At 58.2% G+C, this 59,778-nt stretch overlaps 6 protein-coding genes across 14 annotated transcripts in view; 3 read left to right on the top strand and 3 right to left on the bottom strand.

Annotated features, from left to right (window-relative positions):
- The window catches only part of LOC121058741 (zinc finger and BTB domain-containing protein 8A-like), a 4,080-nt gene extending 2,345 nt beyond the window's left edge, over positions 1–1,735 (top strand). For all 3 annotated transcript variants that reach the window (XM_040534659.1, XM_040534661.1, XM_040534660.1), the window contains exons 3-4: positions 902–1,071; positions 1,347–1,735. In XM_040534659.1, coding sequence (XP_040390593.1) covers positions 902–1,071; positions 1,347–1,676 — 500 coding nt within the window. In that variant the 3' untranslated portion in view covers positions 1,677–1,735. The remainder of the gene's footprint in view (positions 1–901; positions 1,072–1,346) is intronic.
- A 2,438-nt stretch (positions 1,736–4,173) lies between these two features.
- Positions 4,174–9,464, bottom strand: ZBTB8OS (zinc finger and BTB domain containing 8 opposite strand). Its single transcript, XM_040534670.1, is given in 8 exon segments — positions 4,174–5,545; positions 5,925–5,961; positions 6,216–6,268; positions 6,656–6,738; positions 6,966–7,087; positions 7,669–7,693; positions 9,110–9,129; positions 9,131–9,464. Coding segments are annotated over 8 exon segments (492 nt in total). The 5' UTR covers positions 9,196–9,464; the 3' UTR covers positions 4,174–5,458.
- Positions 9,465–10,629: 1,165 nt separating this feature from the next.
- Positions 10,630–18,796, top strand: RBBP4 (RB binding protein 4, chromatin remodeling factor). The gene is given in 13 exon segments (XM_040534902.1): positions 10,630–10,772; positions 11,255–11,402; positions 11,806–11,951; positions 13,223–13,286; positions 13,288–13,394; positions 14,323–14,438; positions 14,595–14,755; positions 14,875–15,001; positions 15,106–15,183; positions 16,308–16,384; positions 16,491–16,548; positions 16,657–16,767; positions 17,644–18,796. Coding segments are annotated over 13 exon segments (1,275 nt in total). The 5' UTR covers positions 10,630–10,756; the 3' UTR covers positions 17,710–18,796.
- Positions 18,797–19,252: 456 nt separating this feature from the next.
- On the bottom strand, positions 19,253–25,938 carry SYNC (syncoilin, intermediate filament protein). The gene is given in 7 exon segments (XM_040534901.1): positions 19,253–19,816; positions 20,973–21,096; positions 22,170–22,258; positions 22,261–22,345; positions 22,347–22,634; positions 22,636–23,721; positions 25,783–25,938. Coding segments are annotated over 6 exon segments (1,509 nt in total). The 5' UTR covers positions 23,494–23,721; positions 25,783–25,938; the 3' UTR covers positions 19,253–19,751.
- Positions 25,939–29,926: 3,988 nt separating this feature from the next.
- On the top strand, positions 29,927–53,995 carry KIAA1522 (KIAA1522 ortholog). 4 transcript variants are annotated; one of them, XM_040534903.1, is made up of 7 exons: positions 29,927–30,280; positions 47,516–47,671; positions 47,914–47,969; positions 49,198–49,315; positions 49,748–49,864; positions 49,961–52,891; positions 53,155–53,995. In XM_040534903.1, the coding sequence occupies exons 1-7, from the start codon at positions 30,031–30,033 to the stop codon at positions 53,175–53,177; spliced, it is 3,651 nt and encodes a 1,216-aa protein (XP_040390837.1). In that variant the 5' UTR covers positions 29,927–30,030; the 3' UTR covers positions 53,178–53,995. The 4 variants fall into 4 exon arrangements, with proteins under 4 accessions (XP_040390837.1, XP_040390838.1, XP_040390839.1 ...); XM_040534904.1 differs by lacking the exon at positions 29,927–30,280 and adding an exon at positions 36,648–37,544; XM_040534905.1 differs by lacking the exon at positions 29,927–30,280 and adding an exon at positions 39,764–39,865.
- A 243-nt stretch (positions 53,996–54,238) lies between these two features.
- On the bottom strand, positions 54,239–59,216 carry YARS1 (tyrosyl-tRNA synthetase 1). Of its 4 annotated transcripts, none has more exons than XM_040534907.1 (14): positions 59,147–59,216; positions 58,996–59,060; positions 58,639–58,785; positions 58,377–58,552; positions 58,028–58,157; positions 57,756–57,836; positions 57,330–57,422; positions 56,995–57,130; positions 56,702–56,787; positions 56,084–56,219; positions 55,708–55,802; positions 55,367–55,560; positions 55,129–55,273; positions 54,239–55,007 (listed from the first exon to the last, which is right to left on the bottom strand). In XM_040534907.1, exons 1-14 carry the CDS (start codon positions 59,160–59,162, stop codon positions 54,897–54,899), a joined length of 1,611 nt encoding a protein of 536 aa, XP_040390841.1. In that variant the 5' UTR covers positions 59,163–59,216; the 3' UTR covers positions 54,239–54,896. The 4 variants fall into 4 exon arrangements, with proteins under 4 accessions (XP_040390841.1, XP_040390843.1, XP_040390844.1 ...); XM_040534909.1 differs by having other exon boundaries at positions 55,129–55,270; XM_040534910.1 differs by having other exon boundaries at positions 59,183–59,206.
- Positions 59,217–59,778: the final 562 nt, after the last annotated feature.

The raw sequence follows: 59,778 nt of genomic DNA, 5'->3' as shown, positions 1-59,778 counted from the left end.
TCTTTATTTAGAAGTCAGATGAGAGAATCTTGTGTGGCTGCTTGAGAACCAAAATGATGCCTAGTCTTGCAGATGACTGACTTACTACTTACTCTATTGTAGCGCCTGGCAGAATGAGAGGCTTTGAAGCTGGAACAGGGCAAGAGAATTAGAATCAGAGAGCCTGACCCAGGTATTCTGTAGTTAAAATAATACATGCCTGATTATTTGGACCTAAATGGAGCTTTATGAAGCCTAAAGGGTTCATAATTGACTTAGGGACCTGAAGGACTGAATCACCCTTGTAACGCCCCTGGTATCTGGCAGTAGTAGAGGTGTTCAGCCTGATCCTGTGCTCTTTACAAGAGAAGGTTCCTGGCATTGGTGCCGTGCTGCATTTCCCTTAAGGTGCAAACCAACCCAGAACTTCACGATCGCTTGGCCGCACTACGTAAAGCGTCTAAGCTCTTAGTGAACTGGCAGCATGTGTCTGAGGTGGTGGAATGAAGTTGACAGGTATATTCTTACACATATTATTTTGGAAACTAATCTAATATAGCTTATAATAAAGGCATAATTTTAAGACTTTAAAATCCTACTATACTACAGAGATTACAAATACCTAATTTCTGAAGTATTAGCTGACGCAAGAGTCAGCTACAATATACATTGTCGTCTATGTATTCATGATCATCTGTATGTCTAAAATTAAACACCTGGAATAAGGAAGACTATATCATCAAATGCCGAACATACTCAATCAAATACTGTTTTCTAGGGATTATATTTCGTGATTTTTTTTTTATGTAGTGACAAACCAGAGGAAAAATGACCTGCTGCTTATTTAAGCTTAAAAATAACCAACTACTGTGTAAAGAGAGACTGTGGTGTTTGACGCGTTACCTGTGTTTCTCCGTGACAGATGACCTACCTCGGATGCGATTCAAGTGCCCCTTCTGTACGCACACCGTAAAACGACGCGCAGACCTGAAGCGACATCTTCGGTGTCACACAGGGGAGCGACCGTACCCGTGCGAAGCGTGTGGGAAGAGATTCACTCGACTGGAGCATTTACGTAACCACTTCCAAACGGTACGCCATGTCAACAGGAGATTCAGCCTAGGAAAGAAAGCCCAAGATTTCATTGGTACCAGCTGTTTGGTCATTTCTATAACTAGTACCAGAAAAGTGTCCTAGCTGCGTATCAACTTCAATTATCAGTATTTACATTGGAAAACTTGATTTTTACCTTTACTTTTTAGAACAATCCAGTGAATTTTCCTTTTTTCTTTTATTTAAAAAATAAAAATAAAAAAAACTGTCTTTGGTTCAGCACTGACCTTTTCAAATTTTAAATCTCCTTTTAGATACATCAAGCCGGCAAACTTATCTGCAGAAAATGCAAGCGGCACGTAACTGACCTAACAGGATGTGTTGTTCAGCAAGGAACAAGACGCTACAGACTGTGCCATAAGTGTCTAGCAGAAGCTAATTTTGACAGCAACCCTGACGATTTAGATGCAGAACATTCTCCTGTCACCCCCACAGGAAACAAACATTCCAGTTGGGCTTTGGAAGAGGAACACAAATCAGATGATGAAACAGTGGAGGAAGAACCGTATAACTTGGTTGTCCGACGTGTTAATGATGATACTCCGAATGAGGCAGATGAAAAGGTGAAACCAAATCTTAGGTAGATATATTTGTATATTTGTTATTGCTGTATTCAAGATTAAATTACTTGTGTTCTACCAACTAATGCTGGTTTATTAGTTCATTAAATATTGTTAAAGTTATGTTGTAAGAAACAAAATAGGGCTACAAACAAGTTGCTTTGTACTCACAGACACACAACAGTGTAACTACTTCTAAACATCATCCAGAAATTACTTATTATCTGGAAACTATTTAGAAAAATTGCTTTATATTTCTTCAAAGACTTACACAGAGCTCCTGTTCATAATGAAAGTATAAACTATTTTACAGTTCCACAAGGAAGATTCTATACTACATAGATTTAAAAAAAAAAGATAATTTACTTTGAAAAAGTCTTACAAAAGCATCTCAGAAAAGTAAAAGAATTTTGTTGACACTGTAATTAACATGTATATACACTTAAACTTCCTAAGAAAGGAGTAAACAAATAGAATTCTTCCTGCTGTACTGCAGCTTTGTTTTCTGATTGATCTGTTTCTTATAGTTCTGAAAAGCATGAATCATTTTAAAGAAAAACACCGCCATACAGAGCAGAATAATGAATAGCACATCTGTAGTGGATTTCCATAGTATGAGTTTGCCTTTTCAGATATGAAGTTTTTTTGTACTGTGAATTTTAAGCAAAGATAAACTAACATGGTTCCAAGGAAATAAAAGCGCAATCACTGGAAGTACAGTTCTCAGCTTTCTTCCATTTTTTTCAGGACTGGTGCAAGACTTGCTTAAACTCTTGTCTGTCTTATGCTAAAATACCACAGAGGACAAGCCCTCTTTAATCAATGGGACATCATGTAGCTTTTAGAAAAGCTATTCTACTTACATATAAAAAAAAAATAGGATGCTCAAAGGCTACTTGACCAAACAATAAAAATTATAAACAATTTCCCTTAGAGTTTAAGCAACCTTTGCACTTCTGGAGCCTTCAGTTTAGTAATGATATTCTTTTTGCAGTCTTACTCTTTCAGAGTAAGAGAACCACCACTCCCTAGAGAAACTGAAAATGGTTAGTGATTTTTTTTTTAAAGGTGAAGTGAAAAAATATAAGCTTTTTGGACTGAGTAGAGAATGGCGTTAACAATGGGAACTCTTGATAAAGAACCGCTGTTTGTTCTCATGTCTCTTTTTTATTCCACTTTTCCTTAGAAAGCAAGGTTAGCAGGACTTGTAGCTTAAGGTTACTGACAAACGAGCAAAAATTCCCTTTGTAGAATTTAAGAGCAGTCATACTGATTCAAGGTTCTGTCTCCACTAGTTGTCATTAGCAGATAACTACGGAAAAGTGAGAAGAGGACAACCCTGTATAAGAATTCCCTAATGCTCTCCCTGACTCCAGACATTTTCAGTTTAGGGGATTTTCTTTAGGATTTAGCACATCTAGCAATCACCAACGCATGTCTCTTTTAAGTACTGCCCCACTCTACCCTTAGACTCATCTACGCTTACATCAACAGTATCCTTTAGCAAACACCTCCGCAGGTTTAGCGTGCCTGTGTAAAACCCTCTCCTTTGAACCGCTCGCAGAACTGCCACTACTGCCTCCAGCTGATCTCACAGGGACTGCACATGAAAAGCTTTCTCAACTAACAGCAAAAAAGGGAGGTTTTGCTGTTGAAGCATGTTTATGAAGTAACCGATTGCAGGTAGTGTTGAGCTGGGGGCTCCAGCTGGGTGTAGAATATGGCCAGCTGAGAAAACACCTGCTTACTGAGGCCTGTCACTCTTGCAGCTGTTAAAATGGAGAATTTAAGACCTGTTTTACAGTATTTAAATATTGAAAAAAATAAATGAGTAACAATTAAGTGCTTTTCTATTAAGTTCCTGTCAGCATCTGTAAGAGCAGAGCGGTTTATGGTGTCACTACGGGTTGTGACTGATGGTGTACATGGCCTTTTAGCACTACCAAGTTAAACTGCATTAACGTCCCTTCTGTCGTTTTCAGTGGGGAGAAAAAAAAAAAAAAGGGAAAGGGGGTAAAAGGAAAGCCCAGGCTCTCCCCCTGCACCCACCTCACAGCCCCGCACTCGCCTCAGGCGCTGTGGAGATCAAAACCGCCTCACACTCGACGCCCAATTGGCTAACCGCGGTCACCTGACCCAGCCAGCCAATGAGGTGTCAAAGCCGCTGCTGAGGGGCGGTAGCGGCGCTGGGCCGGGTGAGGGGTCGGAGCGGTGACCCCGAGCCCGCCCTGGCCGCCACTGGGGGCCCCGGGCTGTTGGGTTGGGGACAGGCCCAGGTCTCGCTACTTCTCCACGGCTCCACCGTGCTGGCACTGTCCCGTGTCCCAGCAGGACACCACGGACACGTGCTGGAGCCCTGGGGCTCCTTTAGAGGGGAGAGAAGACCCGCTGTGTGAAAATCGTACTTGTTCAAACATGGGTCTGCTCACCTCAGCAGAGAACAAAGCGCAAATGTAACCTATTAGACTCAAAAATCCGCCAGCCAGAGTTACTCACAGCCAAAGTTATTCACACAAATCCATTAATTCTTTTAGTTTTATTTCAGCATTGAAGCTTTCTCAAAAAACTGAAGGGATTTTATCCCTCATCTTCACAATAGGAAATAAAAACTGTCTGGTCTATTTAAGATGGTTTTACAGCAAAATAAAGATGAGATTTTACCTCCAGTGGCAAAGCACCTCTAGAATTTATCATAAAAACAGGTCATGGCAGTGCAGACCTTCCCTTACTCACTGTGCCTATGTCACATTTGAATAGCAATGGCAGGTAATGCACATTTGCTGTCCCGTGATTTAAAACAAAACTTTTTTTAATTATTTTTGATTTACTGAACTCAAGTCTAGTGTTTGACATTAAAGGAAAAGCTAAAAGAAGCTTTTCAGGGGTTAGACACAGTCTCAGAATGCTGTATTAACTGAAAAGTGATTAAATGCGGGGACTCCTCTCGATGGAAAAAAACAGTGTAATAATCAAAAACAGTCAGTTTGACACGTGAATCACCATGCACAGTCCTCCCACCTGAGGGATGCTCTACATTGTCCTTTGCAAAAAAATGGGAGCTGATCCAGATTGTCTGCTTCTTGTAAAAGATGAGAATCAGCTTTCACAAGACATAGGAGCAAACCTGCAGAGAATCTGGTGAATTCCTTTCTACAGTGTCAGCAAAGCTGTCTACTTTTTTAGAAGGATAATAGATGCTATTAGTATTCCTTGTACATGGTCACATGCTTTAAGATTTCATCTGGAAATTTATTTCCAAGAAGTCAGCACCACCTGGTGGCGTGACTTTTTTTTTTTCGAATTTATAAAATTATTTTACTTCCTTAGGTGTCCTTCAAACAAAAGCTTTTAATCTGATCCACTGAAGATATTTTGGACCCTTTAGATAATACAAAAGAGCTCAAAATTATTCTATTTAAATTTGCAAATGAAGTCATGTAATTATCTCCTGCCACCCTACAAAAAGCTAGTATTTAGCTAGCAGCTCCACTAATTTATCTTAGTTCATACAGCACCCAACACATATCAGCTTTAAAAGCTGACTACCAGCATTCCTGAGAGACTTTCAACCCCTATAATTCTCTTCTCAAATCCGCCCCCAGACCCAACCAGCTCTTTTTTTCCTGGCATGCAGGTATTGGTCTGGCTCACCATCCTCAAGTCAAAATAGAGGATAACATTTCCCACAACCCCCTTCAATTTATGATTTGAATTAGCTAATTCCTTAGTCACTTTCATGGGGGTTAGTTTTCTAGGGACTTTTGTCAGCCAATGACAAGTATCCGCTTAGTTAAATTTCTCTTGCTTTAAATATCAATGATGACAAAGACTTCCGGCTTTTCTTCTTCACAGATCTGCATTGCCGAGTAAGTTATGGCTTTGACCTCTGTGCCCTAGAGTGAAAAAGACACAAAAGCATGAATTTTCTAAGCAAAATAAGACTAAGCAAGCAGTTGTGATAACAATGTGAGAACCAAACCCACATAAACATTCTGAATATCGACTGTTTCACTATTTTATTGTACATCACAAAAAAAAGAGCCAACTGTTGAGTTTGCCAGTGTGAAGGAAGCATCAGCTCAACAGTTCAGAAATGTATTCACAAAAAAAAAAAGGCAGGATGTAAGATCTTAAGTTGTTAGTGCCTGTGATACCATTCAAATACGTTTATACTTGGATCTCTTGCCAACTTAGAGGTCTGACTTAGAAGACACCACCCCGTCCCCCTCCTACCCCTAAAACATAAAGATGTACATGTGAATCACTGCATACCTGAGGGTGTTTTTGTAAAGAGAACTCTTCTCCCCACCTTTAAAAGCAAAAGAAAAAGAGGTGATCGTATTGGTAATATTTAATCAAATGTTACAACTAGTTTCACTGACACGCATAGGACAGTGAGACTTTGATTTAAAGCCTCAAAGAATGGTAAAGGAGTCCACAATCCACGTTTTAGAAAGCATCAGTGCCCTCCCAGTACATCACAGTATTTCAGAGCAATGACTGAGGGCAATATGTGTCTTCAGTGGAAGATATTCATTACTCAGTTAATCATTTAAAGCTCACCCAATTGATCTTATTTTGAATTGCATTCGGTCAATGTAAAGCACTTTCACCTCCTGCAGAGAAAGCAAGAGAAAAAATGTGTTAGCAATGTCTTCTATCTTCAGGCACAATATTTCATTAACAAGAATATTCCACTGTTTAAATGGAATCTAAAACCAGAAAATCTGAGCATTCTCAAAGACATATACTGCTATTTGGAACATACAGACAGCAGAGCTGCCACTGAGGTATAATGGCAGGTAATGACTGTTTTTTGTGGAAACAAAGCTAAGTGCTTATTTCTGAATTTTTTGTGCCTTGGTATCTTATTCTCTGCATTACACCTAAGTGATCTGTTGTGTCCCTTTTTCTTCCCTAAGGGGACACTGCATTCAGAGCTGGTACTATCAGAGAATTGACTTGTCCCACAAAATGGAAATAGAACAAAACAGAACGCTTACCCTGGGTACAAAGAACTCATTAGCACTGAATTTATACAGCCACTCATCCAAGAAGTGAAAGAGAAGAGACAACATGTCATGCCCTGCATGATTGAAGCAGATAAGGTAGTCAGTCAGTTGACTGTCCCAGTAAGAACACCCAAACATTTTTAAGAGTACAGCTGATGTACAGCTTCTGCACTAGAAGATTCAGATTAGTTATGCTTAACTGAATTTTCATCAACTATTACAAAACTACATCTAAAAACTCAGAAGATTTTGGTACACTCCACCTGCAGGGTTCATAAAGTTCCAATGTAAAAAGCCTTACCTTCTGCTTCTACCTCTACGGTATCCAGAGGTTCCACAGTCTCTGTATCAGTCATGTAGCCAAACATGGCCATAACACACTGCTCAAATGCTTCTTCCAAAGTGTCTCCCCATGCATGTAGCCTAAAGAGACACAGGATAATTTACCACATTGTAACAATAAATAAATAAATAGATAAATAAGAGTATTATGCAGGTGAGAAATGTGAACATAAGAACAAATACAAAGAAAGTGACTGCACAGAAATGCTCGTCTATACCTATGCATTTGAGTAGATCACATAGATTTTTCTTCTTACAGTATGTGAGAAGAATTTCTTGGGAGAAAATGGATTTTTTTTTTAATCAAACAACAGGAATGTCCTTTTGTAATATAGCTAATTGATATCTATGAAAGTAGACTACTAAGAAAAAAATTGTTGTAAGGGCAAGCATTTAAAAAAAGATTTCAAAAGACACTTCCAAAGAACAGAAGCTTAATCAGAAGCACCACAGCAATAATACTTTAGAAAAGAAACCAAGTATGTGGTTCTATGCCCTCTGAAAAGCAGAAATGAAACAGACAAACCAAAAAACTTAGTACATGACATTTCCTAGTTCCATAAGGTGTACATCTGTAACCAGTCTTCAGCAGTCACCCGAAACTTGTAGCAGTGTAAGAAATAATCCTGTCATATAGATAAATCCCACCTGCCCATACTTACTGCACATCTGCTGTGTGATCCAAATCTGAGGAGGAAGGAAAAAGAAAAGGCATGACATCACCACATATACTTTAAAATGAGGATAAAAAATATTGTTGTTATAACAATAACTTTCTGCATTCATCCTGAGACATTAAACAATGATAATCTATTTTCCAGTGTATTAGGAAAAAATAGCATAGGTAAAGCCTTCTGCTTAATAGAAGAAAAATTGTGTTTAATACAAATTATGTCAGTGCCCTACATGTACATGTGCCCTATGTTCAAAGTATGGCTGTTGCAATGCAACAGGCTTCTACAAGTTAATTGCAACAAAAAAACTAACCAGCAATAAAGAGTTTTTGCTGAAGTCTGCAGGACTTAAAATTATTCATGCAGAGGATGAGATTTGCAAACGTTTACAGCTCAGTGAAAAAGTGTACCTGTCCACACCCAAAACCACCCATTATGCAAAAAGGAGAATTTTTAGAAGTATGTAATACAAAATATAAAGTAATCTTCACTAATAGCATAAGCTTAACATCCCAGCATGTATTAAGTTTTACATTAACATTATTTATATTCCCGTAGAGAAACGAGAGAAATGGAAAATAGTGCGAGGTTGGTAGAAACAGGGCTATCTTGGGATGTAAATATGCCACGCTGTGATCACTCCAACTGAATGATTGTTCTGAAGATGTTTAGATCATTCCCACACTATTAACGGTTTCTCAACAACTGTCTCTAAAGCAAACAAATTCCAGTGAACGTAAAAGAAGAATAAAATCTCTTCCAGTTATAGAAACAACTTAACTATTGTAATATGTCACCCTATTTCTGCATTGCTATCAAATAGAGATCTGAACACATCCTAAAAATACATCTTCTAACAGAGTGGTATAAACTGTCCCTCCAAACAGACACTGCTTAAATAGAAAACAGACACCCTATGGTACCCTGTGAGTGCCTTACGATGGTGCTTGGGCTGACGCCCTCTGGCTTGAAATTTCTTAGAAGTCATTCCAGGGGTGGGGAAAACAAGAAATAATGATCCCGTGTAGTACATGTAGGAGGAAGAAAAATAAAAAGAAAAAAAAAACACACAGAAGACCAACACACTCTTCATTATCTCTTCTAATATAAGGGAAGTAGACAATGTACCGTCTAGCTAAGAAATAGCTCAAAAGGGTAAAGTTTTCAACCTAAGTCTCTTAACTAATTTATTCATATCATTTCCTTAGCACCCATAACAAAAAAAGGCAGCTACCTTCCATAAAGAGAAACGCATATATCTCATCTCTATTTTCAACTACAGACGTATCCCACAGTCTAAACACACGAAACTAGCACATTACAAAACCCCACAAGCACCTAAACAGCATATCCTGCTTTCTTCCTTTCTCCCCGCCCCGACTGCACCGTCTCACACGTGCCGTATCAGGATAGCGTTAAAAGCACTCACATTCATACTTCTTATTGAGGGGGGTATTTGGCTTTGATAGCCCTCTGCTCCTCCGTCAGGTTGTAGTCCCTCTCGTCGCCTGCCATAGCTGCCGGGCTGAGCACCGCTCGCTCACTTCCTGGTCGCACGGAACATGGCCACCGCCGCCTACGTCCAGCCTCGTGCCTCCCGTGATGCTGCTGCAGCAACAGGGAGAAGTGCCTTTCAGGCGGTTTTTCACCTGGCAGCAGCTTGGTAACAGCCGTACGCAGGCTGGTGTATTTAAAACAAACACGTTACGCTGCTCGCTGTCAGAACCGGGGAAGGTTCAATCCTGCCCGCTCGGCTCACCAGCTGAGAGGAGCCGCACGCCGGCAGCGAGGCGAGGGGCTGCGGTCCTCGCGGAAAGCACGCAGCGCAGCTTTTGCAGGGAGCAACCACGTTTCTTCTGCTGGCGTACAGCACCAGGCATTTGATTCATCCTCAAAACACTGTAATAAGGACAAATAATGAAAACAGCTGTAAAGCAAATTAAACTTTCACGCTTCAGGTAAGCTTGGCTCCTAAGTTTTACAGGTGAGGGTACTCAGCCCACTGGTACATTACACAGCAAGCCTTCAGACCCCAGGCTGGGATGGAAAACCTTACGTACAGCTTTAAAGAAAAAAAGTATTTTTCCCTTCAAGAGAGGGACTTCATTTAAGGCTTCGATCCTAGAAAAATGGGCATGGCAAATAAAACTGTGTGTGTTCATTTCCCCCAGAATTCCTTTTTTTTTTTTTAGAGTGGTATGGGTGTTTTTCATTAAAAAAACATTTAGAAGTCTGATTCTCAGATCAGACCTTAGCAGTTGCTCTGTTTCACACCAGCTTACATTTGTAAATTGAGCAGACCTAGACTGGAGACTCTGATTAACTGCAGGCTAATTAATTTTTTCTCAGATTAGAACCGTAGATTTTCAGGTACAATAACTATTCTCATTTTCTCAATATTTTTGTGCATTTTCAGATTAACCCACAGCTGAGCCCAAGACTTCCCCAAACAACACAAACAATAGATATACAGGTGCCGTATAATATTTATTAATAATACACCTTGGCCTTTTCTCGCTGCTAGTCACAGCAGCAGCACCACACGGGGTTCCTGCTTCCAGGTACGCTAGGTCTGCACGTTGTGAAGGGGAGTTGGGGGGAAAAAAGCAGCGATGGGCGACTGCGGGCGGCGCAGGGCCCCAGGGGGTGCTCTGGAGGGGCTCAGGACCGGGCCAGGCCCCACACGTTGCCCCCGGTACCGGCAGGAGCCGCGCCCCCCCACCCCAGGGCCCTGCCCGCGGGCGCTGCCCCTTTAAGAGCTGCTCGAGGGGCTCGCGCCGCCCGCCCCTTCCCCTGCGCAAAATGGCGGCTCCCAGGGGAGCTTCACCCCCCCCGCCTTTCCCTCCCCGGCCTCCCTCCCACGTGACCCCCGGGCGCGCTCGCGCGGCCGGCCTGTCCCCGCCCCGTGCCGCTCCCCGATTGGCCGCGGCCTCCCGGCGGCGGGCGCCGATTGGGCGGCGTTGGCGCGCGAACGGGGGTGCGCGCGCGCCGGGGCGGCAGGCGGCGGGGGCAGGGAACAATAGAGCCGCGGCCCGACGGCTCCGCGCGGCCCGCCCCCAGCGCCGCCGCCGCCGCCATGGCGGACAAGGAAGGTACGGCCCGGCCCCGAGGCTCCGCCGGGTCTCGGCCAGGCCCCGCCGCGCTCGGGGGCAGCCCGCGCGGACCGGGGGCGGCTCCGCCAGGGGGCGCGCAGCGGGCAGGGCCTCGCCGGGCCTGCACCGGGCCGGGCCGGGGGGGGCCCGCGGTGCTCCCGTGGCCCGTGAGGCTGCGGCGGGGTGAGGGGGGCCTGGGGGGGCCGCGCCCGGGCCCGGGGAGCCCCGGGGGGTTGCGGGCCCAGGCGCTCGGTAGCAGCTCGGGACCGCCCCCGCCTGCACGGGGCCGGGGCTGCTCCGGGCCCCGCAGCGCCTGAGGCAGCGGGGTTCGGGGCCCGGGGCTGTGCCCGCAGGGCGGTGTGACCGCAAGCCGGTGCGCATCGTGCTGGGCTCCCCGCTTAGTGCTTGTTGGTGACCCTGTGTACGCATTATAAATGTATTCGCAACGCTAACGTGTGTTTTTAAAAAAAAAAAAAAATTAGCAGCCTTTGATGATGCGGTGGAAGAACGCGTGATCAACGAAGAGTACAAAATATGGAAGAAGAATACTCCCTTCTTGTACGACTTGGTCATGACCCACGCTCTGGAATGGCCCAGCTTGACTGCGCAGTGGCTGCCGGATGTAACAAGGTGAGCTGCTCCTTCTCTTTAAACCGCGGTAAATAGTAAATCCAGGATCCTTTTTTTTTTTGTTGAAGTAAGGCATTATCCGATTCCTTTCTGTCTTAATTGCTTTTTGTATCCTTGCCTTGCCAGCAGCAAGTTGAGGACCACAAATACTAGAGTCAGTGCAGACACTTTTATTTTAGGAAAATAAAAACTTTTTATCACTGAGAAGATATTTTCACACCCTTGATTTGATGTTTTTCTTCCTTCCGCTTCACCCTCTTTAAAACAAAAGTCTCCTTTCTTCCAACGTATTAGTAAATATAGCTATAACTTCAGTATAATCACTATAATCAAAGGCTATTGCAGTCAGCTCAGTGTTTGTGTGAACCCCTTTTGTTTCTCATGTAAGTCTCTTCTCTTGCAGACCTGAGGGCAAAGACTTCAGTATTCATCGGTTAGTGCTGGGCACCCATACTTCAGATGAACAAAATCATCTCGTGATAGCTAGCGTGCAGCTGCCGAATGACGATGCGCAGTTTGATGCTTCACACTATGATAGTGAGAAGGGAGGTAAGGGACCAAAGGTGTCAACCAGGTGGAGTTTTAACCATTTTTTCCTCCTCCTATCAGTTGAATATTTCTTTTTTTCTTAACGTTCAGGTAATAAAATTCAGATACTCCTAAACTGGTCGACTTATTTCTAAGTGGTATCCTTACTTAATGGACAAATACTGTGTTTGATGTATCTGCATAATGTCTTGGAAGACGTACTGAAAAAGCATGCAGGGAAAAACTTCACCCCTCTATTTTTCATCATGAGTCGACAATGAATTTCTTGGAGTACTGCTTACCTGGTTTTTATCATCACTTTTGCATTACGTAAACTCAGTGAGAAAGTCACTCGCATAAAAGGATGTTTATTTCAGAGGACTGTATCATTTCAGATGTTCTCCTCTAGTCTGAATTCTGCTGCCTGACACTTGTGCCAGCCTGACTTGGATAAAAAGATGACTGTATTTTGTTTAGTGTATCAGCCTTGAATTTGATGCTTTCTGTAATCTTAGTTGGCTGTCAGCATTGCTGCAAGTTAGGCGCTTCTCACTTTTGTTTGCTTGAATCAATCTTTCTACATGGCGAAAGTCCTCAATGACCTAATGTTAGCTTTTGTTTTTACCAGAAGCCTGGATTATGCAATTTGTGTTTTGATGTTGGGGCTTCTTAGAGTTATTGATGAACACAATGTTGTCTAATAAATACTTTGTTTCTATTCTATCTTGATATTTTTCAAAAATACACTATTCTGATAAAAAAAAAAAAAAACAACACTGCAAACCTTCTTTTTGCCAGAATATTGCTGTGCAAGTTCCTTAAAATAGTAAGTTACTATAACTAACTATAGAGGTATAAGGTGACTTTAGCAAGTTACATAGTTTCACATTCTAAACCTTGTGCAGCAATTTCTTTGTACCAGAATTTGTCTGTTCTGCAGTGCTGAACTTTGATGTATTTGAAAGTGCAGTTACAATATATTAATTTTAAATATACAGCACATATCTTCATTACAGATAAGAATTTTAAGTGGGATGAATTTGGGACTTGTGTTGTTTAGGAGAAAACAGTCTTTAACTCTCTCTAAACTTAATCAAAGTCCTGATATTTTATGTTACAAATACAGATATTTAAGACAATGTGCCATTTGAAAACTGGATTCTTCTAGTTGTATATTCTTGTGACTATTCCCCCAGAATAAGTAGTACCAGTAACTGAGTCTGGATCTTTGTGTCTTGATCTGAAAAATGAGTAATTATTTACAACTATTAAATTCCTTTTTTTTTCTCCAGAGTTTGGAGGCTTTGGGTCAGTTAGTGGAAAAATTGAAATTGAAATCAAGATAAATCACGAGGGAAGTGAACAGGGCGCGTTACATGCCACAGAACCCCTGCATCATTGCCACAAAGACTCCATCCAGCGATGTCCTCGTCTTTGATTACACCAAACACCCTTCTAAGCCAGGTGTCTGAATCTTTGTCATGTCTGTGCTTCAGAGGTCATTAGAATATAAATGACAGCCTTTTCGTAAGAAAAGATTCTTAAGAAAAGCTGATGTAGTGCAAAGGAGGTTGAAAACTCTTGGGGTTGCATATCACTTGTAATTTTAGAGGAAAGTGGGCATTTAGTGTAAAAGGTTATTTTGTAGAGACGTGAATGTACATATCTGATGTGTATCAGTACAAAGGTACGTGTTTTTCTCTTGCTGTTTTACTGTGTTTTGCCATGTCAGTGTATGTGATGGTATTTGGAGTGGTAGAAGGTGGCTTGCTGGAAATGATATGATCTGCTGGGTAGCTGAACTGTTGTCTTGATCTGTAAGGATATTACCTCTCATTTACTGATGAGCTTGGCAAGATCACAGAGAGTAACTAGTTCTGCCAGTTGCAGGGAAGATCAGAAGTGTATTTATCGCTTTTGAAGTAGGGTTGGAGATGATGAGAGAAGGAACAATACTCCACCAGCAGAATATTTAGGAAGAATTTTCTGAGCAGTAATTGAGTTGGGCTGCTGCTGTTCCTTCATCCAGCTAAACCAGGTGTGTCATGCCAGAGTATGAAGGTGGCTACTGGGCTTCTTTGACTCTTCAGCAGGTAGCATAGCACTAATTTAGAAAGGGCCACTGCTAGGTCATCCAGGCTAAAAATTTGCAGCTTTGAAAAAATCTGCAATGTGTCTATTAGGCTAAGCAGACAAACTGCTGTGCTGTCTCACTGCTTTTTGTTTAATGAGGTGATTCGTAGGTTGGGGGTATGCTCGAAAGGACAAAGAGGCATCCTGTTGGAAATACAAAGAGAAGTTTAGTAAAGCACGGTAAAACTTAATGCCAGGTATTCCACAATGCACTGAAAGTGATACTAAGCATTGGAGTTCTTATGCTGCTGCTTTACAGACCCTTCTGGAGAGTGTAACCCTGATCTGCGTCTTCGTGGACACCAGAAAGAAGGTTATGGGCTGTCATGGAACCCAAACCTGAGTGGGCATTTGCTTAGTGCTTCTGATGATCATGTGAGTACTTTAAATATTAGCTGGGGTACATCCTGCACTTTATTTGTGACCCTCGGCAAAGGTTAAAACTGTTTTTCTTTTGAGGGGAGGAGGTAGGGGAGGTGAAGAGAATTTCTGTCTGAAGATTCAAATTATTTTATTATTATTTTTTTTAAGACTATTTGCTTGTGGGATATTAGTGCTGTTCCAAAAGAAGGTAAAGTGGTGGACGCGAAGACCATCTTCACAGGGCACACGGCGGTAGTGGAAGATGTATCTTGGCACCTGCTCCACGAATCTCTTTTTGGGTCTGTTGCTGATGATCAGAAGCTCATGATGTAAGTGGGGTAATGTCTTTAGAGATTGAGCGCTTCTGTCTGTTTTGCTTTCCCAGCTGCCCCCAAGTCCACCAGTAAAATGGGATTTAAGCCTTTGTATCTCCTTTCTCTCCTTACAGCTGGGATACTCGGTCAAACAACACCTCCAAACCTAGTCACTCGGTGGATGCTCATACAGCTGAAGTCAACTGCCTCTCTTTCAATCCCTACAGTGAGTTTATCCTGGCTACAGGATCAGCTGACAAGGTAGGTCTGCCTTGAACTTGGAACATTTGTTTAGTTTCTGATGTGTGAATGTAGATGTGTTTATTGGTTACTTCAGAAAAAAATGTTTTTATGTCTTTGACTAGACTGTCGCATTATGGGACTTGAGGAACTTAAAACTGAAGTTGCACTCCTTTGAATCACATAAAGATGAGATATTTCAGGTATAACAAAATATCTTTGTCTTTTATGCCCTTAGTTCTACTCAGATGGCTGGGAAAAAGGAAAAGTATTCTTTTCCTCTATGTCTTTATTAAGCGTACTTGTGCTTAAAACCCTCATGTGTTCTTTCTCTCATCTGCTTATAATTTTCTGGTTTATTGTTGTAGAGATGTGTAGCTTTCTGTGGGGGGCAACTCCAGCACAGTTTAGAGTATCCAGACAGCCAGGGTCAGAATGTAACAAGGAAACGTTTGAGAGTTTTGTCCACAATGCTAAGAGTGAAATACTAGCAGTACAGAGTAAATGTAAATTATTCATGGTAGCAGATTGAAGCAGGGAGGCACAGTGAAATGGCTGCAGTGTTTTCGTCTTCTCAGCTTGGTCCTGTAAGAAGGTTTTAGCTGGTAATCACTAAAGGGGACTGCTGGACCATCTTGTGACAAAAAAATAATTGCTAATTTTGCTGGTTGTAAATATAGAAAGTTAACATCATTGGTAGCATGTGCTTAGCAGTTACAATATTTCCATCTCCAGCTCATGCATTAGTCAGAACCAAAATATGTAGAAGGATTTTTTTGTAGAAGGGTTGGTACTTAAAAGATTCTGTACATAATTTTATTTAGAGGTAACTAGAGTCTTAAATGTCAGGTTAGTATGCAAAATTGTCTTCTTTTGTAATCCTGTGATCCTAGTGAGTGGTATGTTTGGAGAGATTTATCTCCAGCAGCCATGGTTAATGTGAGCTTTTGGGCAGTTAAGCTGTATTGCAGCGATTTTCTTTTCATGTGTAAACCATACTTACTATTTAAGGAATCTGTAGTTTATATTCGTGCAGTCCTTATTAAGGAGTAGCTAATATCCTTGAGAGTTGTTTATACTTCTTAACATGTGGCGTTCGTTGGAGGAGAGGTTATGTGTGGTACCATTTTGGTGCTCAAATGCCTCGTGAGTATATAAACTAATTGCTATCTTAGAATGTAATTATTGGGCACATTTATATTTTGAGTTAATAGTAATTTGCATTTTCATAAAGCTCCTTTAAGATACAGTGGTGTTTGCTGTGAATGTCAGCAATGTTATGGCTTCTTAAAACTAATTTGCTTTCTAAATTCATCCTTGTCTGCAGGTTCAGTGGTCTCCCCATAATGAAACTATATTGGCCTCCAGTGGCACTGACCGCAGGCTAAATGTTTGGGACTTGAGGTAAATCCCAAATTAGTCGAGTTGTCATGACAAAATATTATTGATGAACTGCATCACAAACAACAACAACAAAATAAACACAACCTTTTCATTTTTTCTTTTAAAGTAAAATTGGAGAAGAACAGTCCCCTGAGGATGCTGAAGATGGTCCCCCAGAGCTATTGGTAAGTCTTTTGAATCTCATTGATTGTTTTGACCTATGTCACTCATGTCTGTAACATAGATTTGAAAATGTTGCCACCACCACTTTTTTTTTCTTTCTCCTGTACTAGTTTATTCATGGTGGTCATACTGCAAAGATATCTGATTTCTCGTGGAATCCCAATGAACCCTGGGTAATCTGTTCTGTATCAGAAGATAATATCATGCAAGTCTGGCAAATGGTAAGTTGTTTGGGAAAGTGCAGGAAGTGGTAGATAAGAGAGTGTTGAACTGCCTGAATTTCAGCATTCCTGTTTTATTTACAGCTCTCAGAATGACTTGCTTTGTAGAGCTGCCTAAGTCTCAAATGGGTTGTGAAATCCATTTTAGATTTGGTAGAAACAAGGGTTTACAAATACTGAGAAACTGTTTTATTTCTCTATTTAAAAGGAAAAAAAAAGGAGAGTACTGGTGTAGAACTATTTTTTTTCTTTTTGTGCTTGAATGAAAACAGTGTGTTTAAAAAAAAAAAAAGTGAAATTAAGGTTTCTGTCAGTTACTGTTGTAACAAATGAAATGTTTGCAGATATAAATATCCCCCTGTGGATGGAGAGGGGTGAATAGAAAAAGCTTGCTAGTTTAAATCACCAGCTGTTGAAAGTTTTGGAGAACAATCTTGTGCAGTTCGAATAACCTTTCAAAAGACCGTTCTTCTAATTTTGGTTTATTTATAGATTGGTTCACGGAGGCTTTGTCCTAGCAGCATTCTATATAGTTCTTCTGGAAGGTGCTGCTGCAAAGTAAAGGATCTATTAAACATATACACAGTAGTCTCAATTGAAATAAGCCCTGCAGTGGTCTCTACTTTTAAGAAGTCAGATTTCCACAAGCTACGTACAGTAACTTAGGGTACTTCTCAACTGTTTTGAAGACATTGCTATATCCAAAAAGAAATCTGTGTTGCAGCTTTTATGTTAAATAGCCTTGAGGGATCAGGGATAGGTAACTTACACGTGCAGATAAAAACCTGCCAGAACTTTTGGAAATGTTCTAGCAGATGGAATCGTGTTAAATGAGGTGGTAAGTGCTTTGTCAGTTCCTCCACTTCTGTCTTGCAGGCAGAAAACATATACAATGATGAAGATCCTGAAGGAAGCGTGGATCCAGAAGGTCAAGGATCCTAGATGATAACTCTTCCTGTTTTTAGTCTTTTTGCTTCTCTTCCTTCTCAACCCGATACTGACTTAACACTGGTTTTGAGACACACGTAGACTTTGTTCAGCCATCCTTCTGTAGATACCACCAACTGCTTTTTATCCCAGACAGTGAGTACTCCCTAAGAAAAGGGCTTAGCCCACTTAGCCCAACTCAGCTGGTTCCGCACTGTAGCTCCTTGGTCATATTTCCTACAGCAACCTCTTGTGTATAGAGCTGGCTGTCCCGTTTTAGCTGCTTTCCTCATACAGAGCAAACTTTTTTTTTCTCCTTATTTTGTCTTTAGCTTGCTACGGCTACGGGCTTTTGCCTAATTTAAACAAAAGTTAAATCAGTAGAGCTGCCAGAATATGCTTAAGCCAATGGAGATGATACAAGTGTTAATCCACTGGCAGTTCAGAAATGGAGTGTGGAAGGTCTTGCCCTGTTCAGTACAGCTCAGAAGTCTTGTGATTCCTTTAGTTGATCTGTACCTGCGTGGCTTTTTCTGCCTCTGCAGATACAAAAAAAAAAAAAAAAAAAAAAGGGCAAAAAAAGACTAGCAGATTCTGACTTGAACTGAAATTATTCTTTCTATATTTTTTTCTCTGCTGGTAATTCTGGGTTTTTCATTCCTTCCTTTGGTCCTATCCCTTTTCTCCCGTCTGCTGGGCGACAGCAGTTTGGATACATTTAGCTGTTCCTGCAGAGCATTGTTCACCTTCCATGTATCTTGCTCTATTGTGTGTTTCTTGAGCTGTGTTTTCACATATATTTCTTTCCTTTCTGTGAAATGGTTTTAAAAACTTGGGGCCACCAAGTTGTAAAGGTGTATGTTTTTACCAGCTGATGTCCCACAGAAGGCATGTCCCATAATCTAAAACAGCCTTGGTAGCTGGTACATGTAAAGCAAATTACATGTGGATGAACTACCTTTTTTAGGAGTTAGTCCTTGACCACTAGATCCTGCACATCTTCCACTAGGGTGTCCAGTTCCACCAGCAACCTGTTACTCTCCATGTTCTCATGACTAATTGCGTGTAAGTGCTTCAGATGGAATAAATTTTTTCTACATAACACTGCATTGCTGTGTGGTTTTGTGCTGATGGTTTCCTTCCGCATTGACTGTTTTCTTGAGAGTAAACTATTTTGTCAGAAAGCAGAGAAAGCGAGCATAAAGCAAGGGCCTAATCTCTACCTGTATGTGCCCTATGAGAGGGTAGGTGCTGGTATGTATAGTCCTTACGTTTATAATGCATGCTTCTTCAACACCACCTCCTCTCGTTTCTGCTGCTTGCTTTGTGCAATAAGCACGCAATAGCTCCAAGCAGTTGGGAATGCACAGGAGGGAGTGTGCCTTCCACCCGAGGTGTGCTGCTGTCTGAATATTGGGTCTGCCTGTAGCCCTGACACAAGAATGATATATTTTTTTATGTAGTCTGCAGCATGAATACTTGGACACCTTACACGCACCATGGTTTGGCACAGCAAGCTTATTTTTCTTTGAGACACCAACTTCGAGAAATCCAAAGCTCCTTAAACTGACCTTTATTTTCAGTGTGAGACTTTATATAAAGTGGAAACCTTTTATCCACAAGCTTCAGTTTCTGTGGCCCACATTGGAGCATGTCACAATACAGCAGACAGCACTTGAATTACAAAAGAGTCCTGTTAAAAGGATAAAGCTCATCACCTTGTACTGTAAACTTCAAAATCAACCCCCAACAACCGCCTTCCCCCAACAAACCTTCTGTGCAAGCTTACAATCCATCTAGGGAACAAGACAAGATACATTTTCCAAACACAGCACAACATACATTGTTATTCTTCATATATGTCCTTTTTTTCAGTGCAAGTATAATTTTCTCTGCTCCTCTGTGGAAAAGCAGTTTTACAAGAAGATCAGCAGCACTCTGGCATCTCTGACTTCAGGCAGCTGCTGTACAGCAGGGGAGATAAGCAGTGAAAGGAAATGTCCCCTGCAGCTGCCTCTGTCCTCCGCTTACTGCTGTGAAGAGGAAGAGTGTCGTTTCTAACAGTCTTCGTCTGCTTTTTCTTCTTTTTTGCAAAGGTGTCCGTAGATTTCTAAGCAGGCCCCTGTATGGATAGAAAGTGAATTTAGTGTCCCGAATATGGAATACATGAATGTGTAAGCTATTCTGGCTGGAGAAAATGGGCAACAGGGAGAGACTACTGAAAAGTCTTCCATTTCACGATGTGGAAGAAAAGCAATCAGGGACACTAAAACTGGCTCAGCACATGGTGCTGTGGCTGTGCAGACGCAGGGGCAAGCCCCGCCAGAGCCCTTGGCAGTCGCACGAGCTCTGGCAGGAGGGAACCTGAGGTCTGGTGCGAGCTGCAGGAGGAGGCAGCTCAGACAGTACGTAACTCAGGTCCCCGGTTCAAATGTGGAACTCGAGGTGCCCTGACGTTTAGGAGATCTGGAAGCCCTGTCCACTTCCCATGATGGCAATTTGCAGATCCCCAGGAATTAAGAGTCTGCAGCTGCACCTGGGCTTGGATGTTGGCCTCTGCAGCCTGCGATTCAGGCAGACCCCACGCAGCAGAGACATGGGCTTGCTGGGATCTGTTCAGAGTTGTCAATGCGGTTACCCTCGTTAATAAATCCTGCGATGACCGCTGATATGACAGGCCAAAACAGGAATATCGCCTCGCCCTGGCTTAGGCTACAGTCTTTCGTGGATAAAAGAGAACTGCAGCTGCTGGTGGTGGGGATGCCCTCCCGTGGGCACATGGGGAAGGGAAAAAGGAATCCTACAGTGGGCAGTAAAGCTCCAGAAAATGCTTAAGGATGTGCACAGCTGAGATTGGAGGAATGCACAACAATGCAAAGCCTGGTAAGTAAGATAGTCCCCCAAACTGAGGGACATTTTCTGGAGCTTTAAAAACCTGTATAGTAAGAAGTCTGGAGTGAAAGCAGCCATGTGGGTTCATAAGCAGGAGGTGGTTCTCTCTGTTGAAGAGCATCTGCAGCAATGTTTCCCAACCAAGGACTCTGCTCCCTTCCATGTGTTCCTAGGGAAATATTTTTTTTAAGTTGCCGCGCCTGCCTCTTGGAAGGCAGCCGCTGCTTCTATTTTGCACAGAACTTTCCATGACAATCGCTACATGGCAAAGGGTCGGAGTTTCCACGGCTGCAGCCGTGCCCGTGCCTTCCGCGTGTGCGGGGCGAGGAGCGCCAGGCTCGCCCGCTGCCAGCCCTCCCCAGCCACCTCGGGATGGACAGACTGACTTGTAATGGACAGCTCCTGGTGCAGGCTGCTCCGCAGCTCCTCCAGCTCCTGGTTCTTGCGCTGCTGGAGCTGGACGCCGTTCTTCAGCTCCTTCAGCCTGTCCTCCAGCTCCTCCACTTGCTCCTGGGGGCGAAGACAGCCAAGACCGAGTTACGGGGGAGCAGCTGTGTGCCGTACGGGGCTCTGCCCGTCCGTGCTGTGCTCCAGGCAGGAGCAGCCAGGCCAGCAGCTGCCAGCCGTGGTGTTAAGAAGCCTCTGCAGAAAGCTTTGCTTTCCTATGAAGGTGGGAGCCAGGGCTGGAACGCAGCGCGTGCTTTGGCTTCCCTGCTGGCTGGATTTGTCCCTTACGCTGCTAGGTGTGCGTTTGAAAAGCTGTCAGCGCTGTGTAAATCTAAACTCTTGAGAAGATAAACACAGGACTGGGGAAAAATAAAACGTGGAGGCACACCAGGGGCTCCCCAAGGTCCCAGCTAGCTGCTGAGCGAGGTGGGATCCTGGAGGTCCCCGTGCTGCAGCCACAGCCCCGGTCAGCCCCGGTCTGTGGGGACGCCGGCTCCGGGCAGCGGTGGTGGCCGGGAAATGTTGGGCAGCGAGACGGGTGGCAGAGCTGCCTTGCCAAATGTGCTCTTGTGGATATTGAATTGCATTTCTCTCTGCACGAGGTGATGCGGGGGATGCCTGGCACGGCCCCACGTCTCTTTTCCAGCACCCACGGCAGCTCTCATCAAACGCTGAGCTGTGGTGCTGGTGCTGTACTTGCACCTCCTGTCTGTCTCCTGGGGTATCGGGATGTGTCTGCGTGTTTCTGGGCTGACAACGGCTTTACTTGAGCAGCAGCCTGATGACCCACGTGTGGGCCTGCCCTGGAGGTCTTCTCAAAACCCAGAACGTTTGCTAATGCCTATGTATGGTCTTTTCATGCTGAGCATCCAGACCAAGCAAAGGCACAGTGCGGCTGAGTCACCGAGTTTTAGACTTTGGGGCTTCTTCAGGGGCACGAAGTAAATCCTCAAGGAGAAAAGTATCAGGGAGGGGGATGCATCTGACTTGAACCCACAGGAGATATTTCACCTCGCTGCCCTCCTTATCCACCCATCTCCCCCCTTGTCCCTATGAACCAGCCCTTTGACATCCCCATCCTTGGTGCCCACCAGACAGCGATTCCCAAACCTGAACACGCCGCCGAGGACGCCTACCCGGTACTGCCTGACCTCTTCATCACGCTTCTGCTTGACGAGGATGATCTGCTCCTCCAGGCTCCTGTTCTGCAGCCGCAGCCGCTGACCTCCCCCTGCAAGGGCCGCAGGGCCTCCTTCATCTCCTGCATCTCCCCCTGCAGCGCCTGCAGAGCCTTGGCCCCGGCCGCTCGCGCCGCTCCAGCACCGCAGCAGCTGGGGCTCGTAGTGCTCCTCCAGCCCCCGGCGGCTCTGCGCCACGAAGCTCTCGAACTCCATGGAGAGCCGGCGGCTCTCCTGCAGGTACTGGTTGTCTTCCCGACGCGGCGGAGCCTCCAGCCGCTGCCGCAGCGCCTCCTTCTCCTTCTCGCAGGTCTCCTTCAGGCGGGACAGCTCGCCGGAGAGCTGCCCGGCCTGGGTCTCCAGCTCGCCGCGGTAGGCAGCGTGCTGGGAGAGGTCGTGGCGCCGGCTCTCCAGCTGGTACTGGCCAGGCCACGCACTCCTTCGTCACCTTGAAGAGCTTCTGCTTGATCTGTCGGATCTCGTCCTTCAGGTTGTCTCTCTCCAGCTCCACCTTGGCCAGCAGCCGGCAGGCGGCCTGGATCTCCTCGTGGGCATGGCGGATCTCCTGCAGCGCCGGCTCCCGCAGCTGCGCCAGCTCCTCGATCAGGCTGTCGCGCTCTTTCTCCAGCTGCTCCACGGCTTCGATGCACTCCTGGAAGTAGTCGCCCAGCTCTTCGAGGGTGAGGCACCGACACTCCGTGCCCTCCGTGTCCAACGGGTGCCTGCCCCCTCCGCATCCATGTCCAGTGGGATCCCTGCCCCCTCTGCGTCCACCTCTGGTGGGATCCCTGCCCCGTCTGTGTCCATGTACAGCGGGATCCCTGCCCCGTCTGCGTCCACATCCAGCAGGAGTCCTGCTCCATCCACATTCAGTGGAAACCCTGGTCCCACTGGCATCCATGTCCAGCAGGATCCCTGCTCCATCTGCTTCCACATCTAATGGGATCCCTGCTGCATCCACATCCAGCAGAATCCCTGCTCCATCTGCTTCTGCATCCAGTGGGATTCCTGCCCCATCCACATCCAGCGGGATCCCTGTCCCACTGGCATCCATGTCCAGCAGGATCCCTACTTCATCTGCTTCCACAGCTACCGGGATCCCTGCTCCATCCACATCCAGGGGGATCCCTGCGCCATCTGCTTCTGCATCCAGTGGGATTCCTGCCCCATCCACCTCCAGTGGGATTCCTGCCCCGTCCACATCCAGGGGGATTCCTGCCCCATCCACATCCAACGGGGCTCCTGCCCCGGCTGCGTGCTCACCCAGCAGTGGCCCTGGCATGCTGAGGTTCAAGGCAGCGTCCCCGACGTCCGCCTGCAGCTCCTGGCAGGCTCCTGGGCTGCCCACGGCGTGCAGGAGCAGCCCCCCGCGCCCAGCGCTGGCTCTGAGGGGCTGCGCGGAGCCTCCGGGTGCGGAGGAGCGCCCGCAGCCTCTCCCTGCGGGGCCGGGGCCGCTCCTGCTTCATCCAGCCGCGGTTCCGGAGGGGGCTCTGGCTCTGCCATCAGGTCCCTGCAAAGGAGAGGAGACGTCAGCCAGCACAGTGACTGCCGCAGGTCCCTGCCCTCCCTGTGCAGACCGGGCAGCGGTGCCCTTGCGTGGCCCGAGGACAACTTCGACCCAAGCCGTTTGCTTCAACGTGGGCCAAAATAGAGGAGAAAAACCATCCCAAAGAGAATGACTGGGGCAGAGGAAGGGCGAGTGCTTCAAAACCCAGCAGCACTTCTGTCCCCGCAATGGGGAATGACCCGTGTGGGTCACCCCAGCAGCACCGCCGGCACCGGCGCGATGGCAGCGGGGTGGCCGGCGGCTCTCACGGCACGGCCGGTGAGGCGCTCCCAGTGAACGTGCCCGGATTCCAGCTCTGTGGCATAACCTCACGGCAGGGGAATGCGCTGCTAAAGCGCAGGCGGGCTCCGCGCTGGCTGAGGCCGGAGCAGAGCACGGCACCGGGCCCGCGGCAGCCCCGGCGCTGGCTTTGCAGTGTCATCCGAGCCGGGCATTATCCCCGGCGGGCACCTGCCGCTGCCACCACAAAAACGCTCCCGGCTCACGTTCACCCGGGTGCTATTTGGGGCAGGAGCTGAGCGCGGTCCTGGGTGCGGCGGGGGCTTTTTCTGCCACGGGGGCAGCGGGGAGATGCTCTCACCTCCCGGCCCCGCGGGCTGAGCTCATATCTCGTCATCCCCAAAGGAATGAGCGCGGGCTGGCACCGAGCGGCCTCGGCTCACTGCAACGGCTTTAAGGAAAGAACAGATTTTCACCGGTACTTTCTCTCCTAATAAGGCAGTTTTCTGCAGCGATGACACATCGCAGACTCGGACCCAGCGGCCTGACCGCTGGGGCTGGGGAACACGGGGAGAGGTGGGGAGGGGGCTGCGCAGTGCTTAACGTGCCCCCCTCCGCTGCCAGCGTTTATTTTTCAAACTTACCAACTCCCTGCTGCGCCTGTGGGGCGCGCTCCCCCTGCCACCCCCTTGCCCCCCGCTCTGGGTGCCTGCGATGCTCCCCGGGGGGGCTGAGCCTCAGCACCCCTCCTCCAGCCCAGCACCCCGGGGTCTCAGAGCGCCCTGCCCTGCCCCACGCCCCCCCCCAGCCCCTCTCCCCCCCGCACCTCCCCGTCTCGTACCTTGCTCTCCAGGAGCCCGGTGCCCCCGGCGCTGTGCTGCACATGGGCTTAGCATGGGCGGGTGGGGGTTATTAATACACGGGGCTGGAAATCAGACTCCCCCGGCAGCCGCTTCACCCGGCTGCAGCGCCAGCTGCGGTTGCTGCCGCCCTCCGCCCTGGGAGGAGGAGGAGGAGGAGGAGAAGGAGGAGGAGGAGGAGGAGGAGGAGGGCGGGGAGGGCCATGCCTGCATCCCTGGCAGCAGCAGCCGCAGGGCTGGCTGCAGCCTCACATCCCCAGAGCATCCCTGCCAGCCCCCATGCGGGGGGGATGTGATGGGGACGTGGGGGTCCCTGGGCAGGGGGGGGCGTCCCTGGGACTGCAGGGGTCTGTGTCCAGCAGGGGCGGCTGGAAGGGGCACGGCAGAGGATGCAGCACGTGGCCGTGAATCGGTGCGGCCTTATCCTGTGCATGGAGCAGGGTTTGGCGGGGGCGCTGGCAGCACAGCGCCTCACGGCACTTGTTATTTATTGAAGCACACGAGTATATTAAATACCGGCACCTCAGGGGCTCCATCGTCCCAGTGCCTGCAGAGCGCAGCCCCCAGTTTCCCACCCGTGCCCCCCTTTCTGCTCTCCACCCTGGGGCTGGGGGCCACGGCCGCACTCCCGGGAGCTGCCGCTGCCCTCGCCACTTGGGCTCTGCTTTCCGCCCTCGCTCACCCATCCGCCCTCCCCGCAGGACCCTAAACCCACCCTCTGGGTTACTATTATTAGCATGTATTTATATGTAGTGCATATTTTAGATATATTGCCACATCGGCGTGTGTGCAGTGGCCCAGGGGGGCAGCGTGGCCAGTGGGCACTTGGCCCGGCCACCCCCGGTGTGGGGCGGGAGGAGGTGAATGGCAGAAGCAACTGATTAAAGCGAAGTTAATTAATGTATCAAAGCAAAACAGAGCCTACCTCCGCCCTAGCAGTGCCCGCTCAGGAAGTCGGCACTCGCGGCTCAGGAAGTCGCCAGCTTACGTGCCCCGAAATCGCCCAGCAACGCGCACCACGGCTTGCAACATCACGAAATGCCACCCTGTCCCCGTCCCCGCGTCACCACCTCCGTCACCTTGCTCGCCGCCGGGTTTAAAATAACTGCTCTTGTCCATCTCCCGGCCCGCTGGCACACGCGTGCAGGGGAGCAGAGCTTTAAAAGGAAAGGGAAGATTTGGGTCTTTGGCTTTTTTCAGCCCTGTTGCTTTTTTCAGCACAACCCACCTTTTTTTTCTCCCCGCTCTCTTTTTTTTTTTTCCGTGAAGCGCCTCTCTTCGTGCTGAGGCTTTTGACTCACTAGGAGAGGAATGCTGTTAATTCGGACAAGTTGTGCGTATAATATACATCTGTATCTGCGATTGCCAAGGGGAGAAACCTGCGGGTCAGGCGGGCTGGGTGCAGCAAACCCTTGTAGGGGATGAGGGGAGGACTGCGAGCCGGCCGGCGTGCCTGGGCACCTGCCAGGGGACGGCCGGGGGGCTGCAGGGGCTCAGCTGTTCCCGGTAAGAGGAGAGCCCCGGCTGTTTTGTGGATATAACCAGGCAACGGCCAGCTCGGGTGTCAGACCCGCCGCGGCTCCGTCCCGCGGGGTGCGACACCCTCGTGTGCGAGCCGCCCTGGACTTTGCTCCGGCAAACAGGAGGGAGAGCGAAGGCAGGAGCGTATCTGGGAGGGGAAATGTTCCAGCTGTTGGAACAGGATAAACCACGGCGTCTCCGGCCGCTCCTCCACCCCCCGCAGCGTCCTGGCACCGGCCTGGCAAGGGCTGAAGGCAGCTGGGAGAGATCGGTGCGTGGCATCGCCGCGCCCGCCCTTCGTGCCCCTGCCGCTGGTGCTGCTGGCCCAAGGGCAGGGACGGATCCTGGGCTCTGAGGGCAGGGCTCTGTCCCAGAGCTGTCCCCCACAAACCTCGGGGACAGGCTTGGGGAACCAGGGAGGCTTCGTGGCCTTGGCAGCTCCTGTGGCTCCGTCGGCGCATGCAGCACCGCAGGGCACCCAGCCTGCCTGAACCCCAGCGACTCCAGGCACTGCTGCCAGCCCCGCGCCCCCACACGTGGCTAACAAGGGCCCGGTGCGGGGCTCAGCACCCCGGGCTGTGTGCCGAGGCTGCAGGGGTCTGGCTGCGGCCCCGCGAGCAGCGCTGGATCCAGCCCCACGTGTGGGAGCTCAGGGGAAAAACGTGATTCATCGCCAGAGCTGGGAGAGCTTCCAGGGAAGGATCCTGGGTGGGGAGGGCGGCTGCACCCTGCACCCACTCCGGCCCCTGCCCTCACCTCCTGCCTCAGTTTCCCCGCTGAGAGCTGAGATGCCGGGCAGCCGTGGGGACGCCGCCGTGGGAGCCAGCATGGAGCAAGAGCCGCGGTCATGTCCCAGGACCCAGAGCCTGGGGCTCTCCCCACTCCCACTGGACCTGTCTCCAAACTCCCAGATAAGGATGCTCAGGGCCCGTGCGAGAGCGAGGCAAGGTCACCGGCGGGACGGAGGTGGAGGAGGGGGAGGAGGAGGAAGAGGAAGAGGGCAGTGTGGGCACGGACCCAGCTGGGCCTCGGGTAGAGATGAAAGCGGGAGCCCCACGGCGCCGTCCGCCCACGGCTCCAGCGGGGACCTTGGCGGCTGCACAGGAGTGGGGCTGGACCCTGCCCCAGGCTGCAGGCGCCGGCGGCTCCGCTTATCTGGGTGCCGGGGCCGCTCTCCCGCGGCGAGGGGGAACCAGGAAAGTGCCGCTACTGCGACCGCCGCTGCTGAACGGACGCTGTCCTGGCCAGGGAGCGCAGCGGGGACAAGAGCTCTGTCCCTTTCGGGGACCCAGTGCCACAGCCCCTGCGAGTGCCTGCCCCGAACTGCGCTGCTTCTGCTTTATCTCCCTTTGTGCAACCCAGATACCGGCTTTAAACATTTGCGTCAAGGCTGTTTGTCCCGGCGGCGCTCCCGCAGCAGCCACCCCCGCGACGGGATCGTCCCCCGCATGCCGGCCACGCTCCGGCCATGCCCGCGGTGTGCATGTGTGCGCGTGTGTGTGTTTGTGCATGTGCACATGGCTGCGTGCGTGTGTGTGTGTGTGTACACGTCTATGTGCGTGCAGGTGCCTGCCTCAGCGTGCAGGCTCAGCCCCCCACAACCACCCCCCGCAGCCGCAGGGTTCCCCGAGCAGCCCCGCATGCGACGGGCACTGGCAGGGGCTGACATGGAGGGGTCAGGCCTGAGGCATCTTTGACACAGCAGTGATGAAGCCTGGTTTTGTGACAGCCCTGCTCCGTGCACCGCTCGCTGCCGGCCCACGGGGCACTGATGGGCAGATAACGCCCACAGCACCCACGCAGCACCCTGGGGTGCACGGAGGAGCAGGGACCAGGCCGGGTGGGATGCACACTGCCGCTTACCCCTCGCCCTTTCCCTCAGTGCGTGCCGCACACCAGGGCAAAGTGCCGTCCCCTTTCACCCCCCCGGCTTTTATAAAGCACGTTTTTAAAGCAGCAAGTGCAGAGCTAATTTTAAGCACCGCAACAAACGGCCTCTGTGTCCCGGCGATCGCTAACGGGGGCACTGCTGCAGAAAGGGCTCGGCTCTGGGTTTTTCCATTTCCTGGGGCGAGCACCGGGGAGCAGCGGCTCTGGCTTCTGTCCCTCGTGGGGGGGTTTCCAGCGGCAGCTCCAGCTCTGGGGTGCATTGAGGTGGGAGATGGCACCGCTGGGGCTCAGCAGGGTGGGCGGCTGGGCAAGGACCTGGTCCCCACTGCCCGCAGGCACCGCAGGCGTTAATGAGTCACGAGGCTGTGCCCGTGGAGCCAGCAGGTGTCTGGCCCCGAGCATGGATCCGTCCCACTGCCTCCAGCCAGGGAAAGGGAACGTGGGCAGGGAAAGGGCCGAGGGAACCCAACTGCGCCGAGCTCGGGCCATCCACATGCGAGCAGCAGAGCTTTGGTGACTGCCCAGGGGCTGGAGTGTGCGGTGCTGTGGCTGGTGGCACCACTGGGTGCTGCTGGGGACGCCACCTCCGTGGGGACAGGCAGGGCTTTGAGCTGCTGTCCCCTCCTGTCCTCTGCATCGCTCCCATGGGAGCTGAGCTCCAGTCAGACGCTGCCCCAGGAGAGTGACTGAGCCTCGCTCTCTTATTTGGACAATGCCCTATAACTGCGTGCAAAAATATTTTTAAAACTGGTTCTGCTGAATCTGAGGAGGGGAGAGAGGAGAGAGACGTGATCTTTTTGGGGAGGGCCCCACATCCCCATGCTCCAGCGTTGTTAATGCTGAACGGCAGCAGGACACCGGGATTTGTGAGACCGCAAGAGCCGTGGTACCCAGCCCCGGATCCCACCGCCTGCACCGGCCAGGGGCGTGCAGGGAAGCCCACAGGAGGGCCAGGCTTCTTGTTTTGTAAATTCTTCTAGTCATTTCCAGACATTGGCAAACTCCCCCGGGCACGCAGCCAGGCCGAGCGCGAGCCTCCGGGAAGGATGCATTTTAAATGCAACATCGCAGCCTCTCCCATTAGGAAGCGCATCCTCACGGGGCACCCGAACCCGGAGAGTGCAGAAACCTTTCCCGTGGGGCTGCTGCCACCGATATGGGGTGCGTGGCGGCTCCGGCGTGCCCTGCCACCCCCTTTTAGCCCACCACGGTGGTTGTGTTCCGCGTGCGAGCGGAGAAATTGCTTGTCATAGACCCACCGGTGCTCCTGGGGAGAGCGTGCCAGCTCCCTGCCGTGCGGGGGAATAAATAACCCCCGAGCCCCTTATAAATTTGTTTTTTTGTGCGTGCGTGGGGGCTCTTCCATCATTTGGGGCAGCGTTGCGTGGGGTCCGCTGGGGGATGGTGGTGAGGTGGGGACACACGCGCACGACCCCCGGCGTGCGCCCCCCTCATGAGAGGGGCCGGGGGCTCCACCTCGGGCCCGGCCTCCGCCCGTTCGGGGCCCGAGGTGGAGCCCCCGGCCTCGGCCCCGATCGCCCCGCAGGTGGCTCCGGGCCTCGGGTCCCCCACCTGCGGGGCGGGCGGAGCCGGGGGCGGGCCGGAGGCAGGGCCGGGCCGGGCCTCCCGCAGGCCGGCGAGGCCGCAGGCTCCACCCAGGCCCCGCAGAAACTTTCCGTCGGCGCCTCCCGCTCGGCGGGAGCTCGGAGCCGGGGCCGGGGCCGAGCCGGAGCCGGAGGAGCCTGGGCTGGGCCCGGCCCCTATGGGCAGCGGGCGGCGCTGGGCCCTGCCCGCCGCGGCCATGTCCGCCCCGGCTGCACCTGCGGTGGGCGGCGAAGCCGAGCCCGGGGGCCCCGCGGCGGCGGCGGCGGCGGCGGCCCCCCGGCAGAAGAAGGGCGGCAAGGCGGGCTCGCTGCGAAGGGCCTTCAGCTGGCTGCGGGGCAGGAAGAGGAGGCGCAGGGGTGCGAGCCCCCCGCCTGGGAGCCCCCAGCAGCAGCAGCAGCGTGGGGCAGGTGAGGGGCGCGGGGGGAGCTTGGGGGTGGTGGTGGTGGTGGAGGAAGAGGAGGAGGAGGAGGTCGAGGTGATGGCCAAGGAGGGGTCAAGGTGACAGCAGAGGTGGCCCCAAGGGGGTCCGGGTGCTGGCCCCCAAGGGGGTCGGGGTGCTGGCCCCGGTGGCCGTGGAGGTGGCTGAGGACTGGGAGCAGCAATGGTTTTACGAGAGGTTGGGGTGGTGGCTGCAGAGGGTTCAAGGTCCGGGCTGTGGAGGTGGCCCTGGAGGGGTCGGGGAGGCGGCCGAGGAAGGGTCGGGGTGGTGGCTGTGGTGGCCGGGGAGGTGGGCAAGGAGGAGTTGAGCGGTGGTGGTGGAAGGGGGTGAGAATGGGGTGCAGCAGTGGGTTAGGAGGGGTCAGGGTGGTGGCTGAAGGGGTGGTCGGGGTGGTGGCTGAGGAAGGGTCAGGGTGACGGCCGTGGTCTCTGGAAGTGACCACGGAAGTGGCCGAGGAGGGGTTGAGGTGGTGGCCCTGGAGAGGTCAGGGCGGTGGCTGGGGAGGGCTCCTGCTGGTGGCCGTGGAGGTGACCTAGGTGCGGGTACAGCAGTGGCTGAGGAGGGGTCGAGGTGGTGGCCGAGGAGGTGACTGAGGAGGGCCAGCACTGGTGGCCACGGAGGAGGCCAAAGAGGGGCCACAGTGGTGGCCAAGAATGGTTATGAAACCGGCCGCGGTGACGGCTGAAGGGAGGTGGCCGTGGTGGCGGTGGCCACGGGGGCTGCAGCAGCAGTGACCACGGCAGCAGGCTGGATCCGGCAGGCCCCGGCGTGGTCTTGCCCCTACCCCGAGGCTGTTGCCGGTTCACTGGGTAGGTTCGCTCTCCGCTGAGTCAGAAGGTCACTGGGGCTGAGGGAAACCTGGAGGGACGCCAGCCACCTCCTTCTCCTCCTCCTCCTCGGCCGGGTGTTTGCCGTGCTCCAGGTGTGGCCCTTCCTGTCCTAGATATGGCCCCCACCCGGCTGTTTGCGGGCGCTCTCCTCCGTAACCCGGCTGTGTCCCTGCCTCCTGGCCGTGCTGGTGAACCTGCCACGGGTGCCCTCTCTGGGACGCCCCAGGGCGATGTTACGGGGAGCCGTGGGCTCAGCCCGGCGTCCCATGGGTGTTTGGCAGAGCAGTGCATGGTGGCGTGCTGGCCGTGCTTGTCTGCTCAGCGCCGTTGCCCTCCGGTAGCCGGCAGCCTGGCATGGCGGCAGCCCTAGGAGGCATCACCCCCGGGATGTGCGCGGCCTCTTCCCCGAGCTGCGAGGGATCCCGGCTTTGTCACGCCACTGCCCTCCCTGCAGGGCACGTCGGGCGGCGGTGTCACCTCCTGGGCCTCGCTCGGCCAAGGGAGCGGCCGCCTCTGCGGCACCCGAACGCAGCCGGGTGCTGTCGCCTGGAACTTTCTTCCTCGATTTGCCCTGGGGAGTTGATTCCTGGGCATTCAGGACCGCGTGCGGGCATGTTTACCGCTTTGAGAAGCGCGGTGATCTTTGATAAGAAAGGAGGGGCTGTGGAAAGGCAGAAGGGCCTCTGACAGAGGCTCCGCACAGGAGGTCGGTGCGATGCCGCCGGTGCGCCTGGCGGGACCTTCCTCCTGGCACGCCGAGCGCGGACACCGCTGCTGTGGGCCTGGCGCTGAAACCTGAGCAGAAAAAATGAGCTGTGCCAAAGCATGTGATATTCCTCTATTCCTCTTTGCAGCGCGGAAAGGCCCGCACCAGCCCTGTCATCCTTTTTTTTTTTTTTTTTTTTCCCTTAAGTTTTAACGTTCGCCAGCTAATCCTCCAAACGTGAACCCCAGGAGAAGTTTCCATCTGTTGGGGACCTCTCGGAGGCAGCCTGCAGCCCCCTCGTCGTGCTGTCCCTGCGAGCATGGAGCTGCGTGCTGCCGGGGCACTGTCACCGCTGTGTTGGCTGTGCGTTAGGTGTCCGGGGAGCGTTTTTTGTGTGCACGGGAGCCTCAGGACCCCGCTGGCAGCTGCCTGCCGTGTCCCTGCCATGTTTCCAGCGGAGCCGCTCGGAGGTGTGGAGCGGGGAAGCTGCGCCGACGTGCCGTGATTGCAGCGTGCGCCTGATTGAATCACCCCGGCTGGCTCCAGCAGGCAGCGGCTCCGCAGCCCCACCCTGGTTAACCACCTCCGCCCCGGCTGCGTGTCCCCAGGATAAAACCGGGGAAGTGGTGGGCACCGGGCGGGCCGAACGCCTGGCACGACGAGGAGATGGGGCTGCGTGGAGGGTTTGCTGCCCGCTGACCTTGGAGCAGTCCCGTTCCCCTGTTTTCCATCCTTAAGACGGGGTGATAATGCTCCCCGAGCGGCCGAGGGCTCCTCTCGCGATGGCCCACGTCATGCGGAGGGAGATGAAGGAGCGACGGCCCCGCCGTGCCGCGTGGTTTGCGGGGGCCGGCGTGGATGTGGAGCCGGGCAGCGCTGGCTGCTGTGCGAAGCTCTGACCTGCCTGGAGGCTGCAGGCGCTGCCCGGCCTGGGAAGTTTTCCAAATATCGAGCTGGGAGCTGTGGGATGGGGAAGAGGAGAGCTTAAGCAAGTCATTGTAGGCTCTGGTTGCGGGCGCGGTGCTCGTCCTTCTCCCCGCGTCTGTGCGGTGCTGAGGGGTGGCTTGGGTCAGGTCGGCGAGCTCTGCGGCTCTCCGTCACCCTCCGTTCACGCGGGCTGAAGTTGTGGCTGTGGTGGGTGCCGGGGCACGGGGCTGACTGGGAGGGCAAAGCCGTGCTGGGGAGCTGCACGTCAGGGCTGGTTCCTCTGCCTGGTGGCAACCTGGCTGTCAGCCGGGTCTGAATTGCTCAGCACCGAAATCACGGGAACAGGACGACGAGTGTTTCCGCTTGGGTCAAGCTGGTGGTCCATCTCATCGGACATCCCATCTCTGGCTGCTCAAACTGCTGAGCTGGGGAGAGCACGGATGTTGTAAGCCGTAAGGGCAACCTTCGGGCCGCCCCTTCTGCAGGGAACACCGGTGGGCAGGATCGACAGATCGGCAGGTGTGCGAGGTGGAGGAGCGCCCTGGGGAACAGCATCGTCGCGTCCCAGCCGCTCGTCGTGCTGGGAACGCCAGAGACCGCTGCGAGCAGGGTGAGCTGCGGCACATCTCCACGCTCAGGCTGTTCTGCCCGCCTGCAGCCTGCTTTTTCAGCGCTTCCGTGATTCCCGATCCCACGGTGTGAAAGCACCTCACAGTTCGTAGGGTGTTTATTTCCCCAGAAACCTCTGGAGGCCGAGGGGTGGTGTTAACTTGTTGGGAAGGGAGCAGAGGCGCAGGGAGACGGGGGCGACCCGCCCAGGGCGGTACAAACGGGCTAACGTGAGGCAGGAAACCGAGGTCCTCAGCTCGCCTGTGCCGCCTGCTCTGGTTTGCCACGTGTGGCTGCTTTTCCCTGCTGCCCGTGAGAGGATTTTCCGTCGGGAGCAAGAAAGCTGAAAGCTCTTTCTTTTCCTCTGCGGGCGATGCTTGCAAACCCACACAGATTACGCCAGCCTTTTAACCCTCGGCAGCGCCGCGCAGCGAGCGTGCCCTGCGCGGACCGCGCTTCGGCAGGCGGCGTGAGCGTGGCGCTGAGCGGGAGTGTGTGTCAGTGGGCTTAGTCCAGTTTTTGGCTACTGCTCTCTCTGGGTTTCACAACATCGGCCATAACTCCCCAGTGAAGTACAGGAACTGATGTTCCAGAAGTATTAAATTAGGGTTGGCTCTTCTTATTTGATACCAGCGCAGCCCGGCAGCAACAGGCTTCCAGACAGTTGGGGTCACCGTGAGGTTAAAAATAAAGCTTTAAACGCGCCCGGCTGCCTCCCAACACGAGCGAGCGCCTGTTGAAGGCCCCGTGATTGCTGCCGTGTGCCCGTGGCGAGGCAGCGGCACCCCCAGGACCTGCTGCGGGGCTCCGTGGGGCGATGGAGGCAGCGTGGGGCCGGGGGCCGCCCCGGGGCGGCAGTTCTGCGTGCTGCTCTGAGATGTGAAATCTCTTCCCCCATCGCTCGATTTCCTCTATCTCCGCTGCCATATGGCAGCGCCGTCGCGGCTGGGTGTAAACGCAGGGTTTGTATTTTAGTCCCGAGCTTCGCAACTTGTCTGAAGTGAAGGAGGCCGCGGGGAGGTGCAGGCGTTCCTGCTCGTGGCCCCCACGTCTCCTGCTGCCTGGGGCTGTTCCCACGCGCGCGGTCATGAATTTGTTAATCTGCAGAAGGCAGAGAGTGACACTTCAGAAAATCTGAACAACAGGAATCCACCGGCTGGCCTGGGCTGGAAACTGCGAGCTGCTCTGGTGAACAAAGAGAGGTGTGTCCTCAACCACAGCTATTCCACCTGGAGACAACTGGAAGAATTACTCTTGCAAATAACGTTCCATAAGCTCCGATAAAACTATTTCACCGGAGTCATGTTTCCTTTTAGAAGGAAGGTTTTATTTCATAAGACAATATCATCATTGACTTTGTCTCCAGCGCCGGTGGGAACATAAGCCATCGGAAGGTGAAGAGCTGGGCAAAGATGAAGCAAAAACTCATTCACCTGCCAAAAGGAGCCGGAGCTCGGGCTGGTCCCCGCGTCCCCTGCAGTGAATGCACGAAAGCCTCAAGCAGAGCCAGGAGCCGAACCCCCCTCCACTCCTGTGGGCGTTTTTCAGAGCTGCCGTCCGCAGCGTAGCACGAGGCCACACACTGCTGATGGCCCAGGCTCCGGCCTGAGCAGGAAATAATTCGAAACCCTCCTGGTTATGTATTTCTGTTAATGATTGGGGATCTCAAGTGGGTTTCTTGTGTTACCTTTGCCTCGCTGCGCTTTACTTCCCCATTAAGGGAACAAGGGCTGAATTCCTTTCTCGTTCAGGCAGCTCGGCTCCCGCTCTGCGTTTGCTCGGTGAAGGGGTCAGTGGAGGCACTAATCCTTCCTGGTGCTGGCGCAGGGGGGTCCCGGCCCCTCCGCGCTTGGGCTGCCAGCCGGGCAGGGGGAGCGCGTGACTCGGTGGGGATCAGATGTGCTCGAAGCAGTCACGCGGCGATGACAAGATCTGTATCTCACTGCCAGCTTCCCTGCCTGGCCCGCCTCGTTCCTTGCTGTCGGCGGAGTCTGTTTGATGGATAAAGTCAGGGGCCTCCGTCCTGGAGTCCATGTGCCTCCTGCCCCCGGCCCCCGACCCCTCTGGCTGCTCCACAGTCGGGTTTTGTAGCCAGGCGAGCGCGTCCCTCTGTGCGGGGAAGGCCGTGCCGGGGGAGCTGTGGGTGCGCAGTGTGCTGCCCTGCTTTCCCAGCAGCTTTCTGGGCGCAATGATTTAAGTGTGTGGCTGGAAGGAGGGCTGAGAGCAGCTGGCTGCTGGGGCAAGAGTCTGTGAGGCTCGGGCGCTGGGGGGGCCGCGGAGCTGGAGCAGAGGGAGAGGTCTTGCTGAATCTGGGGCTGCATCGCGGCTCCAGCCTCTCCGCTGCTTGCAGGGAGAGGAGCGAAAACGCTTCACTGGAAGAACTCTTGGTGAGCCTTAGAGGAACCCCTGCGTCGTGGTGGTGAGGGAAGCATGCCGCGCGCGGGGTCGGCGTGTCTGCTTGGGGGACGAACCCGGGGGGTGCAGGGAGCCGGGCAGCCCTGCCATGTCCCCAGCCCACCCGGCTCCTGCAGCCGGAGTGAAAAACGGCCTCCGAGTCCCCGGGCAGGGACCTTTGACTCTCCCGCGCTTGTGCCCACGTCCTGGTTCGGTCCCAGCCGCGGGGAGATGGAAAGTTCGTGGCCTGGGCGGCGCAGAGCAGCAGCGGGAAGCCGGCCCCGGCTGCTGGGAAGGGTTTCGCACCGAATCCCCCGTTCCCATCACTTCTCCCACGGCCGAGCGGGCAGGGGCCGTGCCGGGGCAGCAGCTGCGGGGGCTGGCGGTGGTGCTGGGCCCCGTCTGCAGGGTGTGAGGGTCCCCGCCCCGCTCAGCCTGCCTGCCCCCAGCAAAACCCACCGGCGGGAGAGGGGGGCAGCGTCAATCCCAGTGCAGAGAGCGGGACTGGAGTCCAGAGGTTAATTTATTGCAGATCACCTCGGGAGGTCAGGAAGGAGCTGCTGGTTGCTTTTTTTCCCCCCGCCCCTTCATCTCCCCTTAGTCCTGTGCCTTTACCACAAAACCGTCCTTCCTATTTATCTGATCCTCTGCTGAATCACCAAAGGAACATAAACATTCCCGGCAGGAATTGCCCACCGTCTGACCAGCTGACCCCTCCCTGCCCTCGCAGCGTTTAATTTTCTAATTAAGAATCAGCGGGGAAAGCTGCGCTCCGCGCTGCTCGCCTGGCCCCCGCGTTTCACAACGGCCGTCCCTGGGCTTGTCTGTGCAGAGCTCACGCCTGTTGCACCAGCGCCGCTTTGAGCTGCCCTCGCACAGACCTCTGCCGCTCCTGCTCGCAAAACCGCGCGCGTCGGGAGCGGGGCCACGAGGCAGGAGAGAGGCCGTGAGGCTGGGATCATCCCGGGAGGGAGCGGGATCCAGGCACAGCGCCGTGCCGGCGCGTCCCGTGCTGCAGGGGTGTCCTCGGGGTTCGCCCAGTTCCGACTTGCCCCGCGAGGCAGAAGCACGCAGGGGAGCTGCCGTGCAGCCGGGGGGGCTCTCGCCCCAGCTTTGGGACGCAGCCGGACCCAGATCAAGTCCTTGGGCTCCGTGGTCCCGCTCGTGGCCTCTGGGGAAGGTCCAGGTGGGGGCATCCCGATGGGGTTTTGGGGTCCTGTGACCCCCACCCCGGGGGCTGTTCCGCATCGCAGCCGTGGTGCTTCGAGCTGCGCTCAGGGACAGGCAGCAGTCGTCACAGCGCGGACTCGTGAGCGGGGACGGAGGCGGGCGCTGTGCTGACGGCGGAGGCAGCCGGCAGCGCTCCGACAGCAGAGGGGGGGCCTTGGGGGGCTGGAGCCCCCCTGCGCCTGCGGTCCCGGCCTCAGCACCCGCCGGGGAGCTGAGCTGGGAGGGTGCCACCGGAGCCGCTGGGCGCTCCCGGGAGGCCACTCCTCTCTCTGCCTGTGCCATTGGCTCCGGCAGAGCCGGCTGCGAGCGCCGGGCTCCCGCAGCCGCAGGGATGGGAGCGGGCGGCCGGGAGCTCTCCGCCACGGGACCCCCCCGGAGCCCCCTCGGCACCACCATGTAGCGCCGCGGCATCCTCCGCCCGGCAGAGGTGGAGGGCGAGACCGGCCACATGGGCAACGCACACCGCAAGAGGAGCCCCGTGGGCATCAAGGCCGGCTCCTCCTGGCCCTGGGGCCGTGCCGGGAAGCAGAGGGCAGGTAGGAGCCTTGGGGGGGACCCGGGGCGGGGGCTGGTTCTGGGCCCCTCGCAGGGCCGTGCTGGGGAAGTTTGTTGTTTCCACTTGCTCTCGTGCCGGGGGGCCTGGGGCAGGAGCTGAGCCCGGTGTCGGGGCAGGTTGCTGGTGGCTTCACGCTCCCCAAAGGGAGCTGATGGCCCCGGGGACCAGCAGCCGAGCTGGGGGTTGGTTAGGGTCAGGCCCTCTGACTTCAGGAGCTGGGGAAGAAGCTCCTGACGTGCACAGGGGCTGCTGCGAACTCCGGCAGCGGCCAGCCCGCGGCTTTCCTGCGCTACCAGGACAGCGATCACCCGCTGGGTTGGTTACCGACTTGTTTTTCTCAGCGACTGGAGCAGGGACCCGGGGCTGCGGGCGTCGCGTTCCCCCTCGGCCCTGAGCTGCCTCCTCTCCCTTCCCCTGCCTCGGTTTCCCGGCCGTGCCCGGGCGGTGCTGGAGTTGAGGAGCTCTTGCAGGAGCCCCGTGCATCCCTCCTGCCCACGCAGCGCTGCCTCAGCCGCTCGGGAGGGGGAGAGGGCGGGGGGCCGGGCAGGGGCCGAGCTCGGCTCTCACAATGCAGCCGGGGGCACCGCTTCCACCGCTTTTTTTATGCTCCAGCTCCACGCATGCAGTTCAAAAGCTCAGAGGAGGCAGGGAGAGGGCCAGCTCTTTTCTCCGGGGAAGGGGAAAGGGGAGGGGAGGGTCCTTATGCGGGCTGGGTGTGTTTTACCAGCCCCTTGCAGTGCCCCCTCCCCGGTTCATCCGCTGGATGGTGTGAGCAGCAAAAGGTCTCTTGGAGTACCGTTGTCCTCATCTGGAAGCTGCTGCCCTGCCCTGCTGGTGTTACGCTGTCCCCTTGTCCCCTGCGTGAGATGGGGGGCGCTCACAAAGCCCCGGGGTTGGTGCAGGTGGGGTTGGTGGGTCCGGGGTGGCGTTAGCCGGGCGGTTTGGCTGCTTGGCTCGTACATTCCCAGCACCAGCCGGGTCCTGCCCCGCTCAGAGCCAGCACGGGGGCTCTGCCACCAGCCCTGCAGGGATGTGCCGTCCCTGCCGTCCCTCCTGCCCTTGGCTCCCCTGTTTCCGTCTCTCTTTACGGGCCGCAGGGTGCCCGGGTGCAGCTGTGCCAGCTGTCCCGAGGCAAACGCTCCGCAGCCTGGATTTGGATCCCCAGCCAGGCTTGGGGAGTGACAAAGCCGAGTGAAATTCCCCAGGTGAGGCTTGAAGGTGACCCGCAGAGCCAGAAGGCTGTGCCCTCGAGGGGCCTTGCGGGTCCGGTCCGTCCCTCAGGCACGGGAGGGTTGGGGTTTGCAGAGCGGGCGTTTCTGGGAACGTTCACCGCACCGCTCTGAGCCCTCAGCCCTGTAACCGAGGGGTGCAGGGAGTGTGTCACATCTGTAACAAAGCCTTCATTTATCCACACCGTCAATTACCTGTTAAAGTCAAATGGGTATTGAGCAAAGCAAACAAGTCCCAAGGAGGCAGCTGGGAAATCCCTTTCCCAAAGACTTCGACGGAGAAGCGAAGCAAGCACCTCCTGCCCCGCGGGCTCTCCGCCGTGCGCCTCTCCCGGCTGTGGTCTCCTCTCCACCGAAAGGTTCCTCTTGCTGCGGTCGGCAGCTGGGAAGGGCCAAGCGGGGCCGTGCAGCCCGTGCTTGGAGCTGGGCTCCTGCCCTGTGCTGTCCCCACACCTCCCCGTGGGGTTGCCCTGGGGCTCGTGGCTCTGAGCAGCCCCTGGTGCAGCCCTCTGCCCTCTCCTGCTCCCATCCCGCATTCTTCCCCCAGACCGGGGGCTTTCTTCTCTCTGGAAGTTTCTTTCCGGCTCGTGTTCTTGCCCCGAGCTTCTTCAGGAGGAAGCTTTCTGCCAGCCTGGCTCGTTTGCCAGCGCCGTGTCTTGCTCCGAGACTTGTGGCATCCGGAGGTGTCCTCGCAGGACGGGGCACTGGGCATTCCCTGGGGAGCGCAGGTGGGCAGCGGCGCACGGGGGGCGGCTCGCCTCACCCCGCCAGGGGCAGCTCACCCCGTGACGGGCGCAGCCTCGCCGGGTGAGGGGGGCTGAAGGGCACCGGGTGGAAGGCGCTGGGAAAACGTGGGGCGAGTTCTGTTTGTTCTCTGCCACGGCTCCATGGCAACGGCGCGGCGGCCACAAGGCGAAGGAATTTGCGTTGTGTCGCTTCAGCGTTTTGGAGGGCGCAGCGGGATCACCGGCTGGGGGCAGGGTGCGGGGACCCGGCTCCCTCGGGATGGGGCCGGCCGAGCTCCCCGAGCTCCCCGCTCCTCCTGCCCTTTACGGGGTTCCCAGATTTGCAGGTCTGAGGCCGATTGCACATCGGTGGTGAACAGACCAGCAGCAGCCCCCAGGTCCCCTCTCCATCCCCCGGCTGCCCGGCCCCATCGCTGCCTCCCCCCTTTCCTGGGGCGCGGAGGGTGCCTGGGGCTGGGCACCGCTCCCCGCTGGGGCTCAGGTCCGCAGCAGTTTTGCTTGGCCCGATGTGTGCTTTTGGAGAATATTTACAAGTGCTCCCTCCCTGGACCCGCTGGCCGTGTCTGTGTAACCTCCCTGCTCCTTCCGTTCTTGGGCTCTTTGTTTTTCCTCCCCTCCTTGTTGCTCTTCCCTCCCCCAGGGTTTTGTTTCTTCCACCCGCCGCTGCTCCGGACCCGGTGCCGACGAGGCCGTGCGGCGGTGGCAGCGCCTGCGGTGCCCAGGGCCGGCTGCAGGGGCAGGTCAGGCCCAGACAGGCGCTGGCAGCACAACCCGGGCTGCGAGGCGGCGTGGCTGCCCGCTGCCGTTTGATCTTGAAGGGCAGGAGCCATGGGACGGGGCCAGCGCAGCGAGAGGGCGAGCGGGGAGGGCGGCCGCGGGTGGCTGCCCGTGACCTGGTCCCTGCTGCCGGCGTCACGGCGCACCTTGTCCTCAGCCCAGCCTCCCAGACCCGGTTCAGCGGGGCTGGATCCCAAAAGCTGTCTCCTTTTCCCTGACCCCGTGCCGGAGCAGGGCCCGTCTGTCTCTGGGGCGCATCCCCGGCCTCTCCTCCCCTCCCCATCTGCCACGGAGCTGCCTGGGGAAGGTCCCTGCCAGTCCTTGAGCACCATGGAGACCACAGCCTCTTATCTCCTCCTTATCAGGACAGCCCCGCCGAGCCCTGCTGAGTCAGGGTGCAGGAACGTGGCGCTGGGCCAGGCTGCACCCGGGGGGAGCGAGGTGGTGAGCGGCGTCAGCTGGGGCTGGAGCTGCCGGGGAGCCCCGGCGCTGGGCTCCCGGCCTCGGCCTGGCCCCAGCCCCGCTGCTGGGAGCAGAGCGGCCCCGGGAGCCCTCGGGCTGGCAGCCTGGCCGTGGCGATGGTGCCGCGGGGGGTCCTGGCCCGGCCTCTGTGCCCAGCAGAACTGACGAGAGCCACGATGAGAGCGTGGGTGGGCAGGAGGGGGGCGAGGGGCGAGCCGTGGGGCGCTCAGGCCGTGGGTGCCTGCCCCTTGCCGTGGGGCTGCTGGTGGAGCCTGCTGGCAGCCCCGGCTCTCTCCGGGAGCAGTTCGGGGCGTCCTTCTGCTCTCTGCAGCCGCTGTTTGAGGCAGAGCAGTGCCGGGCCGGCTCCACAAACAGCAGGGGTGCAAATAAGGGCCGGGGCCCGCCCCGGCAGGCACCACGCCGGGGCTGATGCGGGCGTTGATGCGTTGATCCGGGGCTGATGCGTGCCGCGCCGTGCCTGCTTGGCAGGCGCTCCACCACCGAGAGGCAGGGCAGGGGACCTGCTCTTTTGCTGCATGGCCTTTTTTTTATTATTATTATTATTTTTTTTTCCTTTTCCCCCATCATTTCGGGGCCAGCCCCAGCCCTGTCCGGCAGCTCCCCGCTGGCCCCGTTTCGCCGCGCCCTTCCCCAGGCGGAGAAGCGCCTGCCCCGCCGTGCTGCCTCCTGCCAGCCCTGCCCGGCGCACGTGCGGGCAGGAGGGGGGGATGAGGCTGCGGGGCAGGGGATGCGTGCATGGAAAAACCTGCAAGGTCTTGTCTCTAATCCATTTCCTGGACCTGCTCCTGCGTGGAGCGCAGTACCTGCTGCGACAGGCATGCCCGACATTTACAGAGTACCTGCGGGACCTGCAAGCACAGCGGGCGTGATGGCACGCGCCGTGGGGATGCAGCCAGCTCCGGGGCAGAGCGCGGCAGCGTCGAACGGCGTGCGCGGCGCCGTGGGATTGAGCACGGGGCGGGTAGAGGAAAGGTGAAGCAGGACTAATAAAGCTGCGGACTTCGGCACAGCTCGGGGTGGATCGCTGGAGAGGGAGCGGGTGAACGGTGGCTGGTCCCCAGCCGGGGGGTTCCTGCGTGGCTCTGGAGGCTGCGTGGGGCTCAGCCCCGTCCCTCGCCTCGCCGGCTGCGGCCGCGCTCTGCAGCTGGGCCGTTCCCTCCCGGATCCGGCTGGCGGCCGGCCGGGGAAGCTGTTCTTATTTACCTTCAAACCTGTTCGGTGGCTTCCCAGGAGGGGCCGAGCGGGGTGGGGACGGGGCGGGAGGCCCCGCTCGCTGGGCTGGAACAGCCGAGCCGGGCTGGGAGCGGGCACGGGGCTGCCCATTGCCCTCGGCAGCTCCAGGCTGCCCACGGCATCGCCCCGGGGAGCGCCGCGGGGCTGGGGAAGCGCGCGGAGACGGCGCGAGCTGGGGGCTGGAGCGGCCCGGGAGAGAGCTGAGCTCTCTCCTCTGTTTGTTGCGTGACCCGGAGCGGAGACTCGGTGCTTGTGTGTCTCAACTTGTCCCGGTTTCTCTCTGCACGGGGATGTTTGGCCCCGCAGGCACGCGTCGGAGGCCGCTCGCTGTGCGCCCGGCCCTCGCCGAGGGGCTGCAATAACGCCCGGCTGGGAGCTGCGGACGTCGCCCCTCACGAGGCCGAGCGTGCTGGGTCACCGTGTGGCCGTCCCCAGCCGCATGCTCAGGAGGGGCTGGGGTCAGGGCTGAGCTGGCTCTGCGCAGCCCCACGGAGCGGCACGGTGCCCTCCTGCCCTTCGGGCACCCACGGGCCCACAGCCCTCCTCCAGCTGGGGGTTCGCCTCCGTCCCCAGCGCCGGCTGCCCTGGCCGTGGCCCGTTGACTTGTACAAGTCCTGGGGAACTTGTGGTAGCTTTCCGTGCCGTAATCGAGAGGAAGAAAAAGACCCGAGTTTGTTTTCCTATTTGAAATTAATTTTATTTCTGCCTCTGCGTGGGATCGTCTTTGAGATCAGAGCCAGCAGCGGAGCCTGGTTCGTGTTTATTTGCTTTGCGGAGATGTTTTCCTGGCTGAAACATCAGCCCCGAAGTGAGGACTGGGGCTGGCTGCAACCCCTGGGAGATAGCGGGCTGCGTGACAGCCGGGGGCTCCGAAGCCACGATAAATATTATTGCCCTCTCATCCTGCCTTGAGAGAGCCCAGTCCTGTGGTGTGTCCCGGGGCGCAGATCCTGTGCGGATCCTCGCTGCAACAACGCGGCTGGTCCGTGTTTCTGCAGCCCCCTCGGTGCACAGGGTCCCCGAACGTGGTCCCCGAGCCGTGCTCACACCTGGGCATCGCTGGTCGGTGACTGCGGGGTGGGAAGGGGTCTGAGGGTGCTGTGAGAGCATGAGCCTCGCGCGATGCTGCTGGGGTGCGCGAGCCCCCCGGAGCCGTGCCGCGGGGGAAGGCAGCCTTTCCTTTCCTCCCTTTCCTCCTCCGGGACCTCGCAGCCCCCTTCCCCCCGGCTCGCCAGCTCCCCCCCCTCTCCTCCTCCCCATTTTTCTCCGGTGAGTCAGTGGTGGCGGAGGGCGGGCAGGGCTGCGCCTCCTGCTCCCCGCTCCTGCCGCGGGACCCGCCGCGCGGCGAAGGCAAGTCGGGGCAGTGCTGCGCAGGCGGGGATGGATGCGTGCAGCTGGGGCCAGCCCAACCGCTGCTCGTCGTGTGGAGGAACGGAGCCACCGCTCGCCCCCGGAGGGTTTCTCCCTCTGGCTCTCCCCGAAGGGAAGAGCAGCGGCTCTTCTCAGCCAGCTCTGCGAGGGAGCTTGGCTGGCTCGTGCCCTGCAGCTGGGCCAGCACCGTCTCCTGCTCACAGTATCCCTGGTTTGGGTCTGCACAAACCCAGCCGTGTTCCTCTGGGGTCTCAGCCTCTCACAGCTCTGCCCAGGCCCTCCCCAGCCCCTCGCTGCCGGCCGGAGCGGGCAGGGCTGAAGGCAGGTGCCTGGGCCCGCAGCTGCACTTCGCTCTGGGCGCTCTGCTCCCTCCAGGCCATGCCTGGCGGCGGCAGTCCCTGGCCTGCGGTGTTGGCCACCAGCTCCCGTGCAAGGAAACCGTCCTTGAGACCGTCCTGCCCTTCCCGGGAAGGAACCAGAGTCCTCCCGCAGCAGGATCCGGCTGCCACGTGCGCACCAGGCACGTGTGCCGGGTCGGAGCAGCGGAGCCCGGAGGGGACGGGTCGATCCAGGGCGCGTCGCGAGGAATGCGCGAGGGACGGGACGCCGGCCGCGCACGGGCGTGTTGCTGCTGGCACGGGCTGCAGCTGCGGCGGGTTCCTCAGCCCACCGAGAGCTGCAGCCTCTGCTGCAGGACCAGGCCTCCCGGCCGCCTTCCTCCCGCCTGCTTCCCCCTTTGTCGGGTCCCTTCGGCAGCGGGTTTCCCTGGGGCAGTGGGGAGCTCCTTGTGCTGGCAGCGCCGGGGCGAGGCTGCCCGGGCGAGGGGAGTTGGAGGCTGAGGAGGTAGCGAAGGTCGTGGGGAGGGGAGGAGAAGCAGAGGCCGTGCTTTGTACGCTGCTGTGGCTCGGGGCGCTCCTGCCTCAGCCCGGCTGCGGTGACCTGGCTGCATCGTCCCTTGGGTAACCGCATCCCGCCCCCTGGACGGTGCCCAGCGATGCGGAGCTCCCTCCTGCTGCGCTCCAGGCCCTTCGATGGGCCTCCTGCAGGAGGAGGAGCGGGGATGGCTGCCAGCACCGGCGGTGTCCCCGCCACCCCGGGCAGCAGCTCCGGTGAGCCGCCAGCAGGCCTCCGCCCCGCTCCGTGCTGCGCTGCCTCGGGGGGCCGGATCCTTCCCCACGGAGCAGCTCTCCCAGCTGCGTTCCTGCTGGCGCTCGTGATGTGCTGCCCGGAGAGGAGAGGGCAGCGCTCAGCGCAGCACGTGGCTGCCTGCTTTGTGCATCCTCAGCCCTTTAATTATGTCCCTTTTCCACTCGCGCTGTGAACAGAGCCGGGAGCGCCCGCCTGCAGCCGCCGGCACCTTCTGGGTGAGCGCGTGGGCGGCCGGCCCCATCCTGCCTGTGCTGGAGGGAGGAGGGTGCTGGGTTGTGCATAGCAGGAGCTGCGGGGCGCTGCTCGCGCTCGCTGTTACCGGCACGTAGGAGATGCAGGGGAGGAAATCTTCCAGTCCTCCCCAGCGCTGGAGCTGCCCCGCCGGGGAGGTGCCCTTTGCCCTTTTTGCCCTCGCGGGGTGCGTGCGGTGCCTCGGGCGACCCTGCTCTGCCTGCGGCCGAATCTGTGCCTGGCTGCAAACAACATTTGGGCAGCCCACGAGGAGCCACGCCTGCGCCGGGACGTGCTCAGGACCCATCTGGCGATGCAGAGGAATCCCCGGAGCATCTGCGCCTCGTGGCGAGGCAGCCCGACGGCTGGGGGATGTGGAGGGGTCCTGCGGTGCTTTGGGGGCTCAGAGGAGGCCGGGCGCTCGCTGCCCCCCGCCCCAGCTCCTGCCTGCGGCTCCGTCCCAGCTGCTGGGCAGTAGCTGGAGCTACTGGTCAGGCTGGTGCGAGGCCTGGTTCGCCCTCTGCACCGCCGTGCTGGGCGCCCCGTGCCTAGGGACAAACACCTCGCGGGGACCGGCCGCCCCTCGCCCCGTGATGCTCCCGTCCCCCGAGCAGGGCTGTGCCCGGCAGCGCCGGGGGACGTGGTGGGGGACCACCGGCACCGTCTGCCCGGCTGCCGGGAGGAAAAGCCTCCCAGCTCTTCCCAGCCGGCCACACTGGTGCCGAAGCCGGCATACTGGTTTGCAAGGCCGCTGCGCCCAGGGGACCAGGCGAGGACGGCCCCAGATGGGCGCAGAGGTTCAGGAGCCCCGCGGGGCTCTGCCCCCGAACCAGGCAGGATCCGACCCCGCCGGCTGTGTGTGGCAGGGGGCGGGAGGGCCAGAGGAGGGGCCCTGCTCTCCTCCTCCGGCACCGAGGAGCGCGGAGGGAGCAGCTGGGGCTGTCCCCTCCTGCCGCCGCCGCGCAGCGCTCCCCGGCTCCATCCTCTCCCCACGCGCAGCCGCTCCGCCGGCCGGGCATCCTCCCGCTGGCTCCTGCAGCGCGGATGAGCACGGGGAGAGGGAGCTGAGCGGCCTCGGCATCGGCCCCCCCGGCACAACAGGCAGCGGCAGAGCCTCCGCTGGGGGCGGCGGAGCCCCCATCCCGCGGGGAGCAGCCCCTTTCCCCGGCCACCATGGTGGTTTTCATGGGCAGGAACCTCTCCTCGCTTCTGGCGTTCTTCAAGAAGGGTGAGTGGAGGTGCGGAGGAGAGGAGGGAGGGAGAAAAACCCCATGTCCTTACACAACCCTGCCTGCCCGCACCGCCTTGCAGGGGGGCTGCTGCCAAGCCGGCACGGGCTGGGGGGGTCCCTGCGGCGGGTGCCGCCCCGGGGAGGGCAGGGAAGGTCACCCCGGGCCCGGGAAGTTAATGGAAAAAATCATTGTGCCCCTAAAATCATCGCGCCCCTAAAATCATCGCGCCCGTCTCGCCGGAAGGTGGCTCCGAGTGTGCGTGGGTGGGGGTCCGGCGAGGGGCTGCCGGAACTGGGGAGGGGAAGGGTTTAGGGGAAGGGCAGCGCGATGGGGGCTGTGGGTGCCTCGTGTCCCACGCAGGGACCTTGTGCGAGCGCAGGGGGTCCCCAAACCAGCTGCCACGAGCGCTCCCTGCCTGGCTGAGCCCCTCGGTGCCCGCTCGCCGTGCCACGGGCGCTGGCGGAGGCCGAGCCCGGTCTCTCGTGGCACGGCGCGGCAGGGCGGGCCGGCTCCATTGTTCGGGGCCTGCTCTTTGTGCGCCGGAGCTGGAGCGTGGCCGGAGCTGGGAGCGAGCCGTGGCGGGGGCCAGGGGCTGGGTGTGACAGGGCAGCGGCCGTCCCAGCCGAGCAGCGGGTCCCCGCATCCCCGCAGCGCTGCCCTCCGGCCCTGCCGCCCTCCCGGTGTGTCTCCCTTCCCTTCTCTCAGCCTGAAGTTGTTTTTTTCCAGGCAGGAAGAGTCGGAGGCCGTGCTGGCGGTGGAGGGCAGACGGGAGCAGGCTGGGCTGTGCCCGTGTCCCCGTGTCACCCTGCCTGCGCGCTGCCAGGCGCAGCCCCCGGTGGGGACCCGGACCCCCGGGCAGGAGCTGTCCGTGGGCACTGCCCGGTGCGGGGCGGGGGCTGCAAGATGTTGGGGCGTGCGGGGCCCTGTGCCGGCCGTGCCATGGCACGTGGAGCCCGTGGAGGCCATGGCGGGGCCTACATCAGCCTCTGGGTCCCCTGGGGGCCGCGCCTCGGTTTCCCTCCTCTGTACCCGCCCTGGGCGTGGGGCTGAGTCCCTGCTCTCGGGGTGCTTTGCGAGGCTTTGAGATGATGCAAGCCTCCGGAAGGGAAAGTTTTTCTGCCCTTGTTTAATCCCCCTCGCTGCCCCTTCTCTGCTGGGCGCCCTGCAGCCCCCGCCCGTCTCGCTGGCTCGGTTGCCCCCTAACGAAGGTGCCGGAGAGGAGGAAGGTGCTGGAGAGGCAGTGCCGAGCCCCAGCTCTGCGCCGGCTGGCGGGGAGGAAACGCTGCGGCTCCCGCAGCCGAGACAGCCTGACTCCAGCGCATCGATCGGCCGGGCAGCGCGGGAGGGACGAGGCCGGTCCCGTGCGGTGCAGCCCTGAGCTCACGGGGGGGCGGGTGGGGGGGCTCACGGGCCGCATCGTGCCTCGCCGCGGGTCCGGGGGCCGCTCGCCTGCAGGGATCCGGCTGGGGAGCCCTCTGACCCCTCTCTCTGCCTTTGCAGGCGCTGCCAAGACTGAGAACGACAAGCGGCTGAGCGCGCAGTACAAGCCAGGCGAGGAATGCCCCGACAACGTCTTCTTCCCCAGCACGCGGCCCCCGCACCTGGAGGAGCTGCACAACCAGGCCCGCGAGGGGCTCAAGTCCCTGCAGCACCAAGGTAGGGGGGGCCCGGCCCCCAGGGGCCCTGCCCTGCCACGGGAAGGTGCCCCCAGCGCCCCGGGCAGCTGGCTGTCCTGCCCGCGTGGGCGGTGCGACCGAGGGTGACCAGAGTCCAGCTCTGGGGGCGACGCTGGTGGCCGGTGCTGCCCTGGGCTCAGCGGCCGTTCTCTTGGCTGCCTGCTCCCTCCAGGCTCCCGCAGAGGGACTGACCCCCTTCCCCTTCCTTCCTTCCTCCCGCAGAGAAGCAGAAGCAGACCAAAAGTGCCTGGGACCACGGGGACACCAACAGCCTCCAGGTGAGCGGGGAGCCCCCGCCAGCCCCGCTGCGTGGCTGTGGGGGGTGAGGAGAGCAGGATGGGCCCCCTGTGCCCCCGCTGATGGTCAGGACAGCTCTGGGGCCCAGAGGAGGCGGTGACCTGGCTGAGATGAGGGCTGTAGGACCGTGTCAGGGGGGTGCACGGGGCAGTAAGGGGCTGTGACCCCCTTGGTGTTACCTCTTTCCCCCCACGATGAATCTCTGTCCCTGTTCTCACCGCTGGCACATCACGTCCCGCCTTGTGTGGCTCTGCCCAGGGCCCCCCACCATGCCCGTGTCCCTCTGTCCCCCCCCGTCTCGCCCCAGCGGTGTCCCCCGTCAGCGCTGAGCGAGGGGGGGAGACGGGGCGGCGTGACGGGGACCGCTGGCCGCATCCAGCCCCGTGGCTGGGCCCCTCCCTGGCTGCTGACGGGCGAGAAACTCCCACTCACTTGGCTGAGCTCGGGTTTGCCGCTTCCCTGAGCTCTGACCCTGCTCCCAGCGCCTCACCCACGTGTATTTGCTTAAACCGCTGCCTCCCTTTGGCGCTCGGCCACCTTAACCCCTTGGAAGCGGGCGGCGAGGGGGAAAGCGAGGCCGTGAGTCCCCGGGTGTGCAGAGCAGCCGAGGGTTCGGGGCGGTGGTTTTCAGGGTTGTGTCTCGTCCTGCCCTCTGGCCGTGCCGGGAGGTGCTTTAGAGGGACGAGGAGGGGCACAGAGCGCCGTGCCCATCGCGAGGGGCACAGAGAGCCGTGCCCTGGCCGGGGCAGCACACGCCTGCTGCATTTCCCCTGGCACGGCCACCCCGCTGCCCAGCCCTGTCCCCTGGCCTGCCCCAGCCCCGCTCCCCTCCCAGCCCCCAGCCACCCCCAGCCCCGGGGCGCAGCAGGGCTGGCCGAAGCCCCGGGGTGGTTCTGGCTTGGTGGAAGCCCAGCATTTCCCTCCGGTGCCGGGTCAGGGCGGTGGCGGCTCCTCCACCCAGCTGGACCCCGGCTCGCCGGCTCTCCGGGGGCCGCGGGGCTGCGTGGGGTCCCCGGGGCTGCTCTCGGCCCCGCTCCTGGTGGGAGGACTCTGGCTGCCGGTGTGGCTGAGTCAGCCTTTGGCCCTTGGAGAAGCTTTTGTCTCAGCAGCGCTGGGCTGCGGAGTCAGTTCGCGGCGGAGAGGGGGCCTGGCGGGGCTGGGGCCGCTCCTTCCCCACAGCCCGCCTGAGCCCGCTGACTGCCCACACAGTCCTGCGCGTCCTCGGAGGATGACAGCGTGTCCTTCCGGAGCCGGGCGGCTTCCTGCCTCACCGACAGCACCTCCGAGGACGCCCTCTCCATCCGCTCCGAGATGATCCAGCGGAAAGGTGCCCAGCCTGGGGGGCTGCGGGGCTGGGGGCTGCGAGCCGAGGGGGTGCGAGGGGTCAGGGCGCCTGGGGAGCCTGGCAGGAAACCCGGGGGGCTTCTGGGCTCGGAGTTTGCACGGCCACAAGCCAGTGCAGGGATCTGGGGGCCCTTGGGGAGAAGAGAGCAGCTCTGGCTGAGTCAGAGGCTGCTGCAGGCATTGGGCTGGGACTGGGCGAGGGGGACAGACGGACGGACAGATGCTGTCTCCTCCCTGCTCGGACCGTGCGGCTGTTTGGCAGCTGCCGATGCCTCCCTGGGCTGTGCCGGGTGCCCGAGCTCAGCTTGTCCCAGGGCATCCCGAGCAGCGGTGGTGGGCACTGGGCTGGGGGTGCTGGGGAGACCTGGCCCGGGGCCCACGTTGCGCCGGCTGGACCCGCTCACGCCTCTCGCAGGTTCCACCTTCCGTCCGCACGACTCCTTCGCCAAATCTTCGGAGAGGGCTGGCAGGAAGAGGAAGGAGAGGAGGACAACGGTGCTGGGCATCCCCCAGCACGTCCAGAAGGAGCTGGGTAAGCGTCGTGGGCAAGTCTTAAGGCCCAGCCCCATCCCTCAGCTGGGTGTGTTTGCCTTGGGATCACACCTGGTTCATTTCTCCCTGCTCCCAGGTCTCAGGAACAGCCGGGAGGCCAAGGGACACCCCGCCAACGGGCGCGGGGGCAGCCAGGCACCGCAGCCCTTGCTGAACGGCGGCCAGGTCTCCGGCGATGCCATCCGCATCCCCACCATCGACGGGAACCTGCCACCACTGGATGTCCCCGGCGGTGCCCGTGTCCGCCTGGGAGCCTTGGAGGAGGCGGACACAGCCCTGCAGAAGCACATCGACCGCGTTTACTACGACGATACGTTGCTGGGGAGGAAGACGTCGGCCAAGCTGTCACCCATGGCGAGGCCAAAGTCACTGGCTGTGCCAGGCATGACCACCAGCGCCAGCCCCCAGGAGCTGCTGAGCCCCGTCATGTCCATCTCGCCCCAGGGCACCTACATGTCCAAGATCATCCCCAACGCCATCCTGCCGCCCATGGTGGACGTGGTGGCCCTGACGCGCAGCAGCGTGCGGACGCTGAGCCGCTGCAGCCTGGTGTCATCCAGCCCAGCCTCGGTGCGCTCCCTCACCCGCTTCTCGGAGCACAGCGCCCGCAGCCGCGAGCCCTCCTCCTCCAGCGACAACTGGAGCCACTCGCAGTCCACCGAGACCATCGTCTCCAACAGCTCCACCATCTCCTCGCAGGGCGGCTCCGACCGCCGGCAGGCCGAGGCAGGGCCGCGCAGCAAGGTGGACGCAGCGGGACGCTCCGACACCGATCAGGTCAGCGTCTACAGCTCCGCCAGCTTCGCCAGCACCTGCTCCAAGCCCGCCGTGGCCCCCGTGCACACAGCGCACGGGCTGCTGGCCGTGGGGCCCCGCAGCGTGAGTGGCAGCAGCGGCCGGGCGTCCCCCGCCTTCAGCACGAGCAGCCAGGCAGAGGGCTCGGACACGGGCAGCCTGGCGAGCGAGCGCTCCTCGGCACGCAGCGTCTCCCTCAGGAAGATGAAGAAGCCCCCGGCACCCCCTCGCAGGACCTATTCGCTGCACCAGAAGGCGGAGGAGGGGGAAGCCAAGGTGCTGGGGCTGCCCCCCAAGCCGGACCGGCGGCCCCAGCGGGAGAGTGGCGGGCCCTGGTCCCCCCGCTCCGAGCCCTTCAGCCCAACGGTCGAGGACGAGGTCTTCTCCCCGTCATCGCTGAGCGAGACCAGCAGCGTCCGCTCCGAGAGCCTGGCTGGCACCAGCTCCCCCGAGGCCTCGCGGGGCAGCCCCGGGCCGGGTGACCGCGGCGTGACGGTGGTGCTGAGAGAGCCCACGGCTCAGCCCAAGTGGAGCTGCCTGGACGGCTCCGACCGCACCATGTCCCCCTCCAGCGGCTACTCCAGCCAGAGCGGGACCCCCACGCTGCCCACCAAGGGGCTGGGCCCCCCGGCTGCGTCCCCGGGTAGGGTCCAGCCCCAGAAGCCGGACCGGGTCTGCTCCTTGCAGTCCCCGGCGCTGTCCGTCTCGTCCTCCCTCACCTCCATCTCTTCCTCGGCCTCGGACCCGGCTCCCTCTGAGACGCTGAACTGCACGCAGAGCCGCTCGGACAGGTTCGTCATCCCGCCGCACCCCAAGGTGCCAGCTCCTTTCTTCCTGCCGCCCACAAAGCTCCAGCCGCCACCCACAGCCCCCGCCGGCCCCCTCGCCCCCTCGCCAGACCCACCAGTGCCCAGCATCGCCAGCCAGGAGCCCTCAGCCAAGCCCAGCACCAAGTCTCCTCCGCCGTCGCCACCACCTGCCTACCACCCGCCTCCACCGCCGGCTAAGAAGGCGGAGGCAAGCCCCGAGCCTGCCTGCGAGGCCCCTGCGGAGGCCACCTGGCCCCCGCCTCCCCCGCCGGCCCCCGAGGTGCACGACCTGTCCATGGCGGACTTCCCCCCTCCGGACGAAGCCTATTTCTCCAGCCTGCCCCTGCCAGATGCTGTGCCGGCTCCGGCAGCCGGGCAGAAGCAGGCACCAAACCCAGAGGCTGCGTCTTCCTCGTTCTCGGCCGCCATCTCCTCGCGCGTCCAGCACCAGGACCCGCCGGCCGGGGCAGCGCAGCCGCCGTCCCCCGCCAAGCCTCCCCCCGAGGCCGTCGTGCCCCCGCCGCCGCCTCTCCCCCCACCCTCAGCTCTGGCTCCGCCGCCCCAAACCGGCCTTAAGAAGGCGGCAAACGGCTCCCGGGCGGATGCCAAGAAGGAGCCGGCGTCGCGGAGCAAGAGCGGCCCGGTGCCCAAGGAGGACGCCAGCCTGCCCATCGTCACGCCCTCGCTGCTGCAGATGGTGCGGCTGCGCTCCGTCAGCGTGGAGCCGCCCGCCGGGGCCGGGACCGAGGAGCGGCCGGCGCCCCAAAAGCCCGTCCGCCGGGCCCTGTCCACGCGGCAGCCCCCTCCTGCCAAAGATGCGGTGCCTTCGAACCAGCTCCACGCCGCCGTGCACCTCAAGGCTGCCGCCTTGTCTGCCAGCGAGGCCGCGGCGGCCTCCGGGCCGGCCGAGAAACCCCCGGGCAGCAAAACGGCTCAGCCCGGCCCCGAGGGGCCGCCCGCGGACGGGCAGCTCTCCCCCAGGCACAAGTCACCCACCTCCACCGCCAGCTTCATCTTCGCCAAGAGCTCCAAGAAGCTGGTGATCGAGACGCCCTCGTCGCCCGAGGCACAGGCCGACCTGAAGAGGAACTTGGTTGCTGAGCTGATGAATTTCTCGGGGCAGCGCTCGGCAGCCCCGGCCGCTGCCCAGCAGGGCCCAGGGAAATCACAAGCGCTCCGAAAGCCCGGCAAGGTGCCCCCGCCTGTCGCCAAGAAGCCTTCGCTTGGCCCAGGGCCGGCCCCGTCGCCCCTGAGCCCCAAGGCACCGGAGGCGCTGGGCTCCCCTGTGCCGGACGGGAAGGCCAAGGCGGCCCCGGCGGAGGAGAGCAGGACTCGGAGCGAGCCGGCAGGGACGGCCGAGGGCAGGAGCGCTGCAGCCCCGGGCGCGGAGCCGCCGGCACAAGGTAGGTGGGGGCGGGAGGGTCGGGGACTGCTTGGCCCCGCTCAGCCCCCGCCGTGGGCTGAGCCCTCTGCGCGTGCTGGGGGCTCGGTAGCCAAAACCCCCGGGGATGGTGCTGGAGCCACCGGCTGGCCGGAGCTGGGCACAAGGGCTCACAGCAGCGCAGGGGCTGGGGGACAGCGGGACGGCGCGGTCGAGGGCCAGGCCTGCGGGAAGCTGGGGTGTGGGACCCAGGTCTCTGACGGGCTTTTCCCTCTCGCCTTGCAGACAGACGAGGAGAGACAGCCTGAAGGACGGAGCTGCAGGACTTGTGCCCCCGCGGACAGGAATCCAAATCTCTCAGGGACCTGGGCAGGTCAACAGACAAGCGTGGAACTGGCAACTAACTTAATACAGGAAGCAAACAGCCTTAGCCTCCATGGCCTTGATGATATTTATGCAAAAATGGTGTTGGTTTCACTTTCCTAAGTACTACAGCTTTATTTTGCAATTTTTGTTTTATACTGGAGTCGAGGCCCGTGGTCAGAGCCAGCACCTCCTCCCTGCCGGGCTGCTGCTAGGTTTGTGCGTGCGGAGCAGAGCAGCCGTGCAGAGAGGAGCGTGAGGGGCCAGAGCCGCGCAGCCCTGCCCGCCGCCGAGGACGTGGGAGGAGGCGCAGCCCTCCTGGACAGGGCTCGGGGCTGGAGCCGCCCTGCGAGGAATCAAAGCACTTTGGACGAAGGAACTGGAAGGCTTCGGCCACGGCAGCCCCCAGGAGGATGCGGGCAGCAGCAGCAGGATGGGACGGAGGCGCTGGCTGGGAGGACACCGAGCCGCAGCCCTGGATGAAGGCGCAGGAGGGGGTTCTTGGCCAGCACCGCTCCCGTCCCGCAGCTCGCCCTGCGGCCGGGCGCAGCCAGGTGGGAGCCCAGCTGCCCCCTGAGCTGGTGTTCAGGCCCCGGGGTAGAGCCTCCATTTCTGTTTCTGTAAACTTGGGTCACGTTTTGATTTCTTGGACTGAAAAAAACAAACAAACAAACACAAAAACCCAAAACGACCAAAAAAAAATCCTCTGCTGCCGCGTAGCCGCTCAGAGCTCTGTACCTGGCTGGTAAAGATGACGACTGAAGCTTGCTGCCTCCTGTGCTTCCTGGCTAGGGCCGGGCCCGTGCCAGCCACGGTCTCACCCCTGCAGCAGGTGCCTGGCCCCGCACCGCTGCATTCCCTGAGAGGGCTGGCTCCTGGCTCCTGTCCCCACGGGGTGGGCAGAGCCTGGGCTCCGTCTGGCTCCTGCCAGCACTAGGATGCAGGAGCAGGGCTGGCTGCTTGCTCAGCCATCTCCCCCCGGACAGAGGGGCACGCCCGCATGCAGTCAGCTCGACCTTTTATTTGGGTTTATGACAGACAGATGGTTCCCGAGTCAGTGTTTAAGGCCCACGCCCCTACAGCCTCCCACGCAGACCCGCTGGTGGGGCCGGGGCTCCTGCCACCCTGCAGCAGCCCCGTCCCTCGCCCCGAGCACGGCGTGGAGCGGAGCAGGGGAGGGGGCCCGCCTGGCTGCCAGGCAGCTGCCCCCAGCCCCGGTAGCAGCAACACAGGTTTGAGCAAGCAGCCTTCCCTTCCGACCCTCCCTGCAGCACCCGCAGGTGCTGTCCTGGAGCCAGGACCAGTCCTTGGCACAGCTGGGAGGAAGCTGATGGCCCCAGCGAAGAGCCCGATGGCACGGGCAAAAGAAACAGGTCCCTCGGCTGCGGTGCCATCGCCAGTCCCCAGAGCTGGCCCACAGCAGAGGCACCGCCGCTGGCTGAGCAGGCCCAAGGCAAAGGAGATGTCAGGGGCAGCTCCCCAGGAGGCCTCGCGCTGTTCCGATGTTGGGGAGGCTGCAAATTCAGTCCCAGAGCCCCCCAGGTCCTGCAGGGCTGAGCCCCCTGCTCGGGGCGCTGGGGGAGGAGATGGTGGAGACCGGGGAGGAGAGCCAGGCTGGGGCGGTGCAGGGGGCCAGGCAGGAGGCGCGAGCTCTCTGGCGCTGGTTAGCCGATGCTCCCCCCCTTCAGGCTTTTACACGAGACGCTCCCCAGCTTGGTCAGGAAGTCTCTCTGCTTCCACTGGGCAATGCAGTCCTCGGAGACGCGGAAATCAGCCTGGAGAGCAGAGCAGAGCAGGCTGAGGCACCCAGGTTGGGGCTGCCTGCAGGGCAGCAGCGCTTTGCTCAGCTCTGTGGAGCTTTCGTGCCCTGTCCCAGCCCCACGCGCAGCTCCTCACCTGCAGCTTCTCGAAGACTTTCTTCTTCGGCTTGAGCTCGTCATCGGGCTCCCCGTCCTCGTAGCCCTCCACATAGACGCGCTCCCCAGCGCAGCACCCAGCCGGCGGGTCCAGGGGCTCCACCTGCCGCGGCTCCCCCACGCTGCAGAGGGAGCAAAGTCACCCTGGGGTGGCACCCACAGCCCTTGGGCACCGCTGGGCTCTGTCCCCTCTTGGGGCAGCCCTGATCCCCCCTCACCTGGAGGCGCACAGCACCATGCCCTGCGACTCCACACCCCGCATCTTCTGGGGCTTGAGGTTGCAGAGCAGCACCACCAGCCTGTCCTGCAGCTGCTCCTTGGGGACGAACTGCACCAGGCCGCTGACCACAGTGCGGGGCTCGGGCTCGCCCACGTCGATCTTCTCCACATACAGGCTGTCGGCATCCGGGTGCTAGCAAGCAGAAGCAAGGTGAGGCGCAGGGAAGGGGGCTGGGATGGCAAAGAAGAAGGCAGACCTGCCCCCTTTGCCACCCCCCGCACTCCAAGTGCCCACGCTGCCATGCAGGAAGGCTACCACCCTCTTCCCGCGTGCCCGTGCCTTTTCCACGCTGATCACTTTGCCGACGCGGATGTCCAGCCGGGACGGGACAACGTTCTCTGGCTCCGAGTTCTTGGTGCCTTTCTCTGCGGGCTCTGCGGTGCAAGGGGAACAGTTGCAGCAGTCAGCATAAGCCCAGGCAGCACACGGTGACCCCGGATGCTGGACCCAATAACCCCCGAATTCCCTGCTTGTCTACACACCACTGTCTGTCCCTCCTCCGCTTTGCCAGCCTCTGAAGCAACAGCAGAGATGCGCGGTGGCATCTCTGGGGCAGGCCAACAGCCCCGGCTCTGGCTATTCCTCACCCTGCTGGGGCTCTCCCCTTCCCAGCCCCATTTCCCCCAGGGCCCCACTGCCCCCAGCACCTCCTTACTGGCTTTGGACGGGTTGGGATAGGCTGCGTTGGTCAGCTTCTTCAGCTCCGGGCTGTTGAATTTCTCTCTGATAGGGTCAAGCAGTTTGTTCAGGGCCACTTCCACCGAGTTCTTCAGGTCTCCGGGGTGCACAACCTGCATCGCGACAGACGGACGGGTCTCTGCATGGTCTCCCCCAGGACAGGGGGAGAAGCAGAGTTCAGGTCCCTGATCTGAGGCCAGAGAGGTGCTGAGATCTCTCCTCTCAGCTTCAGCAGACACGTGTCTGGTCCCAGAACAAGATAAAAGCACATCTTCTGGAAGGACGGATACCCTGCTCGCCTAGGGGTGAGCCTGGACTCAGCCAGACACGCACACATCTCAAAGGTGCTGGGAGACACCTTAGCTCGAGAGCCCTGACAAGGGTGCTAGTGACAAAGGGCAGGGCTGACTGCGTCTGAGAGGGGACAAGCCTGTGTGAGAGCTCCTGGCTGAGGCAGTCCTGCAGCAGGCAGAGCCCAGTGTCACCAAATCCCAGGAGGGGACAGCAAGCACCTCTCCCTGGCACGGATTTTCTCCCACAGAGCTCGTGGGAGCCTCAGGGACAGGGCGGGCGTTCAGCTCCTCCCTGCACTCACCTGCTCAGCAAAGTCCTTCTCCAGGGCCTCGTAGTCCGTGTATGTTTTGTTTCCTCCCCATTTTTCTTCCCGCAGAATCACAAACTCTGTGAGATTAAGGCTCAGATCAGCCCACGGGACTCACCCCCTGCTCAGCCAGACGAACCACCCCACTTCGCCCGGGAGCTGAGGGGGCTGCGGCAGGGCGGGGGCGTGCAGGGGGCAGCCCGCTTCGGGGGCCGCACGCTCCCATCCCCTCCTCTTGCCCCCCCCAGGAAGCCTGGCCCTGGCGCCTCAGCGTGGGGAGCCCTCACCTGACTTGAGGGGAAAGAGGACGTGCTTGATGAAGGAGAGGACGCCGTTGTTCTCCACGTTCCCGGGCTCACAGAAAGCCTTCTTCAGCTTCTTCTTCACATCCTCCTTGCGGTCCAGGAGGTCAATCTTTGAGTCCTGGAGGAAGAGATTTCCGCAGCCCTTTTCCCAACCCCCTGCCCAAGAGAGGACTCATGCTGGCGCTGCTGCACCTTTTTCTTAGGCCCCAGTCTGAGTGAAGGGAGAAGTTTCCTCCTCTTGGGGTGCAGACTCCAACCCCAGCCGTGAACCCGTGCCCAGCAGAGCCCCTGACCCCAGCCACCACGCAGGGACCGACCTCTTCCGAGGAGCTCATTTTGCTTCCTGTCAGGCCGGGAACCATCGGGTTCATCAGGTGGATGCGCTTGGCGTAGCCCAGGGAAGGGAGGTACTGGGAAGAAGCAAGGAGGCAAGTCACGGACAATCCTCTGCTGCAGGACAACCTTAACCCACAGCCCCGATTTGCTCCTGGCTCCAGGCAACCTTGAGCACAGCAGTGGGACCCAGCAAGCTCTCACGGGTTCACAAATCCCTGGCAGCCACCGCCAGGGACGCGTGGCAGCCCCGTGTCGCACCCCAGAGCCCTGCAGACCACAAGAGCAGCAGCAGGAGCTGCAGGGAGCCCTGTGATGCTGTCACATCACCGACGCTTCTCCCAGTGGATCTGTGAGTCTCTGAGCCCCGTACCAGGATCACAAGGGACTCCGACACCCCCGTTCCTGACCTTCTCTGCAAAGGTGAATATCTTCCTCTGATCAACTCCCCCGAACTGTGCATCAACCTTGAGGTACTCCTCGTCCAGGGCCTGCGGGGAGACACACAGAGCCTTGAGCTTGGCCCCAGGACACCAGGTCCCGGCTCGCTCAGCTTCTAGAGGCCCTGCCCAGCCCCGCTGGGCCCCGGGAACAATGCCCAGGGCCAGGCACGCAGCCTCACACGTCCCCGTGGTCCTGGCCTTGCCCAGCACCTCCCCGGCACAGGGGCCCTGCCACGCACCTGCAAGCCTGGGTAGAGCAACCCGCTCAGCAAGGGGTGCTCCACCTGCTTCACCACCTCCGCTCCTGCCTTCTTGGCGTCGTGCTGCGTCACCACGGAGGAGAGGCGGTACACGTCCAGCGTGTACTCCCTGGGGGAAGGGGCAACGCTGTCAGCACCAGGGAGGGGGGCGGCTGTGAGGGCTGCTTCACGGGAACAGGGGCTCTGGCCACACCGAGAGAAGCCTGGAGGCAGCTTCGCTCTGTTCCCTGAATGATAATGCCTGGGAGAAGACCTGGGACAACTTTGGGACAGCAGAGCCCTAAGCCAGGCTTTCCCTCCCAGAAAGGACCGGACGCCCAGGACTCACTTGCTGAGCTGGTAGTCCGTGCCCCGGACAAACTTCAGCTTTTCCAGGGGCACCCCGATGCTCTCCAGCATGGCTTTGATCACGTTCTCGTAATAGCGAGTGCGCAACTCCAGCAGCTCCCAGGGGGCCTTCATGTTGTCCAGGTAAGCGTGGAGGTCAGCGAAGAGTATCGTCACCTGGCAGAGGGACAGAGACAGGGTCAGGGACCCGCAGCGTGGGGACGAAGCCCCCCCGGGTGCGAGCTGCCCCCCCGGCCCCTCACCTCGCAGCCCGCTTTCAGGAAGTCCGCGATCTTGGACATGGGCACGAAGTAGGCGACGTGCGGCTTGCCCGTGGTGGCGGTGCCCCAGTAGATCTTCACCTCCCGCTCCTTCAGGATGGCCGACAGCTTGTCCTCGCCCAGCACCTCCTGCGGGGAGCCCACGGGCGTCCTGCGCGGCCCGGACACGGCGGCAGCAGGCATGGGGGCGAGCAGGGAGCCGCACACCAGGCCGGGCCCAGCCCCCCATAGCCCGCGCCGTGGCCCCCGGTCCCCCCCCCCCCCCCCCACGGGGCCCGGTGAGGGCCTGAGGCCTCCCGGGGCCCCCCCGCCGCGCTAGGCCCGGCCCGGCCCCGGTACCTGCAGGTTGCGGGTGATGAGCTGGTACTTCTCCTGCGGGCTGGGCGCGGCCTCCATGGCGGCGGCTGCGGGGAGAGGAGGCGTTAGCGGCCCCCCGGTGCCCCCCCCGGTACCCGCGGCCCTCCCGGCGCCCCCGCCCGGCCCCACCGACCGTCCCCGCGTTGCATCAGCCTCGCCCGGTGCTCACCGGCTCCCTCCTGACGTCACTTCCGCCGCTCGGCGCGCTCCGCCAATCAGGGGCCTGGCGGGGCCACCCCGCTAAGATGGCGGCGGCCAGGGGCCGGCAGCACCAGGACTGCGGGGTCCGATCCCTCCCCCGCGCTCCCTGAGGTCTCCCCGTGGTCTCCCCCCCAGGCACAACGGGCTCGGTGCCGGTGCCGGAGCCCCCTCAGGCAGGGCCGGGCCGGCCCCAGAGCGCTCCAAGCCGAGCACATCACCATTTCCAAACGTGTTTCATGCAGAGTTCCAGCGAGGTGTGAGGCGTTTGGTTCTCCTTCAAGTCCTCGCTCGTTAGGAACCGCGTTAGCTACAGCCTGCAGGGCCCAATTCACATTTCCAAACGTATTTCGTGCAAAGAGTTCCAGCGAGGTGTGAGGCGTTTGGAGGTGTGAGGTGTTTGGTTCTCCTTCAAGTCCTCACTGGTTAGAAACCACGTTAGCAGGCTGCTACGCCCTGCAGGACCCAATCCACAATTAATTTATTTGCCTTTTGTTTCTCTCTGAAGCACCCAAGCGCTTGTAGGTCAATTGCAGAACTAGGCATGTCTTAGCTAGCGAGGGCTGC

Source organism: Cygnus olor, chromosome 23 (assembly GCF_009769625.2).
Source record: "Cygnus olor isolate bCygOlo1 chromosome 23, bCygOlo1.pri.v2, whole genome shotgun sequence".
NCBI lineage: Eukaryota > Metazoa > Chordata > Aves > Anseriformes > Anatidae > Cygnus > Cygnus olor.
Note: the sequence above shows the minus strand (reverse complement) of the source record. Positions and strands in the feature narration are given on the sequence as shown.

Bases quoted from the DNA above. Each gene is read 5' to 3' on its own strand.
- KIAA1522 (XM_040534903.1), top strand. From the start codon at position 30,031: ATGGGCAGCGGGCGGCGCTGGGCCCTGCCCGCCGCGGCCATGTCCGCC. The intron at 47,970-49,197 runs GTGAGCGGGGAG...CTGCCCACACAG, and splicing joins GGGACACCAACAGCCTCCAG to TCCTGCGCGTCCTCGGAGGA. The intron at 49,865-49,960 runs GTAAGCGTCGTG...CCCTGCTCCCAG, and splicing joins GCACGTCCAGAAGGAGCTGG to GTCTCAGGAACAGCCGGGAG.
- YARS1 (XM_040534907.1), bottom strand. The intron at 57,423-57,755 runs GTCAGGAACGGG...GCTTCTTCCCAG, and splicing joins TATTCACCTTTGCAGAGAAG to TACCTCCCTTCCCTGGGCTA. The intron at 55,561-55,707 runs GCACGGGCACGC...TCTGCTTGCTAG, and splicing joins AAGTGATCAGCGTGGAAAAG to CACCCGGATGCCGACAGCCT.